Raw genomic sequence first — 72,089 nt, forward strand, 5'->3', positions numbered from 1 at the left:
TTTATAGGGTTGCATGTACACCATAGGAGTGTTAGAATGCTAAAAACCCATCAATAACTTCCACCTATGGAAACATTTCCATATTCCATCTTGACTATCACTTCTGAACAAGAGTTGCCTCCTTTCAGAATATGTCAATATGGTCCTTCCAAAATTTACACTATACTTCCAATTGTCCATGAGCAACCAATCTTTGGCAATCCTCAGATTGTCCTCGACAATTGCTTAATCATTTCAGTCATATCCGGTTCCCTTCCTTTTTCCCTCTTAATGCCCTAGGCATTTGGAAAATTTAGAACGGATAAGTATTATAGCACATGCAATCGATCCTATATCCGAAGCATACAAGACACGATTCATGATGTCTCACATAAAGACATGATACTTGACCAGTCTCTTGCTACAATATTTCTTATAATTTGCCATGTTCTCATAATTCGAATTATGAAAAGGGATGTTGTAATCATAATCGAATTTTAGAACGCAAATAATGTAATCATGACTAAATTTGATTAAAATATTACAATCTAAGCTTTTAGATTTGAAATGAAGTATGAATTCCTCTCCCTTAATTATAGCAAAACAATTTTTTCAACCCCTGCAACTTCACGAATTGAAACTTTTGTTTTCTATAATTAACATTGCTAACATGCAATACTAAACGTAATAATCATGCTCCCACTAACATGATAATTATTATCTTACCTGTATAACACTTATGCTCTCACTAGCCTTGACATTTATTCAGAAATCAGCTGGACTTCTAGAAATCAACACTTTGTTGACTTTCTTACCAAAGTTCAGATTTCTGATACTAGATGCTTCGATAAGACTTTATCTAAGCTTCTTAAACTCATACACCTTCCCTTATATAGCTCACATGTGTGTCTAAACAATTTAAGAACTATGAAGAGGTATGCAGTAATCATAGTCTCAATTGTTTAGACCTTTGCCATTTCTCACAAGTCCATGTTAGTGTGCCGGTTAACCACACACGCTCCACTAACGACTTTGAGAATGCAAATATCACAATTGCTATCTAGAGAAACCTTATGACACTTAGATTTATGGTGTATGTGTTCCTATCCATATGAATTTGTCAAAACCATAATCACAAGACAAGGTTAGTGACAAATTCAAACTCATATGGACCGCACTTGTTCAATCTTAATTTCTTGCCACCTGGCAGCACAAGGGCCTACCATGTCTTCCAAGTTGTTATGCACACAATTTAGAACTCTCAGAACTCATATTCAAAGTCAACTTTAACTGGAATGGTCACAGAAACAAGAATTATTTCAGCACGATAGGTTATAAACCTCAAGTTGTGTGCTAGTGATAAACTACATGTTTTATTCTTGATTAGTTCTTGAAACTCTTTCAGGATCTTTAAGACTCCCACTGTCCTCTTGACATATAAGACTCTCTTGCCAAGAATCATTCCTTGACAAAAAAATATTCAAGAGATAGTGCGAATTCTTATCAAGAAAAACACTTCACACAATTGGCCTTAGTTGGTCTTTGTTTCATCTAAAACATCACAACTTACCAATTTCAAATGTACAAGAGTAGAAAACATTTTACTCTACATTTGACAAGTGTTATAAACCTTCTTTAAGATATGTCACTCAAGTTACAATCTTGGAGTATGACTCTAAGAATTGTTTTGGAACAAAGTATGACTCATCTACTTGATTTAACCTCTTCAACAATACATGACTCCTCTTCTTAGCCATAAGAATTCATTAAGACGTCCTTAGAGGATCAATTGTGATATGATTTCATAATCATTAAAATGATCATGATACTAAAGTACTCTCCCATCTTTTCAGATTTGAGAAACTTTTATCTACCTACCTAATTTGATTATTCTCATTCGTTCTGCCATACATTGAAACTTTTCCAATGCTTCAGAATTATACTTAAACTTGTAAGTATAACCATAATTACTAAAATTTAGCAAATAGTGGCGAATAGTCTTATCGATCTTTGTGGTGGACTTGACCAATGCACAAGAATGTATACTCGATCCCTTAGTCCTTCACTTGACTCACATATACATGTGAACAAGGAATTAGTCTTAATTTTCCAAAGATGAAAATTCTCATTCATCATACAATACAACTTTCATGATTCCAAGTTTCGGTCCAATTGAAACTTGGGTGCTGAGAATCTTTCCTTATTTGGTAAATTTAGACACTACCACAAGTGAAAGAATCAAACTCATATTTTCAATATTGCTAGAAACATACAAACATCAATTTTCATAAATTCCATTGCAAGGAGATATAAAATAAAAAAAATTATTTATTTATAAAATGCGGAAAAACTTTTCCTTACAATGCAATTGTAAGCGAACAACTATGCTATTACATATTTCCTAGCAATCTATAATAACTCTCAAGCAGTAGCTCAGATATCCGATCTTCGAACCATGCGATTGAAATCCATCTTCGCGATCAAATTCAACATACTCTTCTTTTAAGCTTCCTTCCCTTTGCTTGATCCTGCCAAACATCAAAATGCAACCTAGTCACATCATGTATTAAGAATCAACAAATAGAAACTTAACAGAGTTAGATAGTTGAATTACCTGAAGCAGAACCATACATTCTGATTAAACTTCTTAGGTAGTCTAGGCAGATTCGATTCCAATATCTCTGTCTTTGGCAATAGAAACAGACAGGCTCACATGGAGTAGTCTCAGATTTGGCCTTTCTCTTATGATCAGAACTTTTGACCATGCCCAATTTCTTTCCTTTAGGAGAAGGAATCTTTTCTGGGATGTCCATGTCAACTTGTGATGTAGACCTTCCAATCAGATTTGCTTGACCATTGTGCCAAATCATTGTTGATTCGGCAGCAATTAGCAAATAGGTAAGATCAATTAGGGTCATGTCGTGATTTGTCACATAGTAGTCTTTAACGAACTCACTATATGAATCGGGAAGTGACTGAAGGACCCAGTCAATAGCCAACTTCCTTGGGAAGACGACACCCAACATCCTTAGCCTGTCAATATACAACTTCATGTCCAAGACATGAGCACATATAGGCTTTCCATCTTTGTGTTTACTATCCAATAGGGATTGAATGATCCTGAACTTTTCAAGTCTTCGAGCTTGTGGGTCAGGGAGAATTATTGGAGGAGGTGGAGGAAGAGAAGTATGATTTCCATGATCCAATCGCGGGACATCATCTTTATTAGGAAAGTTTTTTTCAAGGGATTTGGGAAGACCATAGTTGCCTGATCTAGACATCTACAATGAGAGAAATTCAAGTTAGTTGATTTAAGTCCTTAATATAACACCCAATCTGAAATATTAAGGCTAGGACCCAACACAATATTTTATAACTTGGAAGAGGGATGCCGTAATCCAAGCTATAAAATATTTGAAGGTAGGCGAATGACGATTCACCAATTTCCACCATGAAAAACGAAATAGGTATTAGCTTTTAATTGGATTGAAACTCCTAGATATTTTGAGATTCAATGAACTTTTCAATGGCATGTTTAAATCTCGATTGTGCCCTCTCAAGTTTGTGACTGGATGCCGAGGATCACAAACAAGGTGTGAATAACCATGCAAATTAACTTGGTACCCTTAATTTTATCACCTAATCGATGTGTCAGTTACCCACACGCGCTCCACCGATCTATGATAAACATTAAGTCACCATTTGCCACTCTTACTAGTCCAAGTTAGTGTGCCGGTTACCCACACACGCTCCACCAACGACTTGGTAAGGTACAAAGTGTAATTTCATGGGTTAGCACCAATTTCACATTTTCCTAAGTAACTAAGTTTGAGAATTTATAAGTGTTTAGTTACTTAGTATTTATCATTATACTTTTAATGAAAATTATAGTCCTTGTCCTACCCATTCGGCTAACGACCCTCCACCAGTCAAGGAATCGGTGGGTGAGAGTGGATACCCATTAAACTGCCATTTTATAGGTAGTAACCTTATACCCCCCTTATAGACCGGCTTCGTGAATGAGGCCTACTAACGGTAAGACTGACTTACTCTTATACATATATATATATATATATATATATATATATATATATATATATATATATATATATATATATATATATATTAAACCTATAATATTATAATGGTATAAGGGTTGAACTTTAAACTATTTAAAATTCTAGGGTTTGGAACTAAAGTATTCAAAAGTGCAATTTTACAAATTCCAAAACTTGAGGGCAAGTTTTGAACAATTCAAAAAAACTTTTGGAATCCATAACATATGAGTTTAATATGGCTTTTAATGACAAGACTCTTGAAAACCCATAACTTGAGAACAAGTTATGGATGTCATAAAACAATTTATGGAAAAAGACTCTTCAAGTTTCTATAACCTATGACTTTAAAAACTCTTTTAAAGAAAAACTTTTGGTTTTACATAACTTGAGGACAAGTTATGGAATCCATTAAAGGTCATTTAGATCATCTAATAAACAAACAAACATGTCAAGAAAAACTATGATCTAGATTAAACTCATATGAACAAGACAATTCAAATCAAACAATTTTCATGTAATTAGCCTAACCATTAAACTAATACAAAACATGAATCTATTGACAATTATCTTTTGAATTGGATTATAATGATCATTACCACATCAAAAACAGGTTTATAAGTTCAAAAACAGCTTAGGGTAATGATTCTAGTCCAATTCCAACCTTAAAAGTCAAAAATCTGCACTCAGGGCCTCTTACTCGTCGAGTGTATGAACATACTCGACGAGTAGGATGAATTTCCTCTTGGACTCGGCGAGTCCACACTCCAGAAGCCTAGAAATCCGATTTTTACAGCATTGCATCAAGTATAACTGAAAACCAAGCCTAGGCTTTGATACCACTGATGAGTTTTAAGCATTCTAACACTCCTATGGTGTACATGCAACCCTATAAACCTTGGATCTATGTTTTCTCTATTATACATGCAAATATTCAATATTCCAAGGTTTCATCCTAACTAGCATATTATGGAGCAACTATACTACAAGAGTCTAGTTAGATGACATACCTTTTGATGGAGCTTGAAGTCTTGAACCTTTAAGAGCTTAGCCCCAATAGTGTGGAAGCCTCAAATGGAATCACAATCATCAAAACAAATTGGAAAGCTTGAGAGAATAGTGTACACTTGTTTAAAATCGGCTATGCCCTCTTTGTTCACACTCTAGTGTCATTTCAAGTGCCAAGGACCTCTTTATATAGTATGGTGGATTAGGGTTACATCCATGTAAACCCTAATACCCATGACCTTTCATTTCCATATGATCCATGGGTTAAAAACTCCATGCACTATCCATGCAAGCTTAGCCCATCCTAAATGAACTTTGGCCTATTCTATATATATATATATATATATATATATATATATATATATATATATATATATATAATTATATATATATATATATATATATATATATATAAGAGTCAATATTTAATTAGTTTCTTTTGATCACTAAATTAATTCCAAATTAATTATTGATCAATACTAATTAAATAATATGATTTCATATTAATATATTAGAACTTATAATATATTAATAAATCATAAATATACTATTCTCAAAAGATTATCCATACAAATTGTTTTGGTGAAGTGCAACCCAAATGGACCATGTCGGGTCGGGTTGAGTACATACCAATAATAGTTATGGGCTTAGATATCTAATCCAACACATTGCCCCCAGACCCCTGTGGTTCAGGGCTTCGCCCCTAAATACCAATGTATTTTAAATCATGATAAACTTAAATAAGTGTGCAATCCTCACCACCCTTATTTTCTCAATATTTATCAAGATTACATTGGTCAACAAGTTCATCCCATTACACTTCCATAATATTTGTGACACAAATCACCAACAATAGTTTCCATATTGAAACTAGTATTGTGACTATTTTCTAATATATCTAATAGAATCCACATCTAAGGCTGAGAAAATAGACTATCTAATTTGAGTGAACTACTGTAAATTCAGGTTTACATTTTCTTCCTTGGACTATTTAGGTTAAGGGTAGGATTTCTAAATTATTTGCATGGTCTTAAGACTCCATAATGAGCCTCCTTACTTGCCATGGATTATTCTATTTACTCTTTTTTTAAGGGTATCTCTATGGCTTTATAAACCACAATATTAACCTCTTGTACTCACTTCATAAATTTACTCCTTAATTCGTATCAAAACTTATAGAGCGAGGGAAGGACTACTTGTGTTCTTTATGTCTTCGTAGAATACAATTTTATTGTATTTTAAAATAAGTTCTTCAACTGTTTCTATGATTTTCTAATCACAGTCACCGCTTGCATAGATTTGTTGTGAATCTGTTATTTCTACTGTTGTGTAGCTAATTCTCAATTGTTTTTTATCTAATTTTCGATTTGTGGTTTACATGGTATTGTTCATTCCAGGTTCCTATGGAGCATTTGTAACATCTCATTTATTAAATAAATAAAATAAAATAATTAAAGAACGAATAGTAGCCCTAAAATCAATAATTATACAGCAAGGTGTTGGTCTCGAGGAACTAATTGTCACAATTTTAGAGATTGGGGGTTAAAAGTGTAAAATCCGGATTCATGTTTTAAATATTTATGAAGACAGGGGCTTTGTGGTAATTATTGGAACTTAAGTTGAAAAGAATGAGAGGAGGAGGGACTAAAAATGTTAACATGGCTGAAGTTTGATCACTGGACTTAAATTGAAAAGAATTTAGGATGCTGAGGGCTAAAGAGTAAATTTTGGACCTAATTTGGAAAGGATTGGTAGAGGGAGGGGCTGTTTGGTAAATTCGGACTTAATTTGTAAAGGATTTCAGGAGGCAGGGTTTAAATTTTAAATTATGGGCTCCCTTTGAAAGAAAATGGGAAGGGAGGGACTAAAGGCGTCATTATGGGAAAAATATTTATGGGGCGGGGTATATAACCTTCAACCCTCTGTAACCCTAACCCTAAATGAGTTAGCAGCCGCCACCATTCATTTCGTCCATTCTCCGACCACCTAGCACCATCGAGCAGCCTCCAGGCGCTGCTACTTCATCAATTGCCATCAGCAACCAGCGATGTCGAACCCCTTGCCGCCTCGCTGCTGTCACTGCGGTCATTTCCGACGAGAAGACGAAACCACCGCCGTCCGCCGCTGCTGTAGTTGTGGCTCGTTGTCACTGTCACCGTCGCCGCCTTGCGGCTGGTTCAATGTGTCAAGGTTTTTCCGACGTCTATCTGCCACCGTTGGGGCTCCGGTTACGTGTGACAGCCTTAGGTTGGTTGTAGGTCTCGCACCACCTTCTCTTTTCTCCATTTCTTTCTGATGGTTACATCACTGCTGCCAACCCATAGGTCGCTATATCTCGCCGACGCCCTCCGTCAGCCGCCCGCCACCGTGAAATGGTGGCTGAGTTCGTGGACTCGTGAAGTTGTGTTCGTGTTATGGTGTTGTGTGCGTGTGTTGTGATGGTTAGGGCTACATGATCTTTTCTTGGCCGGAGATCCGAAGAAGGACCCCACCGCCACCACCGTGAGGTGGTGGTTGCCACCATGTACCATCGTGGGTGTGTGTATCTTAGTGAATGTGTGTGTTTATTTGAAACTTATCATTATAAAATGTAATTAGAAATTTGAATAATGAAAAGAAACTCTAACCACCACCGTGAAGTGGTGGCTGCCGCCACCAGCTGCCGTGTTGGGTGGCAGTGTGCTTGTTTGTGTGCGGATGTCGTTTGGGATGCTTGGACTCGATTGGACTAGAACCCTAACCACCACCGTGAGGTGGTGGCCGCCGCCGTTGACCACCACTACCCGAGGTGGTAGTGGGTGGTGCCCGACTAGCGAAACCCTAACGGGCCTAGTGAAACCCTAATGGGCCTAATGAAACCCTGATGGATCTAAGGACTTAGCTTTTGGGCTTATTGGGTTGGGATTGGGTTAGAAACCCTAATTAGGGTTTAGAAAACCCTAATTTTGGAATTATGGGCTTAGACTTATCGGGACCCGCATTTTAGGCCATTGAAATGGAATTGTGAATTTCACCCAATCACACCATATGATTTATCTAGTAGAGTGATGGACTTAATGGATTAAGTCCTTAATGGGTTAAATGAGAAACACTTAACCCTAATCATCATTTTATGTGAAAACCCTAATTTCACTTGGGCCTTGAGTTGGGCCTTTCTATTGGGCCTTGATGATTGGGTTATTGGTGGGCCATCCAAGAATAATCATATGGACTAGAATATTTAGATGGGCTTTAGGGTAAGGCCCATATGTGAGGTTCGGGCCCAATTTGGAAAATTAGGCCATAGATGGGCCATAATTGGGCCTTTATGATTATGAGATAGTGGGCCATTAGAAATGTCAAATGTTTGGACTGGACTAAGTAGTTGGGCCTTAGAATAAGACCATGTAAAGGTTTGGGCCCAATTTGGAAAATTGGGCCATATGTTGGGCTTTGACTCATAGTTGACTTTTGGGCCTTTGGATTGGGCCTTGGGCTTGAGTTAAGCTAAGTTAGGGGTAAAGTAGTATTTACCCCAAGTATGTACTTATGGTTATGTGTTGGAACCCAATTACTAATTGGGTGTTATTTTGATGTTGACAGATCGGGAATTTGTCATCTAGCAGCTAGAGTTTTCGTCTGTGGGACTTCAGCAGTGTGAGGTGAGTTACCTTCCAGTAGAAGTGGGTCTATGGCCACAATGTCGGCCCACTAGTAGGAGTTGTTTATTAGATGATTGTCTTTGTGATAATTATCTAGGTTTGCTACTACCTGATATGTTATATGTGCTAGCATGATACAATGTTATGTAATAGTAGTAGTAGGGGGAATAGTCCCCGTGTCACGGTCGTAAGGACCGAAGGGTAGGTCGGGCATCCCAGAATTGCCTGGTAGTATGTTTATGCTATGTTATTATATGGTAGTAGTAGTAGTAGGGGGTGAAATAGTCCCCGCAGTCGGTTCATATGAACCGGAGGGTAGGTCGAGCACCCCAAAATGGCTTGACATGGTTAGGTCAGGCACCCCAGAATTGCCTGGCAGGGTAGGTCGAGCACCTCAGAATGGCTTGACATGGGTAGGTCGGGCACCCCTGAATTGTCTGACAGTATGTGTGTTGTATGGTATGTGGTATGATGGGGGAACTCACTAAGCTTTGTGCTTACAGTTTACAGTTTTGGTTTCAGGTACTTATTTTCAAAGGAAAGGAGTCGGCTTGATCGCAGCGCATCACACTATGTTTTCCGCACATGAGATCTTTGGGATTACACTATGATATTATTTTATGATAATATGTTTTGATTACGGACACTTTGATCTTGACACGTGATGTTATTATGAATGTTTTTATACGGTTAGTTTTATAATAACTTAATTTTGAGATGTTACAACATTCCATAGTTATAGTCATTAAAAAGAACACTAGTGTTGAACAACGCGTTCTATATATGAAGCCTTATTGCAAGGAAGTGTTTCTGGAGAGTTACAAAGGGGTGTCATAAGTATGGTTACTTCACAATTCTCGGTATCGAACCAGAATGTTCATCGCATTTGGAATCAGGCCAACTTTTAGGTTGACCATGGACTACCGGTTGATGTATCTTTGAATATGTCGATGGTTGTTGGACGAAAAGCACATGATGTTACTTTTTATTTTAAAACATTTAATTTAGTATTTTATTTGCACTTAATGTTGCGCAACTTACAAATACGTTGTTACAAGCTCTTCAAAAAAAATCAAGACATAATTAGAGTGGTTTCAATGGTAAAAATGACAATGAAAAAATTGCAAAATTTTATCGATGATGCTTTTAAAGATCTTTTAGAGGAAATATACTTTTTTGAAAAATGTGATATTGAAAAGTCGTCATGTCGGATAATTATGCAAGGAACCGAAGACAAAATATCAACATCAACAATCAACGTCATTATAAAGTTGATATCTTTACCATGGTTCTTGATATGCAGCTTCAAGAGTTTCGTGATCGTTTTAGAGAGATAAGGACCTGATTGCCAAATATGACGGTATAGATGAGCATTTGATACGGTGGAACCAGACTGGATCAGGAAAAAAAATCGGTTCCATGGTATTCAATTGGGTTATATGTTCTCCATTTCCCATTAAAATCGGTTCATGAATCTTTGTCCGGTTTGGGTCAGACTCAGAACCAGACATATCCCTAAAGAACACACTTACTTGTAGAACCAAACCAGAACTAGGGTATTTAGTCTGGCTCCAAATTCTTCATTACCCACTAATGCCTCGTTTGATAGTTGCTAACTGAAAAAGTATTGACTGAGAAATGTCTGTATGAGTAAGAAATTCTAACTAAGTAAGAAATCATATTGTTTGATTGCAGATTTGATTGAATGTGTTGACTGACGCAAAATGACCATTTTACCCTAATGCTCTATACGTTTCTATGCAATATAATAATAATAATAATAATAATAATAATAATAATAAATATAATAATAATAAAGATAATAATAATATAGATGATGATGACGACGATGATGATGATGATGATGATAATAATAATAATAATAATAACAACAACAACAACATCAATAATAAGTGTTACATTATATAAAAAATTTGAGCAAATATATCAAAAAAGACATTCTAGCATAGTGGAAAAGGTGTTGCCTTGTGAATCTGAGGTGATGGGTTCGATTTCCATTATCCTCTTTTCCTTTGTTGTGCACAGAATTTTTAAGGATAGGATTGAAAAGTCTTTATTCCTTTCTCATGCATATCAAACAGGGCCTAAATCGGTTCTCGGTCAGATGCATATTAAACAGGGCCTAAATCGGTTCTCGGTCTGGTTCGGTCCAGGTCCAAGACCGATGCTCATCCTTATATCGCGGATTTGAGCCCTTGTTAGTTTTTACTTATTTTTGCTATTTGACACATAAATATGGTAAAATAGAGTAGGCTATATCCAAATGATATTACAAATGTGAAAATGAGGAATCTTGCACAACTTAGTTTTTATTATGATGTTCTGAAACAAGATGTTCGGTTTTCTAATTTGAATGGATCCGCCGACCTTTCTAGAGTTATGGTGGAAACAAGAAAACACATTTCTTATTACTTGGTGTAGCGGGTAGTAAATTTGACATTGTTTTCGGCTATGGAGCTTATGAAATCAGTTTTGAGAAACCGGATTGGTGATGGTTTTTTTAATTCTTTTATTTGTGCCGTTGAAAAAGAATAATTAACAAAGGTTACAAACAAAGTTGACATGGATCGTTTCCAAGATATGGCAACTAACTCAAAAAAAAAATTATTTGATATTTTTGTGCCCCATCATATCATATTCAAACATTGACTCAAAATGTATATGTATTTAAAACAGTAGGATCAATGTTTTCTTTTTTATTTATGTTTTATTAGATAGAAAATAGTATTTGCCGAATGTATATGTTTTTAGAAACCAAATTTAGTTTAAAAACTTTGTAAATGGAAATTACTGATAATTAACTGTGAGTTTGATTATGTTTGAGGATTAGATTCAAATGTTAGGGGAAATGTACACGACAAAAATAAATAAAATATTTCATTATTGATTATTTCTTTCGCAAAATAGAGTGTATTATTACAGCATAGGAGAAAAAATGAAAGACGTAACGTATCACCACTCTTTTTGCCTTTATTATGATAAAAGCTTAAGCATCAGCAAATCTGAAGAAAAAAAAAACAAGCGGAAACAATTAGCAAATCCGCCCTAGTTAGACAAAAATAAGAGATAATCTTGATGATTTACCCCAGCTCAGATAGCTTCATGAACGATTCTGCATAAGCACCAAAGAATGCATCTTGATCCTATGAAAAATATATTTGTTAAACACAACAAGACATAAAAAAACAGATTGTACACTGTTTGACACACAATAAACTGCTAGTGACTAATGTCAATGGGATAAAAATTCACCCAAAAAGTTAGAATAACAAAATACAAAAATACCACTACATTTAAAAAAAAAACAGCCATAAAAAATTTGTGATGTTATATCATGTCCAGTATAATATAGTAAAATACATTACAGTATAACAAACGCAATTAAATGTAGGTACCAAAGCAAATTTTTCAACGAGAGGACGGAAAACAGGATCTTCAAGGAGGGCCTTATCGGTAGGTAGCTGAACAAGCCCTTCCTTCTCACCAGCTAGAAGTTCTCTGTAACCGATTAAACCGAATCAATAATTACAAATAATTTAAATCTTTATTTACGAAAAAAAAAAATTTAAATAAGTGTTACTTGAAGTAGCTATTATCGAATGTCAACGGGTTACGTGTCCATGATCCTTCAATCCCAGATCGATCCCTATGGCAAGATCCCTATGGAACCATATAAATATATAATCACTTACATTATAAAGTATAAACAAACCATTTGATGGATAACCGAAAGAAAATGATAAAATGGCTAATTACCAAAGTATGGCCACCAGAAAGAGCAACAATGTCCTGATCATTCAGACCCATGGTGTTGATAAATATAGCTCTTAATTGATCGCTTCCTGAAATATACATATGAAATGAAATAACTTAATTCCCCAAATCCATAATGAAATTAAGTTATATTTCATCATGATTCACGAACCCTGATTGGGAAGAGGGAGACGCCCGTCTGCTGGTGGCTCATCTTTGTCTTGTCTGCCTGGGTGGAAAGGGATATTTGGTCCTCCGGTGGTCTCAACAGCAACAATGCCAGCCAACTGTATGAAAAAGGAGATTAATAATATCCGAAAGATTACATGAATCAAGTTTATGAAAGTAGTGATTTAATTCACCATATAAAAGTCAGCATATGAGATGACTGGAAGCTCTTGTTTGACTGGTTCCAGTAGATTGACAGCAGTGTCAAGGCCAACGTTGGGTCCATGAGCTTGTTCAGCTTTTTGCCTCATGGTTCCGAATGGACCTCCGGTTTTGGAGTTCACATCAAAAGTTCCAGCAGAATGAAATCTGAAACCATAATTAGGTTAAATTAAAATCGGCAAGAACAATGGAGTCTCTGTGTTGTTAGCTTACGCCATTCGAAGCATCAGAGGAGCACAGTTCTGCTCAGTGAATAAGTCTCGAAGCTTCCTCTTCGCTTCATCAACAGCTTTCATGTATTCGTCACTCACAGCTGGATAGGATTTCCCCATGGTCTCGAAAATTACTGAAAGTTCAAAAAATCAAAGCACGTAAGAAGAAGATCGCCATTCGCCGATGATATCACGACTTAACCAAAGCTGAGAAAAAAAAAATTAGACGCGATGTGCAATTGCATGAGCAAAATCAAAGGATTCAAAACAAAATCACTCATGGAAAACACATAGTAACCAAATTTATGTGTACATTCACTCTATAAGTAACACACCGAATGGAAAATTGAAGTGCAATGAGCATAGAATCAAAGCATATAACCAGAAGATCGCCGATGTCATTCGAGAAGATGATAATGGATGAAATCACGACTCAATCAAAGCTAAAATAACATTGTTCATACAATTTGTTTTGCATTATACAATTAATTGGAGAAAAATATATAACGTAATTACCAGTGAGTAGATGAAAGTAGAACTCGAGGAGTGACATGACAGTGGGGAGATGACATGCTTTTATAACAGGGATTTTCGGTTTCAACGTGTTTATTGTGAACGTTGGATCAGTAACTTATATGAGCTGACTTTAAGATGAAAATCAGTGAATTGCAAATATAGTCCCTACACTTTTTCTGAACAGACGCTTTTAATTTTTGTTTTTAAGAACTTCTTTTTACATTATTTTACATTTGGATTCGTCTTGTCTTCTTTCAACTAATAACCAACTTGAAAAATGTACGAGTACAGAGCATGTATAGATTTTAAAAAATGGATTTATATATTATATCTTTGAAATAAAAATATTAATTTACCGTTTTTCAAATAAATAGTTATCATACTTTATAGTTTATACATACTATTTTCTTCCCTGTCTCATCAATTGTTTTCACCATTCATCATAAAAAGAATGCTATACTCTTGTGTTGTTCAATCATAATTTTAGTGTGGGATAATGACTTAGGAGGGTAATTAGGTTTTCTGTTTGTCTCTATTAGGTCACTAAGGTTTTTTTTTGTGCGTATTAGACCAATATGGTTGTTATTACCGTTTAGAAATAGTCATTTTTACCGGTTTCTTCCTGTTTAACCGGTAAAAATGACTATTTCTAAACGGTAATAACAACCATATTGGTCTAATACGCACAAAAAAATCTTAGTGACCTAATACGGACAATCTGGAAACATAATTACCCTCCTAAGTCATTACCCCTAATTATTTAGAAAACATGCTTACTAATCAATGTGACTGACTTGTTTGACTGAAAATAGTTGCTTCCATTTAAACTTATCACACAACCCTTCCAAAATTTCCAAGTCCAAAAACTCATATGATTGATGATCTTCATTACATAAATATGCAACATTTTATCAATAACTTCTTTTTTGTCATTTAAATGTTTACATGAACACATCCATATGTACAAAAACAATCTCACTTTGATACCTCCCATCAATGTCTACATTTGATAACGAATGGAAATGTAAAACCAACAGGGACTTGCAAATAATGTGTATTATTAATTATTTTATAAACAGCAAAACAACAACATGAACTAAGAAACTGAAGTTGCAAAATGAATAAAAAATTAGCACATAAACAAACACATACAGACTATATACAACACATAACCGGAAGTTTATAAAGCATGAAACTTAATGACAGGAAAAGTAAAAAACTTAAAGAAGACTTTATAGAAAGAAAGATCACCCTTACTTGCCATAAATGGTTGAAGACATCAACAAGAAGATCAATATGACCATGGAATCCACATGTTGTCTGATCATGACTTCAGTAGTTCATCTACTGAAACGTAAGAATTGCAATTGAACTCTATTAGCATTTGAAAATGGAATTAGGGTTTCAGAGAAGACGACGAAGGGTTTTAAAATTTTTTTTGACCATTTCTCGATTTGTGCGTGTCATCCTTGCGCAGGGGCCATGCTAATCTTCTCTGTATCGTCCCAATTTTATCGGATGTCCCCGAAGGGACGACTATAGATGAAGAGCTTCGCCATATAGAGGAGTAGCAGGTACTTCTTCTGGTCGATATGGGACGACGCGAGTTCTAAACGAACTAGTTTACTGTTGATGGTCATATATTCTCAATGTCTTTAAAATTAGGGTTAATGATTTAGGAGGGTAATTAGGTTTCCAGTTTGTCCGTATTAGGTCACTAAGGTTTTTTTTGTGCGTATTAGACCAATATGGTTGTTATTACTGTTTAGAAATAGTCATTTTTACCAGTTAAACAAGAAGAAACCGGTAAAAATGACTATTTCTAAACGGTAATAACAACCATATTGGTTTAATACGCACAAAAAAAACTTTAGTGACCTAATACGGACAAACTAGAAACCTAATTACCCTCCTAAGTCATTATCCCTTTTAGTGTCGTATATTTATATTTTGTAAAATAAATATTACTAAATGATATTAATTGATAAAAATAAACATTAGGATAGCAGAAATAAAAAATTAAATGAAATAATATCAAGAAAATTATGTAAAAATTATTTTATAAATTATTAATAATGATATTAAGCGATAAGAAATAAACATATTACACTTTTGTAAAACTTCGTCTGTTAGGAGTTAGGACCTACGTATAAATTAGTAATATTATATATAGTTCAAACGCATTCTGTGCAAAATATGGTACAATTCTTGAAATGTTATTAAAAGTGTAGTTTATTAAGACTTTCATCAATTGCGACGTTATATAAGGTTAATTAAGGTCCCATAATGGTATACAGACAAAACAGTAGGTGGGGAGTTACTTCATAATTTTTAGAGTTAAAATAAAAACTTGAATTTCTATAATTGTATAATTTATTGGCAGTGGGATTAAAATTTATAAACTCCAATGGTCAAGTTAGGAAAGAACTGGAATTTTTAAATAAACAAAATATAATATAAAAGGAAGTTATGCAGGTTACAATAATACAAGTATCCAACTCGTATACTCACATTCATACGGCCTCACAGCTCACATCATATGACACAGCCCACCACCGCCTGCCGCCCTGCCGTACCCATTGTGCCAAGAACCCAGTGGGCTTCAGTTTTCATGGCCTAGTTGGATTTGGTTCCCCCAAACCCTAAAAGCATCGCTCATCCAAAGATATTTTGCTATATGCATATAGAATTATAGATATGCCTCGAACTAGAATGGGTTTGGAATAGCTTGATCCAAACTTTTTAACAAATTTAAGATAAGACAAAATTGAAGAAATGTTCCTTGTGGTTCGTCGATTTGTTTGGTAAGGTCTAAAAAAAGTTTATTAGCAAAAAAAGTTCATATTTGGTGGTGTTGTTGTGGTTTTGGTATATATTTCGTTATAATTTAACAGTTTGGTTGTTAGCTTTTTAAAAATGACAGTTTTACCCTTACACCCCGTTCCCAATTTTAACTTAACGAGAAAAAATAAAGGAATTTGGTGGAAGTGAAAAGAAAGTAAAAGAAATTGATGTTTCCGAGTTTCATTTGGACCAAATTTGTTATAAAATTTGAAATCTATGTCAAAAGTGTAAGTTTTAAAAGTTAGATGACCTGTTAACCGGGTAAAAATAGTCAAATTGAATATAATTACCGGTTTTTGAGACTTAATTGAATAAGAAAAATATATAAAAACTAAATCTATTATGAGTCCAGTATGTAAGAACATTTTTATAATTTTTCCAAAAAAAAGTTAGTTCAAAACTGTGACATCCCCATTTTCACGGTCAGAAAAGACCGATTTGTTTATGTTTTATTTTAAAAATCAGAGTAACCTTTTAAAGAAAAGAGTTGCGGAATTTGTTCCCATAAAAACATGATAAATATGTTATCAAAGCATCTCCGAAGAAATGTATTTTATTCATTTTAAAACATTGGGATGTCATCGTCAATACAGAAACATAAGCATAAACAGAACTTACATTCATTAACACTAGTGATTTACATCTCCTTAATCTCTCAGTGTAATGTAACTTCATATCGATATCTGTGATACAATAAACTTAAGCGGGTCAGGTTGGGAAACCTGGTGAGTACATAGGGTTTTCAACCCATAATAATATAATTATGTTTAATCATTAAACAATCAACCCAATTACCCATCCCCATTATATTCTTTATTTCTTAAGGATTTACCCTAAGAATTAGTTATTCATCGTTCATTCATTCCTAAGGATTATCCTAAGGAATAAGCACGAAATCCATCGTTCGTAATGACACATCTGTCAAGCACAGCTACTAATATTATCACTTAGGCGCAGCTGCCAGAATTGTGACATTCCTTATGAGGCGCATCTGTCGGTATTGTCCTTTAGGCGCATCTGCCGGGGTTATGAGGTTCTCTATTAGGCGTTTCTGTCGGTAGAGTCCTTTAGGCGCATCTGCCAGGGTTATCTCGTTTATTGACAGTATCGTTTCCGAGAATCCACTCGCAATACATGTCAATGAGTTTTTAGAGTACAGCTGGTGAATACACAGTTCAAATAACACATACAGGTTGCGAGCCTGCTAGTGTTCCACTGGACTGTCTAGAATAGTCCGTGGTTGTCATCCATACTCTGCTAGATGACGGGGCCAACACTTGGGTAAAAGGCTTCTCTCGTGGTTCACCTCTCACCCTTATCTCATGGTTTATATCATCTCTCATCATTTTATTTTTTTGTCACACAACAACTATTTCATCTACCCATGTTTTACCCAACACATTTTGTAGATATAAAATACATATACAGTTTAAATCATTTAAAACATGTATAAAATCTTTCACCCAGCACAGACGGCAAGTATACAGACAATATGCACACATAACATGTAATTTATATTAAATACTTCATATCTATGTGTAAGATGAAAGTAACTATGCACTCACTTGAAAAGGTGGTGACTCGGCACTCGGACAACACTTCGTTACTCTTAACACAATTTTTTTTTGACAAAACAGCGGGTTTTTCGCAAAATTGGGCTTCGCTGGAGCAGCGTTCCCGAGCCGAAAGACTCTTTTCTCGGGGCTTCGGGAGCCTCGGGGCTTCCTTCGGGTGCTAGGGGGTTTACCTAGGCTTGGGGGGGGGGGGGGTTAGGGGCTTAGAGAGAGAAAGTAGAGAGAGAAAGTGAAGTTGGGAAGGTGTGAAGAATGAGGGAACCCGACACCTCTATTTATAGGTTGGAATCCTGCTCTACTCGTCGAGTCCATGGCCAGGTGTCACCATCGGGTGGCTTGCCTTGGGGAGAAAGCCTTGGCCCATATTCAGCCACGTCACCCGATTTCGCACAACACCCTGCCGACTTCTAAACCCCGTAACTTTCGCATACGAGCTCCGTTTTCGGCGTTCTTTATATCCACGCGTAGGTAAAAACAAGATCTATAAATTTCATTTTGACTCCATTGGCTAATTCTCAACCGATCTTAAATTTAACAGTAGGAGGAGATTACACTGTTAAATGACCGCGAAAAATTCGTAACTCCTTCATACGGACTCCGTTTTCGTCTGTCTTTTTATCGTTGAATTCCTATTAATGAGATCTTCAACTCTTATTTAGGTCGCGTAGGCCAAAAACCGCTCGAACTAAAATTCGAGTTTCGGGTCGTGCACTGCTCTGCCAAATCTTAGAAAATTCATAACTTCCTCATACGAAGTCAGATTTGGGCGTTCTTTTTATGGACGTTCTCGGTTTAACATATTCTACGACTTCGTTTAGATTACTAAGGCCAAAAAGTCCTCTATCGTAAATTCACTATTTTACGTTTCCCGGTGCCGTGCTGTTTTTGCCGCGAAACTTCGACGGGTCATAACTTCTTCGTTATAACTCGGATTTCGGCGTTCTTTATATGTACGGAACCCTTGTAAAATATGCTACAACTTGGTTAAGATTACTCATTCTAAATAATATTTCATCAAAAACTCATTTTTGATGCTCATTGTCTTTAAATTGACTAGCCCGGATCTACGAGTGTTACAAAAACGATAAGACTATAAAACTTAATTGTATACATTGATATTTTTTCTTTATTTTAAAAGCACGTGTTAAAAATTTATCATAAAATTTTTAATAGTAATGAAATAATAGATTTCATTATAAATTGATTATATGAAATTATGGGCCTATACGTTTTGCAGCAAACTAAACAATTTTGAAACCAATTTTGATTCAACCACATTTAACATTCGGAAAAAGGGTGGAATAGAGTCGCATCATACATATTCAAACCAAATTCACATAAATGAGAAAATAAAGAGAATTTTACAGGAAGCTGACTGGGGTTTAAGAGGAAATAGGTAATTGAAATCATTCCCTGAAACTTACTTTTGGGTAATTCGGTTTCAAAATTCATGGTTCCATTGTAAAATTGCTTTATCTATCCATCTACTTAATTGGTTAATTCCGACAACAACAATGGAACCTACGCTGACAGTGGTTAATTCTGACAACAACAATGGAACCCAAATCGGGTAGAGGTAGATCAGCGAAATCGGAACGAGATGGTCGAGAAAGGAAGCGGGAGTACCAATGATAGCTTCATTTTATTTACTTCTTTTAATAGTTTATTTTAGCATATTTCATTCGCATTTTAGTTAATTTCCATGCATATTTTCCTTTTTGTTATTTTTATGACCATTTCGGGTACTTTCTAGTTTCTTGAGCATTATTGCAGATTTTTTGGAGGCTAGCAGAGCAGGATTTTTGGGAGGCGATTGGACTTGAAGAGAAATGGGGATTTCATGCTTGAAGGAGTGGAAGTGTTGAACTTTAAATTTGAAAGACACGGGAGAATTCTTGAGTGTGCAAGATCGATGTTTGGGGAGTTTGCGGAAATTTTGAGTGATGTGGAGAGACAAATTGGGCTCAAGTTGAAGAAATAGTGAAGAAAAATGGGCTAGAAGCTGACTGGACTCGAACTGGGCCAATTGATTAGCTGTGGGGGCCCAAGACTTGAAGAAGCCCAAAAATTTCCGTCGAAGTCACGCGGCCCGCGTAAGATTCCCCGCGGCCCGCGTGGATTCCTGACAAGGGCAATTTCAGGATTTTACTTAGAGCTCTATATTGGGAAGGTTGGTGTGCCTCTTTAGCATAATCTTGGAGGTCCAATTTTGATACTTTCTCTCTGGAGTTTGGAGCATTTTTTGAAGGCCAAGAACCCTCAAGAACTTCACCATTTCATCTCTTAATTCTTGCTAAATGTTTGGTACAATCTTAACTAACTTTGTTTCCTTGAGTTTAGTCATGCTTGGCTAAACTAATCTTGGTTGACTTTTGTTGAATCCTTTGAACTTTTGTTGAATATTGAAGAATCCATGAATTTGTGTTTGAATCTTTATGAAAATGTTTTGTGTTTTAACATCTTATCATTACTTGCATGTTTTTATTCATGAGTTTAAATGTGTTTGTGGTGATTAGTTGGCTAATTTCTTGATTAAGTAAAGGATCTTCAAATTAGCAAGCAACAAGTGATTCTTGTGTTAGTTTTACTTCACACAATCATAAAAACATTTTCTCCAATATGGTGGTGAAAGCATTTGACCCCTCTTGGATTTGGTGATTTTTTTGGTTCTTAATGCTAGTTGACTTTCACTAATTACATGTTTAATGGAATTAGTGACTTTAACTAAGGAAATTGTTATGAGCTTCTCTAACCATTTCAACAATTAAGAAAAGTCTAGGTAATCTCAAGCTCCTTGGATTACTATAGCCAAATTAAGGGTTTAAAACAAGTATTGCACCATTTGATTCTAATGATATGTTCATCAAAAGTCAAAGTGAGGAACCTTAAGTCAACCATCCTTCTCTTTTTGATTTTACATCAAACTCTTATTTTTGTTGAAATTGTCTATTTAAATCTTAGTTAATTCTAGTTTGTTTCAAGTATTTCAAAACACCAAAACCCCCAGTTTTAATTTATTGTCATTTTCCAAGTATTTTTACAAAGAGATTTTTCATAGAGTTATTAAATTGAACCAATCCCCGTGGATTCGATACCTTTACCACTATACACTATTTTAGTGTGTAATAATTAGGGTTATTAATTTTGTTGGCCTCGACAACCACCAACCAACTTGCTCCCAATCTGAAAAACCACTAAGCTCCAACACGACATATTCTCTTTGTTAGCCTGAAATAACCTCCTATAAAAGGTTAAGTGACTAAATAAACATGTTAATATCGACTTATGTCCCTAGAATGCAAAAGAAATAATTAAAGGACCTTTTAAAACAAAAACTGATACTTGGTTGATGACATTAACCCTTATTTTAAAAAGCACATGTTGAAAATCTATCATAAAACTTTTTATTAGTAATGAAATAAAAGATTCCACTGTAAACTTATACAAGATATCTTTATCCTTTATTTTTTAAAGTCAATTTTTTTGAAATAAAACTTTAAAATTTAGGTTTATCCACGTTCAATTCATATCCAACCCAAAGCTCCCATCATGTTCGACAAAAAATGGGACACACATAACACAGCCCACCTCGTAATTATGTCCAAATCTAAGGGCAAAAATCAATCAGCTAAATATTTAAATCGACATTATACGAATGATAGAAAATCAGACGCACAAATACAGCGAAAGCTTAAAACACATCCGTAGACGATCGCCTCTCTCTTTCTCTCTCTCGTTCCCAATTAGGCTTTGTGGCTCTCTCTTTCTCTCTCATCCTCTTCGCTTCTCCATCTACTCTCCCTCTTTCGTTGATCCATCGGCCTACTGTAAGTCTTTTGATCTCAATTCATCTATTGATTGATGTTTTATTGGATCTTTGTTGTTTTTTCGTTTTTTCTTGTTTTGATTGAAAGATCCCTAATTTTTCTATTTGTATGACCGTCTTATTAATCGTTCGTTTTTTGTTGTAGTTTAATGTTTTCGATTGTAATATATGCTTATGTTACGATGAGTTGACATAGATGCTATATCTAGGTATCTTTTGCAGCTTTATAATAGTTTATTCGATGCAAAATTAGTTGTGGATTTAGGCATGTTCAAAAGATTTGATTTATTAGAGTTCTCCGATTTGATTTAGTTTTTGGTGGATGTTACTTAGTGATTCTTCGGTCAATTGAATAATTTTCATCGAATCAGTGGTAGATTTACCGATGAATAGGGTTTTATGGATTTGATTTAGGGTAATAGCTAGCGAGTATTCTCCTTTCTGTCGTATCCCTATTTTTCCAATATTTTGTGTTTAGTTTTGTTTTTGCCTTTAATGATTTCTTAAAAATCTCAATCAATGTGAAGGCAATATATGCAGTTGGCAGCTGAATAGAATAAAATATCTTTCTTTGTGCTGAAACTTTTATTGACCGAGCAATTTTGGGGATCAAGTGTGCCTGATCTAGGCTTAATGATAACCAAGAGAAACTTTTATTCTTCAAAGATGCACGTGTACTTATATTCCGAATGCAACAGTTATTTAGTTTATGTTTGTGCTCATATTACTGAGCAGATTCTCTTCATCTAAAAAGTAAATCTGCATATTGTTCCCATACATGTTCATCTCCTGTTAAAATTGGGTCTTATGTTATTTACACTTCTTTTTGTACTAAGTTGTATGTGTTTCTTGTTAAGGCAACCATGAGTGATGAAGGAGAAAAGACTTGCCCACTTTGTGCTGAAGAGATGGATTTGACAGATCAGCAGCTGAGGCCTTGCAAATGTGGCTATGATGTATGGTTCAAATTCTTTCTAAATGCTATCTGTTGCACAAGTTACCTTTTTTTTTTTGCTTAAATCGTCAGAGTAACTTATTCTAAGAACTCTCCATGCAATTGATTGCTCATGTGAAAGCTAGTAACTGTTTACATGACTTGTTAATAACATTAAAGAAGCATCATATTGCAGATTTGTGTTTGGTGTTGGCACCACATTATGGATATGGCTGAGAAGGATGATACAGAAGGGAGGTGCCCAGCATGTCGCACCCCTTATAACAAGGAAAAAATAGTTGGGACAGCATCAAAGTGTGAAAGGTTTGGTGCTTTGACATATGTTACAATAAAAGTTGTTGACTTTTTTTATTTATTATACTCATTATCTTGGACTTCTCATTGTTTTACCAGATTGGTATCTGAAATGAGTGTGGAAAAGAAACAAAAGTCACTGAAGGGAAAAACCAAAACTTCTGAAGGTAGAAAGCAGCTTAGTAGTGTGAGGGTTATTCAAAGGAACCTTGTCTACATTGTGGGACTACCTCTTAATTTAGCAGATGAAGATGTATTTCTCTATCTCATTCTCTCTTACTAATTACTCTTTCTTACTTTCCTACTACAAAGTCAACATTGACTTACTCTTCTTGAGTTTTAACCCTATCCATGTTCTACAATGCAGCTTCTGCAGCGAAAAGAATATTTTGGTCAGTATGGGAAGGTGCTGAAGGTTTCTATATCTCGAACAGCAGCTGGTTCCATTCAACATTTTGCAAACAATACTTGTAGTGTGTAAGTTCAATTCTTTATACTCACATGAACATTGTAATCAGTTGATATGTTTCATTATTTGGAAATGTGTCTATTAACATCTTAGTTACCGTTAGTTACTGAAGGCACGTTTCAGGTATCATGCTAATACTGTGAGATTAGATTTTCCATCTTTCTTCACATATTGCATGTTTTCCCCAATTCATGACTAACTTCTGTATCTATCATATTTATATTTATAATTTTCAGATATATTACTTACTCAAAGGAGGATGAAGCTGTTCGAAGCATACAATCAGTACATGGGTTTGTTTTGGAGGGTAGACCTTTGAGGTTAGAACCCAATAACATGACCTGAAAAGTGATTTTTTTTCTTCTTTTGTCTATTATTTTAGTTATTAAACTGGAATTTTGTTGCAGAGCCTGTTTTGGGACCACAAAGTATTGTCATGCATGGCTTAGAAACATGGTATGATATGCAAATGAGTTGATTTTTATTACTTTATTGCTTTACACTAATTTTTTTTTTTCACTTTTTAGCTGTATTTTGATTGAGAGCAATTTAATTTTGTTGTTACAGCCTTGCACCAATCCTGATTGCTTGTATTTGCATGAGTTTGGATCACAAGAGGATAGCTTCACTAAAGATGAAATAATATCAGAATATACAAGGTTTAGATCAGTCTCTTGATGCATATGGCTTTTTATGTTAGTTGAAGTAAATATTTATTGCCCCTAAATTAACTTGCTTAGTGGTTTTTAAAGGGGTAGAGTTCAGCAAGTTACTGGTATTACAAATGATATACAAAGGCGATCAGGGAATTTTTTACCACCTGCAGCAGATGATTACTCTAATAACACCACTTCTTCATGGGCGAAACCTATTAGTAAAACTCCTACAAATGTAAGATACTCCATGTCAACCTTTTTCTTATTTTGCAGAAATCTATCTATGGACATTGACTTTGACTTGTTCTCACAAACAGGATACAACCAACAGCATGAAAGTTTCCCCACCAAATAGCAGTTCTGGGAGATCTGTAGCTCTTCCTGCAGCAGCCTCATGGTATGTTTGTCTTTTCTAATGAAAAAAATTATAATTCTTTTGAATATCTACTGATTCATGTGCTTACTTACTTACACAGGGGAACACATGCTTCAAATAGCCAACCTCTTGCTGCAAATGCAGTGAGTTCTAATGGAACTTTAAAGCAAAAGGTGGACACCTGTACTACTACTACTACTACTACTACTACTACTACGCTGTCATTTTCAACAGCAGTAGTGAGCCCCTCATCACATTCCAATGGGATACTAAAGAATCACAGTGAAGAAAGTAAGCTGCAACATCATCATCATCATCCGGAATCTGCTACCTCAACCATAAACAGTCATCTTTGTACAGCTGCACCAAATGATAAAAACGATTCAATGCAATCTTCCGAAACTGCCCCTGACAAGGACAAGGATGTTGTTTCTGATGAAGGAGGAATCCAGAAGTTATCATCACTCAGCATTGGTAGGAATCATGAATTAGGATTACAACCATGTGAAGATGAAAAACTTGTACATGTACAACCTTTCACTTCAAATAAACCAAAGAAGGGTACCAATACCAATACCAATCCCAATCCCAATCCCACCATGGACAATAAAAGACAAGTGTCTTGTTTAGAACCAGAAGCAGAACCAGATTTTCAGAATAATGTAGAAGAAGAAGAAGTTGTAGTTAGTGAAGCAGAAGCAGAAGCGGATTTGTTATCTTTTAATGATCAGAGGCTGAGGGATCCAGAAGTTGTTACACATACAAGCTATATACAGAATGTCCCTCAATCATCCCATTTGAATCAGAATTCTTATTCTCCATTTGGGAGTCAAAACCTTGATAGAGGAGGTTCCCTTTTGAATACCATAAATATGCCAGTAGCCAATGGGCATTCTTCCAATGGAGATGTCAATTCCTTTTTTGAAGGGTCTAATGGGCATTCTTACATTAATAAGCAAATTGGAATATTTGATGATACTACAGCAAAGAGGGACCACCATATTAGTAATAATAATAATAATAATAATAATGGTTCAATAGATTTAGGAGAAAACAGTATAATATCTAATATTCTGTCAATGGACTTTGACCCTTGGGACGAGTCATTAACTTCACCTCAGAACTTGGCTAAATTATTAGGCAACAACAGTGATAAACAAGAAAGATCTGGCTCTTCAAGAAAAACACAAAATTGCAATCAGTCAAGGTTCTCATTTGCAAGAGAGGAGGATCAAGGATCCAATTTCAATTTTACACAAAGTTTTAATGATTTTGGTCAAAATCTCAATCATCAGAACATGAACATGAAGCGTGATTTTGTCAGCAACACAGATGAGAATGGTTTCTCTGCTTTTAATTTTGAGGAATCTGACAATCGTAGTGCTGGCAATTATTCTTCCAATAAGATTTCAGGTAATGTCTCTAGACTCTAATCACTCTATCATGTATGATTGATTCCCTCTGCTTATAATATATGTTTTATTTTTTTGTGTGGGAAAAATAAAACTGCAGTTTCAAGATCTCAAATCTCTGCACCTCCTGGATTTATGGGGCCCAGCAGAGCACCACCTCCAGGGTTCACCTTTAATGAGAGGATAGAACAGACATATGATAACTTATCTGGTATGTTACCATATATTCTTTTATCTTTCTCCTGTACATATATATATTTTATATATTTATTTTTATTGCAGGGAATCATATGTTTGAGAGTAGTTCTATAATTAGAAAAATGCATCAGCATCAAGCAGCAGCGGCTCCTGTATATAACGGTGGTGAGCTTGAGTTGATGGATCCTGCAATTTTAGCTATTGGTGGTAGTAGAGTTGACATGATGAGATCATCATCAAACTTCCCTTCACAACATGCTGTTGCTTCTTATGAAAACGATAACAGGCTTAGACTTTTAATGCAAAGATCTTCTTTCACACACCAAACTCAAAACCAAAACCAAAACCAAAACCAAAACCAAAACCAGAGATTTAGTGAGCTAGGCCTAGGCCTAGGGGGAGATGGTTATGGAGTTCCTTCAAGAATTCTAGAACAGAACAATAACCGATCCAGTTATCAGCAGGGTGGATTCCAACAGCCGAGGATGTCTAATGGGCATTGGGATGGATGGAATGAAGTTGGGAATGGGAATGGGAATGGGAATGATATTGCAATGGCGGAGCTTCTGAGGAATGAGAGATTGGGATTCAACAAGTATTATTCTTCTGGTTATGGTTATGAAGATACAAAGTTCCGGATGCCAAGTTCGGGTGATCTGTATAACAACAGAACATTTGGGATTTAATTAAGGAGAGGAAGAGATGTGACTTGACTGACTTGTTGGCTGATTCTGAGCTTGCTTAATGTGGAATTCCGGATGGAATGGATTGTGTTATTGTTGAAAGATTGAAAACCTTCTGAAACAGGGCTTCCAGAAACCAGCAGGTAGGTCATTGTCATTTATTCTAATTGTTTGATTTCTTTCTATTAATAATTAATAATTATGTTTGTTTGTTTGGGTTATTTGTTATAGGGTTATAGCAAGTAATGAGAATGAGAGGAGGAGGACCCTGTTCCAGAAGAAGAAGAACAAGTCTCAAGTGGAGAGAGGATATGGATATGGTGTGTTGTACATAATAAGCATCAACCAACTAAGCCCAGTGAGTGTGATTGATTTGATTTGTCCAGAAAATAGTAATTATATAATGTTGGTGCCTCAAGATAAAAGAAACTTAATTAATATGCATTTGCAGCAAGCAGTATGAATGGTGTTATTATTATGGTCTTGTTTTCTTTTAATCTATCTAACCATATACAAGTTGTTGGTTTCACCTACTTTTCAAACTGAATATATATGGACACTCTTTTTTGACTTTTCATTATATTTATTTACATTGAATTACATGGATTTGCTTTACCTTTGCACTAACGTAACCTTTCTCATACATGCACTGACGCAAATGCAAGGCGGAAAAATAAACCCAATTTCTTTTTTGTTTTCACGTGGCAAACTCTCAGTAGACTTGTCAAGAGCTACTGTTCACAGAGAGTAATCACTGGCACTGCTATCTACATTTTTTAAGCTGGCTTAAAAATTTTCTATGTTGTAAGAACGAAAAGCGTTGTATTGATTTCTCAAGTAGCTGGGGAAAAAGTGTGAGATGATATATAGTTTAAATTCGTAAATTTTTTGAATATACTAATCAATATTCTTTTGTTCCTCATTTTCTATTAACCATCCATTCTTATTGTTCAAGTCAACAGTATGCCAAAATTATCTGTAATTTGTACCACTTTGTGAAGCGCATATGCGTTCCATATATATAAACTCGATGAAAAAAGTTCAAGCATTTTAACACTTTACACTCTAGGTTCTATACATGTAAAAGAAAACCCCTGATAACATATCCCACACGCTCCTTTCTCTTTTATTATTCCAACCCATCTTCTATTTCTCTTCTCCATCCTGCTGGAACACCACCACCGACAGAAAAATCTCGCTGGAGCCGCCCCTATCTGTTGGACCACAACCTTCATGCCATCTGTTCGTCGGGCGAAAAAATATACCACACCCCTCCCACCTCTCTCCAAAAACCACCACCACCATCTTCAACAAACCGATCTTCATCTACACAAGAAGCTGCGACCACTAGACGAAGTTGGCACCGTTGTCAACACAGCCACCACTGTCAGAGAAGACATATATATATATATATATATATATATATATATATATATATAAACCTATCTAATCAGTGATAGGGCACTAGGGTTAGGGTTTTCCAAGTTCATGTTCGACTCAAACACATATCTGGAAACCTTAGATCAACTTCGTCGGAGAAAGAAATAGAGAGATGATTATAGCAACGCCCACTCCGATTTGAGAACCCTAACCCTTGAACTAGAAAACCCTAGCTAGCGTAGGTTCCGACGATGTTAGGGTTTAGTGGTGAAGGAAGCTTCGGTGAAGGTTGAGAAGAACAAATGGCATTAAGGTGGTGGTCTGGTGAAAGGGGCGACTGCGTACAACAGTGCGTGGAGATGGTGATGGTTTGACAGATAAGGGCGACTCATTGTCGGTGGCGTTCCGACGAGATTTTTTCGGGTGGCGGTGGTGCTCTAATAGGAAAGAGAAGAGAGAGAAGATAATGTTAGTTTATTAAAAGAGAATATGTGGGCGGGATAGGGTTTTTTTTTTTTTTTTTTAAATTATAAAATATTCAAGTAAATAATAAAATATGGAAATAAAATCAGCAATTAAAAATAGTATTTTTAAGTGTATTTAAATTTTTAAGGGATCAAATATGCATGATATTTTAAAACTGTACTTTTTGGAATACCACATGGACTAAATTTGCAATTTATTATGTAAGTTATTTGTTAAAATGAACAAATATTATTTATTTCATATTTCAATCTGTCTAACTGCCACTACCATAACCCGACTAAGCCGAACCATAATAGGATTGGCTTTAGGGTCAATTTTTTTTATAAGTAAAACCAGACTTATCCGAAACTCAATCGGTTGACCCTATTAAACGACCATAAAAATGAATGAATGTACATCGGATGGGATGGGTGTTTGTTGACATTTCTATTATATATATATATATATATATATATATATATATATATATATATATATATATATATATATATATATATATATATATATATATTCATTCCATAAGCATGTGTTGGCTGCATTGACAAACCTCTAGCTTTGCACCAAAAGTCTAAGGGTAAATGTTCAACCATTAACTTTTGAGAGCTTGTGGTTTTTAGATTTTAAGGAAAAACTCGAATTAAAGACAAAAAAAACTTTGTTTGAAAGTACAAACTATAAACTTTTATTTTGAACAAAAAACTATTTGAGCTTTTAGGAGCTTTCAACTTTTTTGTTTTATGTTGCTCTTGTGTCAAAGAACAAGGAAACCACCATTGAAGTACTTGATTTGATGAACGACGGTGAATCTAGGGTTGATGAAGAGTTTGATAAAATGAATTCACTGATATTACAACATAAGCTGCCTTGCTCGTCAAACAGTTCAATAAATTTTGTACTAAAGAAAACCTTACCTAGATCACATCAAACAAAGTTTGAAGCTGATTAGTCCTTCAAGAATGACAAACATGAATTTAAAGTTGCTTCCATTTCAAGTTTAAAGAAAGTGGTGACTTTGTTTGATCTAAACATACGATATAAACAATTACCATAAATAGAGGTGTAGGTGCACAAAACGGACCTTTATGTTGTGTTTGACGCGTCACAGCTAGCTGGTAAACTAATTTATTTTTCGAGCTTTTTTAAATTGTCATGTTTGTCAAGCCAAATAGTAGCTGATAAGCTAGCTTTTTAAAAAGCTAATTTGAGTAGCTTTTTAAAAATTTCTCAAATATACCCTTAATTAATTACAAAAAACGTATTATTCTAAATGTCCTTTTATGTCTATCCTTCAGCTAGCTTATCAGCTAGTTTTTACTAAACATTATTTTTTGTCAGCTAGCTTTTCAGTTATCATCTAGTTTTTCAGCTATCAATTAGTTTTTCAGCTAGTCTGCCAAACATAGCCTTAGAGTATACTTAGTCTTGGGCCTTTACTCAATGTACGATGACCGGTCCTTAGCCTTAACCGATTTTGGTCCCAAAAACCTGTATAATGGGGCCTCGTTAACTCCAAGGTTGGACATTTCCTTAACTGATTTTTATACTTAGAAAAAAACTAGTAAAAATAATTTTATAGATTTTTTACCCCATTTAAACAATAGTATATGTTTTATTTGATTATTAAGTACAAAAAATATATAAAAAATATTTGTAAAAACCTTAGGCTATTTTCATCATCTCCATCTTGAATGCTATTGGTTTTGTCTTCACTTTTATCTTAATCGGCATGGGCATTGATAAACCTTGTATGACTTCTTCTAGTATATCATTATCGACATTGTTAATCTCACATTCAAGTTGAAGAAATTCCCAAATGGGTGTTGTCTAGCCACTACATAGGTAGTTTGAGGACACACAAACTTCATCTTTGAACTTACGAAATATAAAAGTCAGGAACAAGAAATTTGCCGAAAAAATTAGAAAACTTTTTCAAGTTGTATTGAAACCAACTCAACCAAATGTGCACATACTAGAGGGGAAAATTATAAAAAACGTGCCAAATATAGCCTCAAACAGTCATATAGTCGTTAAGATAAAAAATTAAAAGTAACAAAAAAAAAAAAAAAAAAAAAAAAACGCTACAAACCAAACCAAGCCTTAACTGGGAATTTTAATTTAAACGGTCCTTGCGTTAACTGGGCCAAATCTAAGCCCATTTCGGTTCAATGAGCCCAATGTGCGCCTAAGCAAAAGAATTTGATTACATTTGTGGTGGCTGTTCATTGCAACTTTTGACCATCAATTTGTTCCACCAACTAATTTCATGGATCTTATATCCATAATATATTAAAAACCAAATAGATATAAAGATGTCGACTTTTATATTTTTGTAGTTGTATATTTAAACACATATAGATTATCAATTATATTTTTATAACCGATTTAATATATTAGTTTTATTTAACTTTATAGACTACTCGGCATAAACATAAGTCATTATTAACAACTATCAAAATATTTAAATCTTTAGCAAACTTTGATTATAAATCCATGATTGGTCTTATGGCTTGGTACGAACGTTCTTGCTACGTGCAAGAGCTAATATGAGTGATCACAATTTTTTGGAAAATAGGCAACTCTTGCATGTCTTGTTTGAAAAGTGTTTACATTTATTGTAACAAATTTATGAAATGCATATTTAATGTTTTGGAGAATAAACAATTCTTTCATGTCATTAAACGAAAGCTTACACGTGTGTGGTGTTTCTATGACGATTTTTTTGGGATTTGGTAACATTCAACTAAATTGGATTTCTTGTAACTTGTAACAGTCTAGTTTAAGGTTTTAATTGTTACACATTGATTCCACTTATGTTAAGTTAAGATTGGGTTGTTAGAGTAAGGCTAAAATCAAAATTATATATATTTTTCTCAATTCTTTCTAGATTTGATTAATTTCCTCTCCTTTAGACTCCATATTGTTGTGAGTAATGACAAGGGTAAACAAGACATCTCACAAAAGTGAAAGGTTAGAAAAGCATTAGGGGTGAAATGTGGTCTTTTTGTTAGTTATGGGAGCTATGTGAAATTTGGAGAAAAATCAAGTTGAAGGATAAATAAAGTCATAAAACATTAATTAGGATGTGGGCAATGTTCATTAAAGACAAGGGACCCTTACCCTTTGGCGTGGCAAAACCCTCTCCAAGGAAGTATCAACTTGACCATAATTGCATTAAACACCTTTTTTTACAAATGTGCATTGGCCAATAAGATACCACCAATTGGGTCAAAAGAAGCATATTACTTGTCTTCTTGTTCTTACCCACTTTACCATAGACAATACACCCATATTCTCCACCGATGTTATGAGAATACTTCCTATAAGGGCATTATATTTTATGTTGTTTTTAATCAAAATAAGGAAATATATTGAAGTTAAAATTAACTAAAAAGAGAAACAAAATGCATAGAATGTACCCACACCTACACCTCTATCGTGGTGATGATAAAGTAGGAAAATAATGCATCATTTTGGTTCACTTTTTTATAAATAATTTATGTGTCGATTATTTTGTCATGTTTTTAGTCTCTGAAATAGATGTCGTTAGTGAATGACGGAGGTAAGTGGGTCCCACTCCTCGTAGCGATAGCGATTTCTTAGAATTGTAAGTACATATCTTGAACTTGAAGGAGGACTATATATGCATACATTGGGAATTTCTTTTGCAAGTTGCTATTGAAACTTTGGTATTTGGTACTAAAGTTTGCTAGAATCCTTGGTACTTAAATGCCCAGGTCCTGAAAGCAACTACTCAATATTGTTGTCATCCGATGTATAAATGTCATTTGTGATGTATATCAATTAATATTAAATTGTTGGTATATAGAGATAAATATCTCAGTAATTTGTACGCTTAATACAAATTATTAACCAAAGGTTGTTTGGGTACAACTTTGTAATTGCCGTGGCTTAGTTTTATGTAGTAGTTGATAGTTATCTTTTATTATTATTAATTACATGTTATTTATTATTATTAATTAGTTTCATAAGTTTATAAGGGGTGGTCATCAAGCTATTGAATTATGGTTGATTTTGGAAACCTAAATATATGTATAGATCATTAGGGTTAAACATTATTGTAGGTAGAGGGAGGGGGTGTTATTAAAGTCTTGTGACTTTGGGAGAGCGTACATATTGAATTGTAGGAATTTTGTTTGACTGTCTTCTTAGTTTTCATGAGCAATAAAAGAACTTTCTATTTGATTTATTTGGTTCGAACATAACCGATTACAAATCGATGGCATTAAAGATACTCATCTTCGAAGGCAAAGTTTTTTTTTTTTTTTTTTTTTTGGAACCGGCAAATAAATATCATAAATAGAAACCCACCAAAGTCTAACAAGTAGCTAGACAGGGGAACAAAATAAGAAAGTTTACAAACATGAAAACAGACAATGACACCATTCAGCCCAGACGTATGAGAGCTTATCTTTTCTATACTTCAACCAAGTGAATACAACATATTTTATACTATCTACCACCATTGCAGCTGAAGTCCTAGATCCCTTAAATATTCTGTCGCACCTGGATTTCCAAATCCACCGGAGGGACTTATCGTGTTGAACGGTTCTTTAAAATACAATGGGTGGTGGTGGGTGAATAATTGAGGGTTATAATTTTGTGTATGGAGCAAAGTGTCTCAGTGATTTTAAGGGTTGCGAAAAATAAAAATGGACCCTTAAATATAACCGGTTATATATAAGCAAATTTTGTTAAAACATCGACAACTCTATAAATGTTATAAAAACAATCAAAACAAAAACATAATAATATGATATTCAATCTTAAATATTTATATGAATCGCGAGACTCTCCTATTATTTTTAGAAGTAGAGTTGGTCACCAACTTTTCATAATCAATATTCTCAAATATATCGTTCTTAATAGCTATCATTATCAACCCATTAAATATTTTTTGTAACATTGTGGATCATAATAGGACTTTAACAACTTCCGTTTTGATCTCCACCGCACTCCGTATTATTAACAATAATATCACCACTGTTTTGATTATAAGAAGAAACTTGAGGTTTTTTTAGATAAACCTATCAAGAACCCCACTTTAAAACTTTTAAAATTTTCCTTCTCTTTTTTAATTTTTGTACATTTTCACTAACTAGGGATGAGCAAAGGAACTGACCCGGCCCGAACCGGACCAGAAACCAAAGTTGGCCGAAATTAAGAACCGAACCAGACCGCCGGTTCTACCGGTTCTTGCCGTGTTTTCAATGTTGGAACCGGTCATCGAGAAATAACAACATCCGGTTCCGGTTTTTGCCGGTTCTACCGGGTCCGGTTCCGGTTCCAAAAATCCACAAAAATATCGTCCCGGTCCTGGCCCGACCGGTTCCATCGGGCTCCGGTTCCGGTATCGGTTCCAGCCGGTTCCCCGATCCAAATGCTCATCCCTACCACTAATTAACTATAGATGCTTAGGGCCTCTCCAACCCACCCCAAACTCTATTTTTCCTCCATTCTCCTCCAACCCTACCCCATTTCCATCTCTATTTTTGGAGATATAAATAGTATTCCCACATATTTGGAGGAATACTATTCATATCTCCAAAAATGGAGTTGAAGTTTCCGTTGCAAATTTTAGTCTCTCTCATTTTTATTTTATACATTTATAGTTTATTTTTATCTACTAATTATAATTTTAATACAATATTTAATATTTGTAATATCATGTTATATACTAATTTATATTAAGTAATCATAAATATAGATTTTAATATTTATTTATTGAATTCATATAAAAAGATTTAAATATATACTAAAGACTTGAAACACGGTAATATAATTTATAAAATATAGTAATCAAATATGATCGTGATCTTGATATATTTGTTATAAATATAATCTTATTTATTTAATAATTATTTATAATAAAGTAATAATGAATTTAAATTTATTACATATAAACATTTTATTTATGATAATATAATTTGTAATATTTTTGTAATGAAACAATATAATATATATTTGTTAAAATCTAATTAGTAGAAGGATGTATTTGACAATATATATAAGTTATAAAAATGAAATATTCTAGGAATATACTTTTTGGGGTAAAAATATGGTAGAAAATGGAGTAGGATTGGAGATGAGACACTATTTATCCCATTTTTTACTCCATTTATGACGGGAAAAATGAAGATGGGTTGGAGATGGTCTTAGGATGCATAATTTCTGAAAATTATATATGATATAACATCAACAACAATGTGAAAGTTGTAAACAATTTTTAATTTTAAGCCTAATTTTTTAAAATGTGAGTGGTTGCAAATTTTAAAGTGTGATCTCTTGGAAATAGAACAAAACATGGGCTTTTTCCTTTCGAATTACCAGATTACAGATTACAGATTGTTGGACACTAGACACTAGAATGAATCATACATAAAATGGGACCCCCTCTACGACATGGGTCATGTGCGGTCGCCCACCCCGCACACCCTGAAAGACACCCATGGTATAGAGGAATCAACATTGTTATGATATCGCTGAAGTGGGGTCAGCCACCATTTTGGTCTTAGGAATGGTTGAAGAGACGTTTGTTGGATCAATTTTGGTCAACAAATGAAAACGTTTATGCAACATCCTGTTTTCGAGTCTAGAAGTTTTTGGATTTTGATAAAAAAGATTAAAATTTTCTAATTTTCTAATTAAATAATTTAATAAATTCTAAAATGATAAAAAAATATTTTGAAAGGAAAATATCAAACAAAATGACTCATATGTTTATTTTTGGATTTAAATGACTAAAAGTGAAAGAAATAGTTAGAAAATTTGACCATCGTAGTCAGGTTATGGGGACTTAAATAAAATAAATTTTAGTTTTTAAGAGTTTGATGGAATTAAATTGAAGATAAGAGATAAATTTGGTGAATATTCATGGCCTTTTTGCTAAAAGCATGTAAGGAGCGACCATAGTTGCCAATTATCCAAAGATAAGAACATTAAAGCCTTTCCCTCTTCTTTCCCGAACGTGTTTATCCTATTCTCCCCTTTCCATGACAATTTTGACTCCTGAAAACCCTAGATGTTGAAGTTTGATATAATCCCTATACACATGCTTTAATAACTTGTACTTTAACTTCTAGATGCATGCATGGATTCAAATCCATGAACTCTTAGTTGATTTAATAATGTATATGTGGATCCTAGTTATGTTTCTATTATTCAATTGGAATAATGATTAGAATTGGTGATTCCAATGGTGAATCACCATTGAAATGTAATAAACATGATTTTAAAGCAAGTTTAAACTCAAATAAGGATTTGGTTTGATAAATGAATCATATAAGGTTAATCTAAAATGTTATGAGAGCTAGGACAAGGATCGAAGTGTTCAAAAGTGGTAAAGGTAGGTGGCTATTTGCACCTGATCTAGGAAGGATAACTAAGCATTTCTTATAAGGAGCGTGGATACCTTTCCTGTCACATCACGTTTTAAAGACACGAGGGAAACATATCCCATAAGAACTCTACTGATCTATAGCTGATAAGGGACAACCAGGTAGGATTATATCGAAGGTAGAGTCTGTTTGGTATACAGATTACACTATTTGAAATCTCACTTTAAACACCTCACTAAATCCAGCTTAGACATCATCCCCGTAAGTAGATCAATCAGTAATATGACTTTGGATTTAATCACAAATTTTATTTATAAATTCAAAACAACAACTATGAATTTAAATATAAATTACACTAAGATAAGATAGAGTATACTTTAACTTACATAGATTTCGTAGACAAAAGTCCAGAAATTGCACTTACAGAGCTTCTACTCGAAGGCTACTACTTTTCGGGCACTCAGGGGTCCCAGGGCTTCGCCAGAATACTAAGAACTAAGATAAAATGGCTATAAGTAGAAGAATATCGAGAGAGAAAGCTTGTAGGGGTGAGATATGAGAGGCTTATACAGATGCGAGTATTTATAGCCGAAAAACGGTATGCGTGCGGCGCACTTTGTCGGGGGGGGGGGGGGGGGGGGCGTCGCGCAAATGGTCGGGGTGTTGAAGTGCCGTTATATGAGTGGTTCCACGTGTCAAGCATCTGGTGGAGTGACAGTGCGCACCGTGCATCTTGTATGTGCACACGACTAAGCTTAGATTTTTCTGTTTTCTTAAATACTTCATAACTTATTCATACGAGCTCCATTTTCGACGAATTTTATATCATCGCGTAGCTATCAACAAGATTTATAACTTTCATTTAGACTCCGTCGGCTAATTTTGATTTATTTTTCAAGTTATATTTTTAACAGACTTAGACTGTTAAAGTCCGTTAAAAATTCATAACTCTTTCGTCCGACGTCTGTTTTTTACTGTCTTTATATTCTTGGGTTCTATTAACGAGATCTTCGATTATCGTTTAGATTGCTTTGGCTAACAATAAACCGATCTAGAAATCACTTTATGTGCTAACACAGTTACGCTGAAATATTACAAAAGTCATAATTTCCTTATATGAAGTCAAATTCCGACGTTCTTTATATGCACGCTCCTGGTTTTACAATCACTGCAAATTTTGTTTAGATTACTTAGGTTAGTAAGTGACCTATCTTTGATTTACTATTTATGACATGTGATGTTGTATCGGGTTGAACGTGAAACTTCAAAGAAGCATAACTTCTTCATACGAAGTCGGATTTCAAAGTTCTTTATATGCACAAAATCCATGTCATATATACTATAACTTTGCTTAAGATTATTTATCCTAAATAATCTTCTATCAAAGAACGTTTTTGTCGTTTATTATATTTTAATCGACTAGCCCGAAGTTGCATGCGTTACAAGATAAAAGATACTTATAATGCTTAGAATTGTTATTTTGCATATTTATAGAACTGCTTGACAAAAAGGAAGCAAAATTGGGTCTGGAAGCTGTTGTTGGAAGAAAAGAAGCAAAACGTGCATTAACATGCAACATGCGACATACGACTCGTAGTTTAGAATTACATGCCTCATACTTTTGAATTACGCGCCTTGTATGCTGGAAGAATTCACATACAATGTTGGCACTTGCGATTACACGCCTCGTAATTATGATATACACGTCTAGTAGTCTATCGGCAGAAGAAGCATAAATTAGGTATTTTCTTTGAACTAATCATACCATACACCGGAAATACACACCTGAAGAGCCGTTTTGAGAGTCTAGAAGGCGATTTAAAGTTTGGAAGGTTGACTAGGAACAAGAATCTGAAGGACCTGACGCAAAATCAATGGGGATATCATTTAGTTTGCTTTACTATCTATATTTAGCATTCTATCGTGATTTCCTTCTATTTTTTATTTCAGATTTTGGGCTAAATGCCATTTTGCTTTTGATTAGATGTAGATGAACCCTAAAGATTTGGTTTAATTTCTATTCGGATGTTTTTAGTTATTTAATTTATCTTGTTTGTTTGATCAAAGTTCCATATGTGTTAAAGTTTGTATCTTTATTGTAGATTGTTGAGTAAATATAGTCTAAATGACCAAACTGACTGTGTTTGCTTGAATCATAGTTGATTATGACCATCGGCAATTATGACTAGTGATGAACCAAATCCTAAGGTTAGATTAAAGAAGTGATTAACTTTAATGTGTGTGACTTGCATTATATGCATTAATTGATTTTCATGACTAACGACATCAATAAAGATCAAGTCATGCATGATACGAAATAAAAATGATAATAGGGATTAATTAATATCAAGAACATCGAGTTAACGCCCTTAGAATCATAAGGGTTGGAATCAAACCAAAATGCTTAACCACATTAGGAATCGGTGAATAACAACTATTATCCATTTTCCTTTATAGAGATCAACCATAACTGAAGAGGTAATCAAGTCTAAGTAAAGGTCCCTTTATTTATCTGTTTCTGAATAAGTTTTCTCGACTTTTATTTGCTTTTGTCCGCTTTTGTTCTTAGTTAATTAAAATACCCTTTATTTCTTTAGTGTAACTAATAATCAGATTTTGTAAACTAAATCATACCCGTTACCCTAGATTTCGACAACCCGGCCTTACCAAAGCTATATTATCATATAATTGGGTACTTTTGTCTAGTTGTGTAATAGTCCTTAATAGTGGTGAAATCAACTTATAAAGTTAAAACTAGATTTTACACATCATATGGATTCTGAAGTTGAGTTAGCAATAACTAGTGCATTACCTCTGGTGTATTTTTCATTTAGTGTTCACGATATGTTCTTTTAGTTAAAGAAAGATCTTCAACCAAACTCGACTACAAAGACCTTGATTGTAACATCCCAAAAATTATGAGGTAGCAAATTTCATTTTTAATTCAACCAAAACATTAATTATCTTTAAGTCAAACATTCATTCTCCTTTTTCTAAATATTCAGAAGTACTTTATAAGAAAGCAGTTATCATAGTACAATCCCAAAATATCATAATGTGGAACATGGGTGGATGCGTTGCGATCAAGCCGAGCCCTTCCCTTTCGAACCGGAAGTACCTGAACCATAACCATAAAAACCGTAAGCACAAAGCTTAGAGAGTTACCCAAAATACCACATACCATACATAATAATCACATACTGGGCCCCCGCCCTACATCGGACCTCGCCCGGCTTCGGGTCCCAACCGGCATCGGGCCCTACCTGGCATCGAGCCCCGCTCAGTATACAGATCTGTCAGTCACCAGGCCCCGCCCGGTACACATATAATCGTATAAACATATAATCATACCAACACATGCGATAATCACAAAGATAATAACATAAAATATAGTCATCAGGCCTCACCCGACATCGAGCCCCGCTCGGTGTACATACAAATGCATATACATGCAAGAGTCACGCAGACATATAGCATCCTAACATAATAAACCATGGGCCGGCATTGGTGGCTTCGACCCGCTAAACACAGTGATGAAACTCACATCTGAGTCTGAACAATAGCTGATGAGGTCCCGACTCTGAATCTTAACTCTAACCGACGCCTAACCATCAAAAATACCAATTCTCAAACATAATCCAGAATACCCAAAATACCCCTCCCCCCTTGGGTCAAACGGTCAAAAATTCAAAAAGAGCCAACTCAACTAACCATCACACTGTGGTAGCCCTTTACCACGTCGTCGTGTCGAAAACGACAAAATAGTCGCGACTAGCCCCGCCACCACGTCGTGGTGGCCTTGCCACGTCGTGGTAACAGGGTCTTCAGCAGCTTAACACATTCAACCATTTTCTTCGATTCTAAAAGGTCTCCAATTGGTCCATAATAGGGTCTAGATGGATAAAGTTTCCAACTTTATCCAATAGAACCCTCCAAAATGTATAGATCTCAACTTTAAGATCCAAAAACACTACATAGCTTAAGCAATAATCACTTAATAGGGTCTAGTGGTTATGATTGACAAAAACCGGATCAATGGCGGTGTTTTACAATCGAGAGAGGGGCTAACAAACATTGGGAGAACCTACGTCTCAAATCATAGAAATTTTGTTTGATTATGTTTTAGTTTTTACGAGCAACAAAAGAATTTTCTATTTGATTCATACCAACGATCTATCGCTTACAATCTTAAAAACGACAAACTTAGAGAATGGACTTCCATGTTTTTCCTAAACTTAAAGTAAATTTGGTGATACCCAACACAATATAATTGAAGTAGTCATTGATTCAATATCTCATACACACAAAAACACATATATCATGGCCCGAAGGGGTGTGCACCTACCAAACGCAGCCACGGTTCACTAGCCATATATTTGGCCACATGTAGCAAGTCAACTAATTGGTCAAATATAAACAAAGTTAAGGCGGCGGTGGTGGTGGCGGTGGTTGTGGCCTTATCTGGTAATAGCATTGGGAAGAGGTTGTCGCCGGAAAACAATGGTTGTTGAAAGCAGCCGCCGCCATTGAGTGATGATGGCCGCCAGAAGTGGCTGAGAATCCTGATGATGCTGCTGCTGCTGTTGCGATCGGGATGTGATTGTGACCCTGCACTTGCCACCCCCAGTTTGGTGGTCCTTGTGAACACCCTCCTCTCGTCCTGCTATTTGTCCCACTTCCCTAAAAAACAATATTACTGTCAGAATATGACATGACGACAGAACAGGACAATCTTATACCGTATTTGTCAGTTTGGACTGATGTCAATAACACAAAATTTGTAATTTTTTGTCCCATTCAAAAAAGATGACTATGTTTTTTTATGCTAAAATAACGAAAAAGTCATTCTTATCCATTAAAAGTAACCCTAAGTGTAGCCTAGGTCAAAAACACACCTTTTAAATGATCTATGACATGAAAACTGGACGTGATATGGTCTTTAGATGCCAAAAGCATGTTGTATATTAAATGATTAAAGTAAAATTATATAAACTTTTTTTTTTATTAAATTTTTTACCTCGTAATTGGGAACGAAAGTAGGGTATACACCGTTCCAAGATGGAGAGTGTCCAGAAGTTAAGGGCAATCCTTTAAGAGCTGGCATCCCTACTGCTGTTGAAACAGGGTTCTCCATCTGCTTTAACATTATAACATAAGTGGGTGAAATTTACCAAAAAAAAAAAAAAAAAATTCATTAAAATTGTTGTTACCTGTAATCTTCGAGTGTCATGGGGGTAATTCAAATGGGGTTGTTCTGAATTTTCATTTCTACTTGAACCTTCACCAACAGAAGTGGTTGAAATTCCCAAGCTTAAATTCAGATCATGATCACTTCCTGTATTACAAATTACAAAAACTTTATCAAATTTACAAGAAAGATTTTGATTGTGATTGTGGTTGATGAAAGTTGTATTAGAGTATTAATTACCATGATGAGTTGAAGGAAGAGTGTTGTTGTTTCCTTGGTAAGTACTGGCTTCAAAGTTGGTGACTGCTTCTCTTCCATTACACTCGATTGCTGCCTTGTCATAAGCCCTAATTTCAACAAAAGGGAGAGAATGTTGGATGATGGATTGAGGTTGAAAGATTGAGAAATTTGGGTAAATAAAAAATAAAAAAAATGAAAAGTATGAAAGAGGGAATGAATGTGTAATTCATGATTCATTAGGACCTTGCAGCTTCTGCTTCATTGTCGAATAGCCCAAGATATATATACCTGCAATGGAAGCATTGTAATCTCCATGATGAAAATTAGGTCGTCTTTTTTTTTCTATTACTTGTTACCCAGACAACGAATCATATATCTCACACACTAATTTCATATCAAGTGTAAACCTGATTCTTCAAGGTAAATCCACCATATGAATCTCACACAATGCATGATGATCTAAAAAACTTAATTTGGAAGATTTGTAAATTAGTAGATCCTCACTTTTTGCCTAGAAATTGTCCCATTCGAGCTTCCCATCTGCCACATTTGTGTAATGTTACGCCTCTGTACTTTGAGCTTCCCCTTGAAAAACCAGTGCTCTGTCGTCTTAGTATGTGAACAAATTCTTCTTTTGAGAAGTTCTTCATCTGCTTCAATCGAAACAAAAACACAGTGAATACAAAGAGATTCATCAAATTCAAATCAGCGAATCAAGATGTATTTCAAACCTGATTCATATCATCCTCATAATCACTGAGACTAAAATTGATGTCGGCATCAACACCTCGAAATTTTATGGCAGCTCGATCATAGGCTCTGGTTATCACAATCAAACCAATACGACATGTTTAGACGCCATTCGCGAAGCTCTGATAAACGAAAAGAAGAAGATAATATAAAGGAGACGGAATACCTTGCAGCGGCATGAGCAGTGTCAAATCCACCTGAATCAATGGCCGACACTATTGTTAGTCACAAATTACCAAAAATGGAAGACGAGATGAAATAATAATTTATGCCAAAAATGGAAACAGATGAAAAGATCTAGGAATTTGAATTTATATATAGACTTACCTAAATAAACTTGTTTTCCACAATCCCTGTGCATCAAAACACACAAAAGTACAGATATAAATTAAATAACAATAATGAAAGCGAAGTATAAGAAATCATCAATAAAATCAAATGAAATAAACTAACCAGATATGAGACTCCCATCTACCAGTTCGCCGGTAGAAGGTAACACCTCGGTACTGTGAGCTTCTTGACCTCGGTCCTCTCCTACTCTTCTTCCCTGCCTGATTCGGTTGTACAGTAGGCTTCTGTTGTTGTACTTGTACCAGTCTCATCTCTTGCAATTCATTAGTGTTAGGGCGCAACAGCAGTGAGTTAGACTGCTGTCCCGATTCCTCGCCTCCATGACCATGACTCATTGGAAACAGATGCCGAGTCACGAACTCGGACTGAGTCAAATTCTGGTTCCTCCTCCGATCCTCATCGTAGGTGTTGCCAGACTGAACACCAGCGTCTCCGACTTTCAAGATGTCAAAATTGAAGCAGGAGAAGCTCTCGCCGGCGCCGCCTGCGGAGCTTGAGTCGTCGTCTCCTTCTCCAGCATTACTCGAATTAACACCATCCGCATTCACCACCGATGAATTGGAGGTGCCTGATTCCTCCACGTCTCGAAACGTCGTTGTCTCGTCTTCGTTAACAAAGTTCAGATTAAGATCCAGCATCTCGTTAGCAATTATATATGAAACAAATCTGTATATATATCTACAATTTCAGCGATCGATCAGCTTAGCTGATTTTAAGTAATAAAAATATTTGCGTATAGAACTTCTGTTGAAATATGTGATGATTTGACAGTTTTCAACTACACATAGCACAGTCGTCGATACAGCTGCAGACGACGGCGATGGAGAGTCCCGGAAACCGATCGGACGGCAGGTTAACTGAGATAATAAAGAGAAAATATCAGAGAGCGAGAGAGAGAGAGAGAGAATCATGGGTAACAGCGTGATTCCATTGGAGAGAGAGAGGTACAAGGAGGGGAACATGTCAGGCCCATTTTAAGAGTGAACATTTGTTTTCTGAGATCTTGGTTACCGGAAAAGCAGGTTGCTTCTCCATAAAAATCTTTATACCTTCTTCATTAATACCTGTAACAATGTGTATAGGAAAATGATAAGGCTACAAATAGTTTTTTTTAAAGCAAATTACAAGAACGGTCCTTTTACTTTAAACAAGATTGCAAGTTTGGTCTAAGCATTTCTAAATTTGATTTTTGTTCCATTGTTCATATCCACGGTTAAATGATTTTTTTATCTTGTTTTTCTATTATTTATTTAATTTTTGTATCTTGTTTGCCATATCCACTTATTATTTTATTATTAAAGTATTAGAGGAATGTCGACGAACTGTGCAGTTGAAATATTTATAAATTTATATATTAAAAGTGTTATTAATTTTGAATAATAATTATTATAGTAAGTTGATATAACAATTAACTATTGAACTATATAATAAAGTAAACATCTATTAATATCATATACTCTTAATTGTTTGATTGACATTTACGATTATTCATCAATAAAATTAAATAATATATGATTTAATGTTATTTTAGTTAATAATGATGAATTTAATTTTTTAAAATTTATTTTCTTAACTAATTACATTCAATCGTTATGATTATTTAAAATATCAAATATTGTCTTTGTCAACGTAACAACATAAGTTTTAATATAATATTACATTTAACTATTATTATTATTATTATTATTATTAGTTGTATTTAAGCTACGTCTTTAGAAACACTTAATGATTATAGAAAAAGTTTTAGGACAAAAAAGTTTAGTTAATTTAGAATTCCAATTTAGATTGAATTTTAAAACTAGGATTTATTACTTTTAACTATTTTCAAAATAGTCTTTCAAGTTTTTTTTTCAAGTTTAATTGACATTTTGATTTAAATTAACCATCTAATATTATATTTAAATTAACAATTTGAGTATTTTATACGAATTATTCAAAAGTCATTACATTAAAATCACATTGGTTCACATAGAACAACACATCCAAACTACTAAGTTAATTTTAATATGTTAAAAATTCAATATATAATTTTATAAGTAGAAGTAAAAGATGTTATTTGAATTAATATTAAAGTTTAATGTCATATATATATATATATATATATATATATATATATATATATATATATATATATATATAGAGAGAGAGAGAGAGAGAGAGACACACACAACACCTCAAATTTCAAACCAAAATTTTTATTTTTAAATTATCCAAATATTGTTCATAAACCAAACTATCAGAAAATCACAAGTATCAAATACAAATCATTATCACAAATATCACGGTGTCACAAATGCCCAGTAACAAAATCTCCCAACGAGTGTGTATAATCAGACATTCGCTTTCCCGCGATCCTCAAAAGTACCTAAAACACATATAATCAACAACTGTAAGCACGAAGCTTAGTGAGTTCCCCAAGATATCTCATACAACACAACACATAAACAACTATGGGTTATCGACAACCCTGGAGACTACACGAAGTCTCAGTGGGCAAACAACACGTCCTGTAGCTTATCAGCAACCCTGGAGAGTACCCGAAGTCTCAGTCAGACGTAAACAACACAACATAATAATAACAGCTAGACCCAGCTGGTCATCACAGATACATCTATTCTACCACACAGGTAAGAATAAGTGAGGAGACTCACCTGATACTGATGACAGATAAATCTCAAACCCGAACTATCGGAACTAGACTCCACCTAATAACACAATAATAAACCCTAATTAATAATTTAGGTCTATAACCCAACTCACAAGTCCAAACCCCACAACTATGCTCTTTAAGGGTAAGAGACCATTTTGCCCCTTCCATGGTCCAAAACCCTAAATCTTTGACCAAAAGTCAAAGTCAAAAAAAGTCAACCGTCTAGCGCGTACGTTGGGCGTACGCTCCCTACGCGTCGCGTACTCGAAGAACAAGGTGAGTCGGGGTCAGGCCTGGCTACGCTGGGCGTAGCCAAACGTACGTTAGGCGTACACTGTCTGATCCTAAAAGTCACTCCACAACGTCTTAATCATTAAGACATGCAATCCAAACATAGATCTTACTTCCGTAAATGTCTTAATCCATATACCCCATAACTTTAAGCCTTTGCATGGCTGAAATAAGCTTAAACCTCAAAACCCTTACTTAAACCATACTCAAACCACCACACTCTTGCATGGAAAGAAAGGGACCTTCAAGTAGACATTTTTATGATTCTAGATGACCTAAAACACATGAAAAGACAACTAATATGCTCTATAGTGCACCATAATTGTAACACCCATAAAAATTCACAAGAAATTTAAACTTTTTAAAACCAACCCAAATTCATAAATTGTTTACAAACATAGTTTTCAAACATTTTCAAACATCGGAGTCTTCCAAAACCATAAGTCATAAACAAGAGGATGTGTATAGCCACGCCTTCGCCTTCCCACGGTCATCCGAAATACCTGAAACATAACCCAAAACTGTAAGCCAACGCTTAGTGAGATCCCCCAAAGTACCAACACATAAACATATAACATACACAATAACAACATGTCATGCTCAATCAACCATCGGGTTGGAATGCCAATATACTATGGGTCCAATCAACCATCGGGTTGGAATACCCCATGTCCATTCAACCATCAGGTTGGAATGCCAATCCACAACGGGTCCTGTCATCCTCGGGATGAAATACCCTCGGGCCCAATCAACCATCGGGTTGGTATGCCCATGGCCTGTTGGCTTACGCACAAAGCAGTAAAGCCTTAACCACCAACCAAATATGTGCACATATATATCAGATAATCATATAAACAGTCTACAGACAGTCAGGAAGATCCACAGATCACTAAGCATAGCATCATCCTATTTACTAGGATACCAATCTCACAGCTCACTACAACACGATAACATACTATCACATAACAGGATATCAAATCCATAGGGTCGGCCTTGGTGACTTCGACCCGCAAGTACAGTGAGGAAAACTCACCTCACAACTGGACAAAGTTGATGAGGTCTCGACTCCGAATCTCAGCTCTAACTGACACCAATTCCATCCAATAACCAATCTCAATCAAAGTCCTAAAATTTCCAAAATACCCTTTAGGTCAAACTTGGTCAAGGTCAAGGTCAAACTGGTCAAACCAACTAAGTCAGCCGATTCAACCCAACCGAGTCAACTCAACCAAATCGACTCAAAGTGAGTACGCGGGGCGTACTCCAAAGGTACGTTGGGTGTACACGCATTCTCGCATGTTGACCACCATCGGGGTGGTTGACCTCGTACGCAGGTCGTACTCCGAGTATGCGGGGCGTACTCCCAGAAGCCTCAAAACTCAATAAGTGCTTAATGGCTTAAGCACTCACGACAATTTTTCAGATCCATGGCTAAAATACTCTCAAAAGTCATAAAGTTTCCAACTTTATGACTTTGCATGTCCATTAAGAGCTTAACTCCACTTCTTAATCCATTAAGACCTTCTAAATGATGCATGGAGCAAAATAAGCCACTTGGAATCCATTTTTATGACTTAAAACCCTGCTAAGGGTCTTAAAGGACAGATCAATGAGTCAAGAACATGCTATGTACATGAATCATAATTTTGGGACCAAAAAGTGACTTAAGAGAGCCAAAAACCTAGATCTACAAGATGGAGTGGGAAAGATGCAAGCTTTATACCTTCAAGATGATGCAAACCAAGTATAAATCCCATATCCAAAGTGCTCTCCACCCCAAGATCTTCTCACCACCTTTTTCTCTCTTCAAAACCCCTCCAAAAACTCACTTTAAGGATTCACTTGCTCTAGGGTTGCTTGAAGGTAGAAAACACAGAAGGAGGCTGGGTAAGAAGAGGGTTTATGTCCATAAAGTTGCTTAAATAAGAGCCAAAGCCCTCAAATTAGGGTTTGCATGCCACCCACGTACGCCCAGCGTACTAAGGCACGCCTTAGTATGCTTATCATACATACACGTACCCATGGCGTACCCAAGACTCCCAATTTTATCAAATTGCCACTATGGGCCCTTTTCACACTTTCTTACACTTAGGGACCAAAATGCAATATAATTCATTTATATAACCAAATTTAAAAGTACCTCATCATCGGGATGTTACAATACTCACAAAGATCCAAGCTTGGGACAAAAAGGTTCATAGTAACCCATTGGAGAGATCTAAAAAGACACACACCAAGGTATAAACTTTATACCTCTAAAAGATGCACAGGGTGAGCTAGATTCTAGATCCACTAGTTTGCAAGCAACACCAACTTCTTCAATAGCCTTCTTCTTCAACAAGAGAGCACCAAAAACTCAAAAAACTTCAAAATCTTCACACACAAGGATGAGACTCGAGATTAGGGTTTGGAAGGAGTGGAGGTTGTCTCTAGAAGGTACAAGGGAGGTATAATGCTGATTAAATAGGGAGCAAACCCCTAAATTTAGGGTTTAGGTTCTGAGCTAGTGAAACATCCCTGACTACACGGTCCAAAATTTCGTTTTAAATCATTAATAAAACCATAATTATCTTTCAACATATAAAATCATAAATCGTATATCTCAAGAACATAATAACATCTATCAAATATATAAGAGTATAAACAACCCAGGCTGAACAAATGGTGTGTGCACTGCAATCTTCCCGAGCTCCTCTTTTGAAAACTTAAGCACCTGAAACCAAAACTGAAAACCGTAAGCACGAAGCTTAGTGAGCTCCCCCAAACTACCACATACCATACACATAACATATAACAATCACATAACTCTGGGACTACTCCCAACTGCATCAGGACGAATCCCGACATCAGATTACCCGGCATCGGGCTCACCCCGGCATCCGACCGCATCGGGCATCGGGCTCACCCCGACATCGGGCTTACCGCGGCACATACACAACATAACATATATCATAAACACATAAGATAATCACATGATCTGCATCGGGCTTGCCCCGACATCGGACCGAAGCCCGGAACATATAATCATAACATATAAACTAGCATACATCGGGCTTGCCCCGGCACCGGGCTTACCCCGGAACACTTAACACATAACATATAACATAATCGCATATACTGCATCGGGCTTGCCCGACATCGGACCGAAACCCGGAACACATATCACATAACACATATACATGCATGAATCACAAAGACATCAAGCATACTTAACTACTTCTCGGGACCGCCCCGGCATCGGACCGAAGTCCGGAAACATATAAACTGCATCGGGCTAACCCTGGCATCAGGCTCACCCCGACATACTCTACTACTTAAACGGGCCGGCATTGTGGCCGTAGACCCGTTACTACTAGAAGGATACTCACCTCACACTGCTGAAGTCCCGCTGATAAAACCCTAGCTGCTGGATGACAGATTCCCGAATCTGTCAACATCAAAATAACACCCAATTAATAATTGGGTTCTAACACATAACCGTAAGTCCATGCTTGGGGTAAAAGACTGCTTTACCCTAATCTTAGCTTGATCTAATCCCAAAGCCCAATCCAAAGGCCCAACAGTCAACTATGAGTCAAAGCCCAACATATGGCCCAATTTTCCAAATTGGGCCCAAACCTTTACATGGTTATAATTAAAGGCCCAACTACTTAGTCCAGTCCAAACATTTGGCATTTCTAATGGCCCAATATCATATAACCATTAAGGCCCAAACTATGACCCATCTATGGCCCAATTTTTTAAAATCGGGCCCAACCCTCACATATGGGCCTTACCCTAAAGCCCATCTAAACGTTCTAGTCCATTTGCTTGCTCTTGAATGGTCCATTATTATCTCAATCACCAAGGCCCAATAGGAAGGCTCAACTCAAAGTCCAAGTGAAATTAGGGTTTCACATAGAATGACAATTAGCGTTAAGTGTTTCTCACTTAACCCATTAAGGAATTAATCCATCAAGTCCTTTACTAGATAAATGATATGGTGAAATTGGGCTTAATACACAATCCAATCTCAATCGCCCAAAAGTGGGTCCAAAGTCCAAGGCCCAAATACTCATAATTAGGGTTTTTTAAACCCTAATTAGGGTTTCCACCCAACCATGGCCCAAAATTAATCTTTAAGCCCATTAGGGTTTTGTTAGGTCCTTTAGGGTTTTGCTTGTGGGGCACCACCAACTACCACCTCGGGTAGTGGTGGTCAAAGGCGGCGGCCACCACCTTACGGTGGTGGTTATTATTATTTTTTCATTAATCAATGCTAATTACAATTACAAAGCTTTAATCCAAAATAATACACACTCTCACTAACACACACACACGCACGCACACAACCACCCTAGTGGTGGCCGGCGGTGGCACGTGGTGGCGGTGATCACCAAACGACCCTAGCCACCCACCTGGTGGCGCACGACGGCGACAGGGGCGGTACTGACGGTGGCAGCCACCATGGCAGGCCGCCATGGTGGTTCTTCACAACCCTAGCTCGACAGAATACTCATACAACACATCCACATCGCAAAATACCAGCCCTAAAACTCGCCATCATTCTCCGGTGATAACAGAACCACCACGAACTCATCCATCCACAAGGCGGAAGGTGGCAGATGTCGGTTGTTTGCTGCGAAGAAGAAACCAGAGGATGAGAAACGATTATTTAAGCAGTAACAACGATCATGGCGTCGGCCTCGACCATCGCCGTCGAACGGAAAACAACGACAGTTACGCCATCGGCCAAGGATGGCGACGACGGCAAGATGGGAAAGAACGAAGGCGGAGGAGGTTGGCGACCCAAATAGCGAACAGCAGCAGCACAGTCCTTGATCTCCCGACCAACCCGCACTCAGCTCGTGGCTCCTCGTCTTCAGCGGCAGCGTGGTGACCGACCTCGACCTTACAGCGGCGGCCGGAGGTTGAGGGTGAAGAGGGGTGGCGGCTGCTTCTTTTTCTTAGAGTTAGGGTTTCCCGGTGGGAGGTTAAGGGTTATATACCCGAACCCTAATCCTTTTTCCCATAATGACACATTTACCCCCTAGTTCTGCTTTTCCTTCAATTTAAATCCTTAATTTACCAAATTAAACCCCCGCTCCCATAATTCTTTTCATAATGAGTCCGTTAGTTACCAAACAGCCCCTTAACTCCCAAAATCTCTTCAAATTAAGCCCCAATAATTACCATTTAGTCCCTGCCTTCCATAATACTTACAAATTAAATCCGGATTTTACACTTTTAACCCCCGACTTCTAAAATTGTGACAATTAGCTCTCCGAGACCAACCTTTGATGTATAATTATTTATTTTAGGGCCACTATTCGCTCATAAATTTTATCTATTTAATTATTTAATAAACGGGGTGTTACAACTCTCCCCCACTTAAATTAGATTTCGTTCTCGAAATCATTTCTTACCATTCCTTACACGCCCAACCACTCTAGTAACATGGTCACTATCCTGGGCACACCCTAGCCTTCCCAAGGTGGCCGTGATCAATCTTCGTAAAGCCCTAAAATCTGCAGGCGAACTAATTCCTCGCAACAAGATCATACCTACTTCATCTGAATTCTGACGTCTCGAGATGGTCTGAATCCCTGACAGACTACTCTTACTGGATCATTATTTCTGAATCCAGTCCACTTGTCTCTCAGCTGCCTACTCATCTCCTGATAACTCAAGCCCCCCACTAGAAAAACAGGATCGCAAATCCACTTATCCCTGTGATTCACTTATACTTGGCCAACACTCAGATAATCCCGATGTAAGTGACTTAGCATATCCCAAGCTATCTGTGACTCTAACCATACATGGAATCCCAATTACCATTACTGCTTGAGACATTGAACTGTCCGAAGCATTGAAATTCTGAAACACTAAATTGTCTGAAGCAGTATGCTGCGCCCTGGCTGCCTTCCAAAAATCTATCAAGACCTCCCCGGTCTCAAATTGTTCATCAGTCATCTGAAATACCGGGTTCCAGCCCGGCTGTGGAGCCAAAGGACTCCCTACTTAGTTGCCTCACACGACTTCTGAACGAAATCCTTCTCTGGAACTAGCTGCTACTAGTTATTTTGCCACTGTGGCCCTAGTGGCCTTCTGATCTAACTGATTGATTCCATACGTCGGATCCCGACATTACCAATCCCGGGCTAAAAGTGATTGCTACACGACCAATGGTAGCCTTATATCACAATGACCTTAAATGGTCCATTGCTTCCTTGATCCCATGGCTGCAGTGACGTTCCGACAGTCTTATCACTGGTTCAACCAGATCTAATCCATCTGGGTAATTCTGATATCCAACTTATGGATCTCCATATCCTCACTGCTACACCCGAACTGGTGGGTATTACTGTTCCTTCCGCGTCCAATCAACGCGATCATGCTATCAACCAACCAAGTGAATGCTACAGCTACACCACAGTCTCACAACACTCTAGTACTATCTGACTGCTAGTGAATGCTACGGCTACACCCGCAGACTTACAACACTCTAACACTATCTGGCTGCTAGTGAATGCTACGGCTACACCCGCAGACTTACAACACTCTGACACTATCTGACTGCTAGTGAATGCTACGGCTACACCTGCAGACTTACAACACTCTCTCACACTATCTCATTCGCTGATTACTAGTCCGAACACATCCGACGTTGAGCATACAGGCGACCTAACATCCAAAACTGAACCCATGTCCTGACTGGAATAGCCAAACTGATTCCCTAAGGCTTGCTAGAAAACATTCCGAGAACGTGATCTCATCATTAGTAAGTCTTTCCGAACTTCCATCTCACACTATCCTCAAACCATACAGCCGCTTGGGCTGTCTTCCTTCCAAACAAGGATGCGAAACTTATCCGAGTTTCAAAACTGCTCCTACTTCTGAATCCTTGGATGATTCTCCCCCATTTTGATTCAACTAACGTCTTACGACACACGATACTGGAAGGATTCTCAATCCTTCTTACCATTCTATGCCCAATCTGCTGAAAACCACATTTACCATTGCTAGTGTTTCAATACTAGTCAGTCCAAAAGATCACACCACCTCCAAGAACCCGAATAAATCTCCGGTAATAACCCGCTAGACCCAGGAAGCTCCGAATCTCAATTGGAGACCTCAGAAACTCCTACTGTATCATGGCCTCTATCTTGGTCGGGTCGACTAGAATACCCTTCTGATTGACAAGGTGCCCAAGAAATTGCACCTCGCACAACCAGAACTCACATTTGAAGTACCTTGCAAAAAGTCTCTCCCTCCTCAAAGTTTCTAGCACCTCCCTCAGGTGCTTCTCGTGCTGCTCCTCGGTCTTGGAATAAACCAAGATGACGCTGTACTCTCCCAATCCCATAATTTGGGCAATGATCTTTCGCTGTCCGCTAATAATTCTCGGTATGCAATTGGCATATGACATCTCTTGAAAGTATAATTCAAACACAAACAGAGGATAACCCAGAGTCACACTTACTCAAACCCTTGGAACGAAAGGCTCCACTGTGCAGTTTCCCGCAAGTGCTGTACCGAATCTGGCCCTGCTGGCTTCTCAAAAACTGATCTGAAATCTTGGGTCTCCTCTCGAGACCCTTCAATATAAGCAACTAATCTGGTTTCCCCTTCCCAACGTGCTCCAAGTCAATATCTCGTTCTCGAGCTCTAGAAGTCTTATCATTCAGGGTCTCATAACCCGAGATACTCACGATCTCCCTGCTATCATTCTGCAGTATGTCCTGATACTTTATCTTCTTCCATTCCTCATTCGCTGGTTACTATGGTACCATATAAGCTCTTTCCCGAGACTTGGCAGTGATCTCTGCCACAGTCTCAGTCGTCTGGTGGAGATCTAACAACTCTTGCGCCAACTGTTGCGCCTCAATCGCCTGGGCACACTCTGCCCAAAATCTGGTCTAAAAGTCATCCCATGACATAGCATCAACCGCATCATCACTCAACTCACTACCAACCTCTTCCTATCAATCTCGTGCTCTATCCCTCAGGAGACAGGAAGTAAGTCAGATCTTGTCTCCTTTCGAGACAATGTCTGGTACAAAAAGTGTTGGCGACATCTGGCAACCATCTGCTGCTAACAATGGGGTCCCTAACCCCCATGACAATCTAAAGCTTCACAAGCTCTGAATTCCCGAAACATCAACGTACGGGTCCCTATCATGACTGCAATCTCAGTGCAGAATGCACTCAGCCTCTCATCACAAATATCTATAATGCCCTCCTTGAACATACTGAGGATCACAGGAGTCTGTCAATGATACCACGCATAATCTCAGATGGAATGAACTCCCTCATCTGATCATCGTGCTACCCAACTACAGAGTCCAAGCCTGATCCCTTGTTGACACCAGAACTACCATCTGGTCTACCACGTAGCGTCACTATAGTCGGAAATATACCATCACTAACATCACAATACTCATCAAAACTCGAGGGATCTCACACACTACAAGTTCCCTGGTCTTATCTCAGCCTTCCTTGATTCGAGTACGGATCCTCTGCTTTCAGTAGTACGGGCCCATACTACCTTCCACATCTATCCGTACTTTCCTCAAGATCTGCTTTGACTACACCAAGTCCCTTCTACTACTACTGCTGATCTCATACTAAACTCTTCCTAGGCTTGCCCTAGGGTAATCATCAGCCCACTCTCCGCTATCAGCTACATAAGAAGTCCCTGCTACCTCTCCCTAACTAGCTCGTGAATATTATTACATATTACTAAGACTAGATAATTCTTCGAATGAGAGATCCTACCCTACAACAGTTGGACTCAAACAAGAGCTGCGCAATAGAGCTAGACCTAAACTTCAGAAATTATTTAATCATCGCAATATGTAACGTAACATATTCATTTAGTAGTTAGTAAAAGATAACTAAGACTACTAAGAGCACAAAGCAAGCAGCATTCGAGCATCGAGTAAACATAATCAAGCATATCTCTTTCAGGCTCTCCATGACTAATCTGTACTAACATGCAGTTCAGAAAGCTGAGATACATATAACAGGCACATAAGGCATCCTTCTTAGATCCTTAGTCCTAAACTAGCATGCGATTCTCATAAAGCTGATACACATATAATAGGCACATAAGGCATCCTTCCTAGGTCCTTAGTCCTAATCTAGCATGTTGTTCTCATAAAGTTGGTAATCATAACATAACATAAACTTGTATGGGTAATTTGGGAGTACTTACTTGAGCTCGACTGATTGCATGCACCACACCCTTTTCTCTTTTTCAAAATTAATTTCGCTTTTTCTAAAACTCTTTTCTTTATACTTTTTCTAGAATTGTTTTCTTTTCTCAAAATCCTTTTGTAAACATGGTTTTTCTTCTAAAAACTTTAGACCACCTCCTTAGTTTGAGTTCAGACACACCCGAAAGTGTGCCCGAATCCCTCAAACCAAGAATCTGATACCAACTTGAAACATCCCTGACTACACTGTCCAAAATTTCGTTTTAAATCATTAATAAAACCATAATTATCTTTCAACATATAAAATCATAAATCGTATATCTCTAGAATATAATAACATCTGTCAAATATATCAGAGTATAAACAACCCAGGCTGAACAAATGGTGTGTGCACTGCAATCTTCCCAAGCTCCTCTTTTGAAAACTTAAGCACCTGAAACCAAAACTGAAAACTATAAGCATGAAGCTTAGTGAGCTCCCCCAAATTACCACATACCATACACATAACATATAACAATCACATAACTCTGGGACTATTCCCAACTGCATCGGGACGAATCCCGACATCGGCTTACCCGGCATCGGACTCCTTCCCGGCATCAGGCTCACCCCGACATCCGACCGCATCGGGCATCAGGCTCACCCCGGCATCGGGCTTGCCCCGACATCAGGCTTACCCCGACACATACACAACATAACATATATCATAAACACATAACATAATCACATGATCTGCATCGGGCTTGCCCCGACATCGGACCGAAGCCCGGAACATATAATCATAACATATAAACTAGCATACATCGGGCTTGCCCCGGCACCGGGCTTACCCCGGAACACTTAACACATAACATATAACATAATCGCATATACTGCATCGGGCTTGCCCGACATCGGACCGAAACCTGGAACACATATCACATAACACATATACATTCATGAATCACAAAGACATCAAGCATACTTAACTACTTCTCGGGACCGCCCCGACATCGGACCGAAGTCCGGAAACATATGAACTACATCGGGCTAATCCTGGCATCGGGCTCACCCCGGCATACTCTACTACTTAAACGGGTCGGCATTGTGGTCGTAGACCCGTTACTACTAGAAGGATACTCATGTCACACTGTTGAAGTCCCACTGATAAAACCCTAGCTGCTGGATGACAGATTCCCGAATCTGTCAACATCAAAATAACACCCAATTAATAATTGGGTTCTAACACATAACCGTAAGTCCATGCTTGGGGTAAAAGACTGCTTTACCCCACTCTTAGCTTGATCTAATCCCATAGCCCAATCCAAAGGCCCAACAGTCAACTATGAGTCAAAGCCCAACATATGGCCCAATTTTCCAAATTGGGCCTAAACCTTTACATGGTTATAATTAAAGGCCGAACTACTTAGTCCAGTCCAAACATTTGGCATTTCTAATGGCCCAATATCATATAACCATTAAGGCCCAAACTATGGCCCATCTATGGCCCAATTTTTCCAAATCGGGCCCAACCCTCACATATGGGCCTTACCCTAAAGCCCATCTAAATGTTCTAGTCCATTTGCTTGCTCTTGAATGGTCCATTATTATCCCAATCACCAAGGCCCAATAGGAAGGCCCAACTCAAAGTCCAAGTGAAATTAGGGTTTCACATAGAATGACAATTAGGGTTAAGTGTTTCTCACTTAACCCATTAAGGACTTAATCCATCAAGTCCTTTACTCTACTAGATAAATGATATGGTGAAATTGGGCTTAATACACAATCCAATCTCAATGGCCCAAAAGTGGGTCCAAAGTCCAAGGCCCAAATACTCACAATTAGGGTTTCCACCCAACCATGGCCCAAAATTAATCTTTAAGCCCATTAGGGTTTTGCTAGGTCCTTTGGGGTTTTGCTTGTGGGGCACCACCCACTACCACCTCGGGTAGTGGTGGTCAAAGGCGGCTCACGGCGGCGGCCATCACCTTACAGTGGTGGTTATTATTATTTTTTCATTAATCAATGCTAATTACAATTACAAAGATTTAATCCAAAATAACACACACTCTCACTAATACACACACACGCACACACACAACCACCCTAGTGGTGGCCGACGGTGGCACGTGGCGGCAGCCACCACCTCACAGTGGTGGCGGTGATTTTCTTGGCTTTCTGGTTACACAAAACACACTAATAGGAGAGCACACACACCATATGATCACCAAACGACCCCAACCACCCACCTGGTAGCGCACGACGGCGACATGAGCAGTACTGACAGTGGCAGCCACCATGGCAGGCCGCCATGGTGGTGCTTCACAACCCTAGCTCGACAGAATACTCATACAACACATCCACATCGCAAAATACCAGCCCTAAAACTTGCCATCATTCTCCGGTGATAACAAAACCACCACGAACTCATCCATCCACAAGGCGGCAGGTGGCAGATGTCGGTTGTTTGCTGCGAAGAAGAAACCAGAGGATGAGAAACGATTATTTAAGCAGTAACAACGATCATGGCGTCGGCCTCGACCATCGCCGTCGAACGGAAAACAACGACAGTTACGTCATCGGCCAAGGATGGCGACGACGGCAAGATGTGAAAGAACGAAGGCGGAGGAGGTTGGCGACCCAAATAGCGAACAGCAGCAGCACGGTCCTTGATCTCCCGACCAACCCGCACTCAGCTCGTGGCTCCTCGTCTTCAGCGGCGGCGTGGTGACCGACCTCGACCTTACAGCGGCGGCCGGAGGTTGAGGGTGAAGAGGGGTGGCGGCTGGAAAGTCCAAGCATGGCGGCTGCTTCTTTTGCTTAGAGTTAGGGTTTCCCGGTGGGAGGTTAAGGGTTATATACCCGAACCCTAATCCTTTTTCCCATAATGACACATTTACCCCCTAGTTCTGCTTTTCCTTCCATTTAAATCCTTAATTTACCAAATTAAACCCCCACTCCCATAATTCTTTTCATAATGATTCCGTTAGTTACTAAACAGCCCCTTAACTCCCAAAATCTCTTCAAATTAAGCCCCAAATAGTTACCATTTAGTCCCTGCCTTCCATAATACTTACAAATTAAATCCAAATTTTACACTTTTAACCCCCGACTTCTAAAATTGTGACAATTAGCTCTCCGAGACCAACCTTTGATGTATAATTATTTATTTTAGGGCCACTATTCGCTCATAAATTTTATCTATTTAATTATTTAATAAACGGGGTGTTACAGCTAGTACACCCTGCGTACCACTTGTACGCCCAACATACTAGCATGATTCTTGCGTTTCCAAGGCTTGATCATGTACGCTGCGTGTACCTCACGTACGCCCACCGTATGCAACACCCTGTTCTGAAAGTATCCGCTTATGAATTTCAAAGGCCAAGGCTTGGGGCGTTTTGGTCTTTTATGGGTCTCAGGTTTTATTCGAAAGGTTTTAAGGCTTGGGTATGTAGTTAGGAGCGTAGGGCTTCTCGCCACCTTTTCGTGGGTATAAAGTTCGTCGGAAACGGGCTTAGAACGAAGGATTTATAGCACTTTGAAGTTATTGGCAATATTGGTCCTTAATGGAGAAAGTTGGCAAGAAAGGACCATGCATGCAAAGTGGCCAGCGCAAGAGTACGCCCAACGTAGGCTGGGGTACGCCCAGCATATAAAGGAAAATGATCGCGGATGTGGAGGGGCGTACGCCCAGCGTACGCTCAGAGTTCCCAAACCCTAATTTTAGGGTTGAGCCCTATATAAAGAACCTTATGTCTCGAAGGCCAGCCTCCATTTCCACCCTAAAGGAGCTACTACAAAACCCTAATCCATATTTGAGTGTTCTTGGAGCTTAGAAGGTCACTAGAGAAGCATCTTGGTGTTGTGAATCCATTTTCCAAACAAGAAAGGAACAAGGAAAGGGGGTGGTTCAAAGGAGAGGTTGCAGATCTGGGATTTTTGCTTTATTTCTAGTCATTTCAAGGTATAAAGATCTAAACTTGGTGATTATCTTATTAGATCTCTTAGATTGAGTTTTTGGACCATTTTGGTCCAAAGGTTGAAGCTTTGTGGTTCAATCCGATTTCTAGGACTTGGAGTTGCTACTCTCTGTTCTATATGAGTACCTAAGGCAGAAAGTTGCCATCTTGAATGTCTTATTGGGTTCATGCATGAGTTAAGAGCATTTCTATGTGAATGGAATATCATTTTTGGAGTTTAGTCTTGATTGGGGCATGCAAAGTCACCAAGTCAGTGACTTTATGGATTAATACGTTGAAAAGGACCTGGATCTGTGTTTGTAGCTTTTGGAGTAGAGTATTAAGCGCTTAATAGGAAAGTGACTTAACAGGGGAAGTACGCTGAGCATACATGCAGGTACGCCCAACGTACACACCATTTGGCTAGTACACTTAGCGTACATAGGAGTACGCCCCGCGTACTCTGTCAGTTTGGGCTTCATGTTATTGGGCCTCAGATTGGGCAATGCTTTGGACTTTGGGCCTTAGTGGGCCACCAGAAGTCAGATGATGTGGGCCAATAAGATGTTTGGGCTTAGGGTAAGGCCCATTAGAGGGATTGAGCCCGATTTAGCAAATTGGGCCATTAGTGGGCCACTAGTGGGCTTGGGAAGCTTACCTAGTATTGGGCCTTAGTTTTGGGCCTTAGATATGGACCAAGTTGGTCTAGGGGTAGAATGGTCATTTTAGCCTAAGAAGGATTATTGTATTAGACTAAGTGATGTTTGGTTTTGGTAGTTCGGGAAGCCGAAGGGTCAGCAGTTCGGGAATTTGCCAGTCAGCAGCCAGAGGAGTATCAGCAGGGTTCAGCAGTGCGAGGTGAGTCTCCTCATTGTGTGCATGGGTCTACGGCCACAATGCCAGCCCATTATATTTGTGTATAGTAGGAAGACCCGGGGGTTAGCCCTAGGCATTTTATGATATGTGTCGGGCGAGGCCCGAGGAATGTTAGTATGCTAGAGGTAGTTGCGATTCTTGTATGTGTCAGTGTTTATAGGTTCCGGACCAAGGTCCGATGTCGGGGTAAGCCCGAAGGGCGTTTATCGTAGCATGGTTCCGAACCAAGGTCCGATGCCGGGATAAGCCCGAGGAAGGTTTATATGTTGAATGTTAGATTATACTTGTTGTCTTTGTGATACTTGTATATGCCTGGTAGGGAGGTGAGTGTGGGCGAGGTCCCGTATCTCATCACTAGCCGAGTATGGGCGGAGTTTCGTATCTCATTAGTAGCAGAGTAGGGGCGAGGCCCGAGTTAGGGGGAGGTGAGTGTGGGCGGAGGCCCGTATCTCACTATCAGCAGGAGCGTGGACGGGGTTCCATGACACATCGGTAGCAGGACAGGGGCGGGGCCCAAGTTAGGCGAGGCCTTAGATCAGGAGTATAGTAGAGTATGTTTAGCTATTTGTTATGTGTTATGTTATATGTTTGTATGTGTTTAGCGGGCGTGGCCCAGAGACAGACGGAGCCTAAGAGAAACAGATCTGTATACCGAGCGGGGCTCGATGCCAGGCGAGGCCCGATACCGGAGCGAGTCTGATGCCGGGCAAGCCCCGATGCAGTGGGCGGGGGTCCAGTATGTGGTTATGTATGTGGTATGTGGTAGGTTGGGGAACTCACTAAGCTTCGTGTTTACGGTTTTCAGTTTTGGTTTCAGGTACTTTCGGTAGCGGAGGGAAGAGCTCGGGATGATCGCATGACACACACCAAGAAGTTTTTAGCTTGGGATGTTTACTCTGATAAAATAAATATGTTTGAAATGATACTTGATTTCATATAAGGATTTGTGTATGACTTGATTATGGTTGATTAATGATTTTAAAACGAATTTTTTGGTCATGATTTTTGGGATGTTACACCGTAGGGGGTGAAATGCAAAGATTTTGACACAAGGGACCAATAATGAAAAATATACCTGAAAATCGGATGTTACAATATATATATATATATATATATATATATATATAGAGAGAGAGAGAGAGACTTAGGTTATTCTATTCAAAGTAATTATTGTGTTATTGTATGCATAAATGTGGGCCAATCAAATTTACTTATTTTAAGAAAGTGATTAATATATATTATTGAATTAAATATAATTGAAAAATATCATCTTAATTAATTACAAGGGTAATTTAGTCAGTTAATATAGATTTAATAAAGGAAATTTGCATATTTTAAGGGATCATAGATTCTATTTATTTTAAAAATCCGATTTTACGAATTATAAGGTTTTTAATTCGGAAATTCTGGCAGAATATGTTTGAGTATGTTCAAAAATAAAAATATTCTTGAACCATAAAATAATAAAAATATTCTTGAACATATTTCTTGATCATGACTTTAAAAATTTCTTGTAGAATAAAAAAATTCTCGAACCATCAATTGAAGAATTAAAACAAAAAATTACATTAATTCTTATATAATACATGTAACAATTGCTAAGAATTACATTTATTGTAAAAGAATAAAACTAAAAAACTTTTAAATCGGAAAAAAAAACATCAAAAATCTAACAAATACACTAATTCATTCTAAAAGAATAATGTTGCTGAGAAACACTTTCAATTTTGTTGTCCGTTCTTCAAGCATCAACTTCTTCAAACATCAACTTCCAATTGTAGTTTAGAATCCAATAACGCATTAGCAAATGATAAATAAAAAACTATATTCCTTTGGAAAAATATGCGGACTTGTTAACTGCACCAAAACCAATAACCAAAAATTGTAGAACATGTATAATCAATGAGAAAATATCCATACTCCATTCCAACAGAATTAGAATTCGTGTTTCCATTCCGATAGAATTTGAATTCGTGATTCCATTCCGATAGAATTGGAATTGAATAAATTAACTTGAATGCTTTCTTTTGTAGAGTTGAAGAGCGCACCACTTCTAAATCCACTAGAACACCGTGAAAATCAATGCCTGAATTAGCTTTTGACCTTTTAGTAACTCCTGTCTTTGTCCACACATTCATCCAACAAGTTACAAAAGGGCAATTTCCTATGAATTTGATAATCCTTTTTATTTTGCAAGATTTACACCAGTGGATGTTTTATTCAAAGCTAATGTCCAACCAAAACAGTTCGGTGTCCAATTGTTCCATTCACAAGTATTGGTCCACCTACACAATGGATGTCTTGAGAAATTTCATTTTGTCTCATTCGACCAGTGAATATGGTCCACCTAAACAATGAAATTGCAGAGAAATATCAAGTGAATCATAGATTGAATAAATATCAATAAATCACAAGCTTTGAAAATCAAAATTAAAGAGTTGACCTCTCGATGCTTAGAAAATCAGAATGCAAAAGCAAAGGGTTGAAGCAGAGTTAAGAACAGTAGGGTTGAACAAACCATCACACACATACAACAAATCGAACCCTAAGGTGCAATAGAATCGAAGTAAACTCGTTAAAAAAAATCGAACTGATGGAAGATTATGGTTCAAAAATCGAACCTTTGATAGAAATCGAAGATCTTACCTGTGATGGAATCGCCGACTAGAGTGGAGTCGCCGGTTGTGTATACGCCAGAGATGAAAGCCTTGCGGGAGATGGGTGTCGTCGCGTGGATGCCGGCGGGATAGCCGGAGGTGAGCAGTCGACTAAGGGTCGTCTCGTGTGGTCGGAGGTAAGCAGCGTGGAGGAAGCACCAGTGGTGAGCAGCGGAAGTGACCAGCACCGATTGATAGTCTTCTGTTGTGGCCCGAGACGCCTACGTTTGGCCGGAGACAGAATCGTTTGGACTTTGGAGGATTCACGATGTAGGCGGAATCCATCTTTGCCCGATCAAAAGGAACACGAGTTTAAAAGCCCTAATCTTTTAAGTGGATCCACTGAAAGCAAAGACACTCTTATTTATTTAGGTTATAAATCAATACCATGATTATAAGGATTATTTTTGGAAGTTACTAAACAAATTACTAAATTACCCTTATTTATTTATTTAATTATTTAATTTTTTATTGGCTCACATTGATGCATACAATAACACAATACTTACTTTAAACATTTGAACCCATCTCTCTCTCTCTCTCTATATATATATATATATATATATATATATATATATATATATATAGAGAGAGAGAGAGAGAGAGAGAGTGTGTGTTATGTTCAAATAAAAACATTAAATAATGTGAGAACGTAAGGACGATTCTCAGTCAATCATTTTATTTAATTAATGTAATAAAAAATAAACTAAAAGGGTATTTGTCATATTTTGACATTGAATTAAATATGAAAATAATTTCAAATCGCTATTATCTTTTAAATCATTAATAAGTCTATAAATATATCTAGAAGAATCTTGCAAATGCTCGATTGTAGAAAAATTCAGCCAACATCAAAACCCTTTTAGACACCCACAACCACAACCACCATCGCTGGCGACGTCACCGGACCAACACCGACCATCACCGTCTATCCTTCCCGATATCCTCTACATCTATCTCAAATATGTATCACATGTCGCCGTTAAGTTTTCCTTTGCCAGTCTCCATTAGGGCTTGTTGCAGTAGAGCTTTTTTTTGTTAACTGTCATGACGGCTGCCGCCTTTAAGGTTTTCTTTGATTCAATATATTCGAGATGGTTTTTGATTCAATTCAGGTATCTTGCTCTATCACTCTAGTTTTCGGGAAATGCTTGAATCCGGTGATAACGATAGGTTTTGGCAATGTGTTTTGTTGCGCTAAACCTAACACTGCCTCTCAATTGATTGTTATTTTAATTTCCAGGTATTAATTCGTCCTCTTTAATTTTGTTTTGAAATGAAATTTGACGGGGCTTTTCTATAGTGTGTGCTTGTTCTTCTCATGCTTTTGATTTTTATTTTCTTTCATTAATTATTTAAATTTCGTTTTTTTTTTTTTTGCGATATCATTTGGAATTTGGGTTCTTTACATGTTCGTTAATTCGTCAAGCATCCACTATATATGTTGGTTTAACTCATATATACATATTAATCTATATTTTGAAACTTCTAATTTTGCTTTTATTGATTTAAATCAAAATGAACCTATTGTTGGTGTGTGTAATTTACACACACAATGATTGTATCTTGCAAATTGTTTCTGTTTATTCTTTAATGAATTATATTATCCGAATGAACTTTTATTTATATTCTTTAATGAATTTATTATTCAAATGAATGTTAGTTGCATGCATCTTATGTATGTATTTTGTTTTGAATTTGTACATTATACAAACATTTTATTATTTGTGTTAATATTTTGTTATGAAAATTTGTGACATTATTCAACAACCAACATGCATTAGAACAAAATTTTATATAATATTCTTTGATGGATTTAGTATCTAAATGAAAGTTTGTTGAATCTTTATTGAAATAAAAGTTTATGTTATTTTTCAATAATGAATTTGCATTGAAATAATAGTTTGTCTTTAATGGTTTATGAAGTTATTCTATTATGAATTTATAAATACAAATTAATGTTTATGTTATTCTGTTTTGAATTTCTATATATATTTTAGTATTATGTTGTAATTCAGTAATGAATTTTTGCGTACAAGTTATTGTTTATATACTATTTTTATATTTACAGGTTAAAAAAACTTAAAGAAAGAAAATAGTCAAGGCCAAGAAAAAAATATAGTCTAGATGAAGCACAAAAAAAAAAGAAAAAAACAAACAAACTGTAGAATACATAGAAGTAATATAATTTTTTGTCTTGAATTTGTATGTATACATTAATTTTTGTATAAGTTCATCTTCGTATTTATGTTATTATTTTATTATGATTTTTGTATATACAAGTTTCTTTTTATATCATTATTTAATAAATAATTTGTTTATCGGTATTTAGCAAGTATATAATATATATTTCATAATGAGTACTAACTCGAAGTTTTGAAGTTTTGAAATTTTAAAGATTTTGAAATTAAAAGAAGATAATTTGAAATTTCGAAAATTTATGAATCCTACAAATTAGACTTATTTTCATATTTATCTCAAAATACAATTACCACTTTACCCCTACATATTATTAATTTAATTATTAACAATATTTTAAAATATTTACCAAAAATAACTTAATTAAAGAAAATATTAGTTGAAAATTGTTCTCACGTTCTCTTTTTATTTACTGTTTTTTTAAACTTTTGTGAATATATATATATATATATATATATATATATATATATATATATATATATATATATATATATATATTCTTACACTTCAGATATTGGCCACCATAAATTTATACTTTGTCAATTTTCGTCCATGTTACTCTTCTTCTGTTACTAAGCGACATTTTCTCACCGGATTACTTCGAATACATGCGTATACACAGATGGTCAGTTTTATTCTCCCAAAACTCTTTCTACCTTCTACCACGACTCAATAACTATTTGTTCTCTCTTTCGCATCCACCTACTCTATTCGATTGTCTTCTTACCCAAATATCATCGTCGTTTAAGGTTTTTAGAATTCCACTTCATCGACCATGTTCCATCATCGAACCCTAGATGACGTCAACAGTGGAGCTTGACCATGAAGATTCCAGTTCAAGAGAAAGTTCTTTCTAAGGATTCAGATTCAGGTTGGATCATTTAGTAATCGGCTCAGGGTAATGGTAATTGGCTCTCCGCTTGCGTTCTTAGCTTATTCATCATTTCATCTTAATTTCTTTATCTGATTGAATACGTCTTCTCACCTTGTGCGTTTTTGGATGTTGGCAATTGTGTCGAGGCTTTTGATGGGTTTTATAAGTTATATTTAAAATCATGTGGCGGAAAAACTTAACCCTTAAGTTCACATGTAACCTATTTGGATCTAAGTTTTCTCTATTGATAGCTATAATCTATAAACATCAAAGAAACCCTAGGAAAATCTTATTGTTATAAAAATTCACAAAGGGATTAGGTTTTACATACCTTTTTATTATTGTTGTAAATAATCAATAAAATCATTCTTGAACAAGCTCTAGAAAGCAAACACCAGAAATCTCGTGTCTATGATGGTTTGTACCCAAACCCCAGCAATTAGAAAACATGAGGAGAGAGGAAAGGGGATATGATTTTCGAAAATCTTTCTTGGAGTAATGGTAGCCAGAAATCACAAGCTAAGACCCTATTTGTAGCTAATAGGAAAAACCTAGATAACCCTAATTTGAAATAAAATAATATTATTTCAAATCTTGCATTTATCTAGTTTCCTTATTGTCCTTATTATCTATATGGAATAATCTAGAAACCTAAGGAGCCTTCAAATTTTCTCCTCCCTTAGAATCCTCTAGAATTCTTCTCTTGTTCAACTATTGAACAATTATAACTTAGGTCCTTGCACTTTTAATTAATCCAATTAGTCCCAAAATTAATTCAAATTAATTATTATTTAAATAATACTATTTCTAATTAATATACTAATCTCATTATATATTAATAAAAAATTTATTTATTGCTTTTTATTAATCATATAATAAACCAATAAATCATCCTCTTTCTTCAAAAGTCGTTCTAGTCAATTACTAGATTTGAGGGCAACCCAAAAGGACTTTGCTTTTAATTCAAGTATATACCAATTTAGTTATTGGCTTAGACACTTAATCCAACAGTCTCCCACTTGGATAAGTCTATAACTACAATTTCAAATATAACTTCTAAATCAAACAACAAAGTGTGCTTTCCAAAAAAACTCTAGACTCTGATCTGATCAGAAATCGGTCCTAAGATAAGTGATCAAATATTCATCCGTTCTACAAGATATTATATGGAGATGAGACATGGATTACAATCAATCTCTTGTCCAAAGTTCTGTTTCCCGATTTTCTGATTGGTGATGACTTCATAAGACTACTAATTGAACACATCAATTCAGTCCTGGCTGGGCCCAACACTATAATGTCAACACCAAATCACCGAGGGGCCAAAAGATATCACCTTTTCCCGTTAGGGCAAAAGGAACTAATAAACTTTGACTCATATGCTTGTATCTTTTACTCACCAAATCATGCATGACACTACGTTTTATAACATCATGTTACTGATGCGTTTTCGTAACACCAATGCGTAACCGACTTGTAAATTACAACTCATATATCTCATTTCAAGAATATAAGATATTATCATCTCAAAATTACTCGTGACATAATCCATCAAGTAATTCTCTGAGCGTAGGTTTTATCCAATACTCAAAATCTCCATTTTTCTAAGTACTCATGAACATTATAGCAACCATTACAATGTCTAATCTCCATGGATAATCTACAATCTATTAATAACAGTCTTGATTGACTATTTACTTCCAAAAGTATGAGCGACTGTGGAATTTTGAATAATCAAATCATCCACGAAGTAAAACATGCAAAACGAAACACAAGAATAAACAACTGAAAAAGGCAGTAACCATAATCATAAATAATCTTTATTACTTAATCACCAAAGTCAATTACATTTATTTTGTTACAAGTTTCAAAATATCAACTAACTACTAAAACTAATGTCATCTCAAGCCTATGTTCCTAGCATGTTGTTTATGATTAACCCTAATCAGAGCCTTCGTGAAAGGATTTGCATGATTATCTTCTGAGGATACTCTCTTCAATAGAAGATAGCCTTTTGCAACAGTACGTCTGATGTAATGGTACTTTTTGTCGATATGCATGGATCTACCATGATCCTTAGGTTCTTTGGTCAAAGCAACCGTGCCTTCATTATTAAAGTAAAGTTCCAATGGCTCTTGAATGATCGGGACCACTCCAAGATTGCCGATGAAGCTCTTCAACCAAGTCGCCTCCTTCGATGCTTCACTCGCTGCGATGTACGCTGATTCACAAGTAGAATCAGCCTTCGTATGTTGCTTGGAACTTTTCCAAGGTTATCATACATGGAATGAATCTTACTATCCATCGCCTCCTTCCATTTAGCAGCCCGAGGGCCTACCATTGCTTCCTTGTAGTTAGTAGGGTCATCCAACTTTAGCAGTGTACGATCATTGTAGCATCCTGTTTCGAGAATTCTCTTATTTCGGGATTGTGGGCAATAAATTGATCAAGTAAAGGCCTTGGGCTTCAATGGAATAAGTTTTAGACCCTACTAGAAGTTGATAATATTGGTTAAGTGATCTAAGTCCTTGGTTTGTGTTTTAGAGCCAAAGGGTAAATTGGAAAAAATTATATGTTAGGCTTTTTGCATGGATTATCATCTTTAGTTCGACATGTTTTAAGCCAAAATTAACTAGATAAATGTGTGGGGCTCGTCAACACCTTTCCACGGATATAAAGTTCGCCAAAAACGGAGTTGAAACGAAGAAGTTATGGTTGTTTGAAGTTGAGGTGAATTTGGGTGAAAACTATCACCACGGAGTGGGGACCAGAGCCCATGACGTGGCAGTCACCACGACACGACGAAGCATGGCCACAAAACGACGATCAGTTGGGCCTAAACCCATGATTTTTAGGGTTTTCAACGTATTTAAGCATAAGATTCTGACTTTTTGGCCATTTTATCAGCCTCCATCACCTCTAGAACCCCTTTTGGAGAAACCCTAGCCTCCACCTTCAAGATTTGAGCTCCTCCCTTATCCTCTTTCCTCTTTTAGATGTTGTTATACTATTTTGATGAAGTTTAAAGATCAAGAAGGTTCTTTTGGTTGTAAGGAATGATGCTCCAAGTTTAGATCCATCAAAGACACTACATTTCTGGACTATTGTAAGTATAAAGTTCTAATCTTGCTATCTAGTTCTTTAGATCTTGTCATTTGGGGTTTTTGGAACTTTTGGTCCATTTTATGGGTGATCTTGGAGTTCAGTGGACTGCAACATCGTTTGATATGTTTAGAATGTTTCTTGGACCTCATGGACTAGGTTCATTGTTAGTACAATAGTACCATTTCCTATAGCATTAGTATAATAGTACTGGTTCCTACATCATTAGTACAACATTACCAGTTCCAACATGGGTAGTACAATAGTACCAGTTCCTACATCGTTAGTAAAATAGTACTATTTCCTTCATTGTTAGTACAGTAGTACCAATTCCTACATCGTTACTACAATAGTACCATTTCCTACATCGTTAGTATAATAGTATCAGTTCCTACATCGTTAGTACAATAGTACCAGTTCCTACATCGTTAGTACAATAGTACCGGTTCATACATCGTTAGTACAATAGTACCATATAAAGTCGTGGCAACCTATCATTGTTTACATTTATCACCGTACTATGGCATCTTTTCTTTCATCATACTATGGCGTCTTTCATCACCCTTCGTTGCCCAATGTATTATATGCATATACGGTATAAATCACATAACATTTATCTTTAAAAACATCTTTGCACATAAGCACGTATAGCAATTATCTAAATACTTCATATCTATGTGTAAGATGAAAGTAACTATGCACTCACCTGACTTAGGTGGGCGAACGAAGAATTCGGCAACGCTCCACCTAATACCTTGACTTTTCCTTTAACATGACCTAAGTTCATATTACTAAGTCTTAGTCTTATATTCTTTGTGACTAATGATAGTCTAAATTCCTCAACAATCGTAATGCCTACATCAAGATCAATCAAGTAAGGAGTAACCAGGTAAGATCATATTGGAGGTAGGCCCTGTTTGGAATATAGAGAATACTATTTGGAAATCCTACTTTAAACGGCTCACAAAATCTAGCCTAGACATCACCCCTGTAAGTAGATCAGTCAGTAGTATGACATGGAATCACTAATAAATCGTATTTATAGATTCATAATAACGATTATGAATATAAATATAAGTTGCAATTGAATTAAGATAAGTGCAGCTTAACTTACAGAGATTTTCTAGCGAAAAGTCAAAAATTGCATTGGCAGAACTTTGACTCGAGAGCTTCTTACTTGTCAGGCCTTGGTGCCCTAGATCTTCGCTAAAATACCCTAACTACTAAGAATTTTTGGACTTATATCCCATAGAATCATAGAGAGAAAGATTTGGAAGTGAGAGGAAACAATGAGGGGTTGGTTGTTATTTATAGGTGGATTTTGGATATGTATGATGCGCCTTTCAAGGTGTGTGTTGCACACTTAAGACGACGTCTCTCCTCTGCCCTGCTACCACATGTCATGATTATGGTGGTCCGAATCCCACATTCTAGAAGTGCCCCGCCCGCTGTGCGGTACGGGATTTAATTATTTTCTAAAATCGTATCTTTCTCATACGAGCTTCATTTTCGACGTTCTTTATATCCATGTGTATCTATCAAGGAGATCTACAACTTTCATTTAGACTTTTTCGGCTAATTTTCATTTTATTTTTAAATTTATATTTTTATAGGCTTAGACTGTTAAAGTCTGTATAAAAATCATAACTCTCTCATACGATATCCGTTCTTGACTGCCTTTATATTGAGTAATAGGTATTGACGAGGTCTTAAACTCTCGTTTAGATTGTTTTCCTAACAATCAACAGTTCTTAATTTCAGTTTCTATGTCACATACCGATGCGCTGAAACTTATTGAAATCATAACTTCCTTATATGAAGTCAGATTTGGACGTTCTCTATATGTACTTTCTCGGTTTTACGATTACTATGACTTTTGTTTAGATTATTTATCATAAATAATCTTCTATAAAAAACATTTATTTATCGTTGTGACGAATAATTATCCTATTATTTTTTAATCGTCTATTTATGTCTAGCCCGAATCTACATGCGTTATAAAAGGTCCACAAAGTCAACTGGCAACATAGCCAAAGTCAGCGTCACATCATGACACTATATGCGCCACGTCCTGGGAAAGCAAGGATAAAACAGTCGCGATTCTGAGCACCGCTACGTCATGGCAAACCCTAGGCAACGTCGTGGTTTCTGGCAGAATGCCAAAATCTCCGTTAAGTGATTAATTCCTTCAGATAAAGCCCATAAATTAAGATCTAGTTCTTTTTACTGAATTAGTGGATAAAGTTTCCAACTTTATCCATTATGAGTCTATCCCAAAGCTAGATCTACAACCCTAAGTCCTTATAACATAAAACTTTCCAAAGCATGCATGGCTTCAAGAACAAGATCAAGAAGCAAACTTTCCCAGCCCAAAAAGATTATGAGATGATAAAATAAGCTCAAGAGGTGTTGGAGTTCACTCAACTCCAAAGCACAAGCTCACAAGGACCAAAAGGCACATAAATGATCAAACTACAAGATCTAACAAACTAAAGATCAAGATGGAAAATTTTTACTCACAATGGTCCAGAAATGAAGTCCCCTTGCTAGACCTACACTGGAGCTCTTCACCCAAACACTTTGCAAGAATCTTGGTCTTCAAGCTCCACACCAAAGTATGAGAAATGAGTCTTCAAATAGCCAAAAACACCATGAAAGTTCAAAGGGGCTAGGGTTTTCGAAATGGAGACGTTGAAGGCTGAAAAGGATGCCCTAACTTGAAGTTAAGGTGATTAAATATGGAGAAAATCCTAAGAAATCATGGGCTTGGGCTGCAACATTCACCACGTCACGACACCCTTCATGTCACGTCGCAGTGGCCATCCGAAAATACGCGTTCTTCTTTGGTTATGCTATGTCGTGACACCCTTCATGTCACTTCGTGGCATATGGTTTTCCTTAAAAATCACACCTTTGACTCCTTTATACCATCCATTGATCCATTATGGAAAACGGGTGTTACAATTAATAATTTAGTGTTGTTGATATTAATATATAAATTGAGGTGGTTTTTTCAAATAAGAATGTGAATTCACTTTCTTAAGTTTTCATCTTTATCCATATACACACAATCCTACACCAAGGTGTTATGTTATTTAATTCCATTTATTTGATTTTTTGAATTATGCTTCATTATCAAATTTTATATCTTCAAACAAAGACTTTGATAATGGTCTTCTGGAACAAATCAATGACATCTTACATGGACATAAAATTAAAGATATTACGCCACCATATGTGATCAACTATTAAATTTCTAAGGCCGATGTTTTATTAGCATCAAATACACATCAAGAAGGTTGCAAAATAATCTAATGATTTACCTAAGTATACATGCACCCTAGATCTTGGTTTTACTAGTTTTAGCAGCGAACTTTAAAACAAATTGAAAGAAGGATAGAACACTTACCTCTTGATCCTTAGATCATGTTATTGACAACCTTTCAATGGATGAAGATACCAAAGTAAAAATCCTCTAATGTATTCAGACCCATGAACCCAAAAGCAGAACAAGGAAACCCTTTTGAAAAGGGAATTCAAAATTCCCATAACCTTGGAGAGATGTTATGATTTTCGAACTAAGATAATATAAAGAGGGAGGAGAACAAAATTTTCTCTGAGGAATTCCTTGGGTTTGATCCCAAGTATCCTATTTATAGACAACCGATAAATCCTCAAGGGAGTCAAACT

At 36.6% G+C, this 72,089-nt stretch overlaps 3 protein-coding genes and 1 non-coding gene across 6 annotated transcripts; 1 reads left to right on the top strand and 3 right to left on the bottom strand.

The window, feature by feature from the left end:
* Window positions 1-11,653: 11,653 nt before the first annotated feature.
* On the bottom strand, window positions 11,654-13,592 carry LOC145136218 (L-ascorbate peroxidase 2, cytosolic-like). The gene is made up of 9 exons (XM_079070388.1): window positions 13,576-13,592; window positions 13,061-13,193; window positions 12,820-12,994; window positions 12,630-12,744; window positions 12,461-12,546; window positions 12,285-12,364; window positions 12,100-12,202; window positions 11,789-11,847; window positions 11,654-11,706 (listed from the first exon to the last, which is right to left on the bottom strand). The coding sequence occupies exons 2-9, from the start codon at window positions 13,177-13,179 to the stop codon at window positions 11,691-11,693; spliced, it is 753 nt and encodes a 250-aa protein (XP_078926514.1). The 5' UTR covers window positions 13,180-13,193; window positions 13,576-13,592; the 3' UTR covers window positions 11,654-11,690.
* A 1,410-nt stretch (window positions 13,593-15,002) lies between these two features.
* LOC145141542 (U6 spliceosomal RNA) lies at window positions 15,003-15,109 on the bottom strand. The gene has a single exon (XR_013722738.1). It is a non-coding gene; the product is annotated as a U6 spliceosomal RNA (small nuclear RNA).
* A 6,536-nt stretch (window positions 15,110-21,645) lies between these two features.
* LOC145137181 (uncharacterized) lies at window positions 21,646-27,439 on the top strand. Its single transcript, XM_079071319.1, has 14 exons — window positions 21,646-21,820; window positions 22,677-22,775; window positions 22,950-23,077; window positions 23,168-23,321; window positions 23,436-23,545; window positions 23,774-23,857; window positions 23,945-23,993; window positions 24,105-24,196; window positions 24,290-24,428; window positions 24,511-24,590; window positions 24,670-25,982; window positions 26,082-26,192; window positions 26,264-27,005; window positions 27,094-27,439. The coding sequence occupies exons 2-13, from the start codon at window positions 22,683-22,685 to the stop codon at window positions 26,863-26,865; spliced, it is 2,955 nt and encodes a 984-aa protein (XP_078927445.1). The 5' UTR covers window positions 21,646-21,820; window positions 22,677-22,682; the 3' UTR covers window positions 26,866-27,005; window positions 27,094-27,439.
* Window positions 27,440-40,350: 12,911 nt separating this feature from the next.
* Window positions 40,351-43,670, bottom strand: LOC145136698 (ethylene-responsive transcription factor RAP2-7-like). Of its 3 annotated transcripts, none has more exons than XM_079070802.1 (10): window positions 42,715-43,670; window positions 42,589-42,614; window positions 42,428-42,458; window positions 42,243-42,330; window positions 42,016-42,161; window positions 41,755-41,799; window positions 41,512-41,618; window positions 41,294-41,418; window positions 41,101-41,217; window positions 40,351-40,763 (listed from the first exon to the last, which is right to left on the bottom strand). In XM_079070802.1, the coding sequence occupies exons 1-10, from the start codon at window positions 43,248-43,250 to the stop codon at window positions 40,506-40,508; spliced, it is 1,479 nt and encodes a 492-aa protein (XP_078926928.1). In that variant the 5' UTR covers window positions 43,251-43,670; the 3' UTR covers window positions 40,351-40,505. The 3 variants fall into 3 exon arrangements, with proteins under 3 accessions (XP_078926928.1, XP_078926927.1, XP_078926929.1); XM_079070801.1 differs by having other exon boundaries at window positions 41,101-41,220; XM_079070803.1 differs by lacking the exon at window positions 41,755-41,799 and having other exon boundaries at window positions 41,101-41,220.
* Between the last annotated feature and the right edge of the window lie 28,419 nt (window positions 43,671-72,089).

The sequence above is a fragment of the Lactuca virosa genome, chromosome 9, assembly GCF_052849685.1.
Source record: "Lactuca virosa cultivar CGN04683 chromosome 9, Lactuca_virosa_CGN04683_v6, whole genome shotgun sequence".
NCBI lineage: Eukaryota > Viridiplantae > Streptophyta > Magnoliopsida > Asterales > Asteraceae > Lactuca > Lactuca virosa.

Excerpts from the sequence above, each read along its gene's own strand:
- LOC145136218 (XM_079070388.1), bottom strand. The coding sequence starts at position 13,179 with ATGGGGAAATCCTATCCAGCTGTGAGTGACGAATACATGAAAGCTGTT. Across the intron at positions 12,745-12,819 it reads CATATGCTGACTTTTATATG|TTGGCTGGCATTGTTGCTGT; the intron begins GTGAATTAAATC and ends TTTTTCATACAG. Across the intron at positions 11,848-12,099 it reads TCGTTGAAAAATTTGCTTTG|GATCAAGATGCATTCTTTGG; the intron begins GTACCTACATTT and ends TATTTTTCATAG.
- LOC145137181 (XM_079071319.1), top strand. The coding sequence starts at position 22,683 with ATGAGTGATGAAGGAGAAAAGACTTGCCCACTTTGTGCTGAAGAGATG. Across the intron at positions 24,197-24,289 it reads ATAATATCAGAATATACAAG|GGGTAGAGTTCAGCAAGTTA; the intron begins GTTTAGATCAGT and ends TGGTTTTTAAAG. Across the intron at positions 26,193-26,263 it reads GACATATGATAACTTATCTG|GGAATCATATGTTTGAGAGT; the intron begins GTATGTTACCAT and ends TTTTTATTGCAG.
- LOC145136698 (XM_079070801.1), bottom strand. The coding sequence starts at position 43,250 with ATGCTGGATCTTAATCTGAACTTTGTTAACGAAGACGAGACAACGACG. Across the intron at positions 42,615-42,714 it reads AGATGGGAGTCTCATATCTG|GGATTGTGGAAAACAAGTTT; the intron begins GTTAGTTTATTT and ends TTTGATGCACAG. Across the intron at positions 42,459-42,588 it reads TGGAAAACAAGTTTATTTAG|GTGGATTTGACACTGCTCAT; the intron begins GTAAGTCTATAT and ends CCATTGATTCAG.